General features: G+C 41.1%; 1 protein-coding gene across 4 annotated transcripts; it reads left to right on the top strand.

Moving 5' to 3' along the window:
• The first annotated feature begins 2994 nt into the window (after positions 1-2994).
• On the top strand, positions 2995-39527 carry Herpud2 (HERPUD family member 2). Of its 4 annotated transcripts, none has more exons than XM_052188791.1 (8): positions 2995-3976; positions 19373-19450; positions 21940-22053; positions 24526-24677; positions 34023-34145; positions 37090-37413; positions 38109-38223; positions 38663-39527. In XM_052188791.1, the coding sequence occupies exons 1-8, from the start codon at positions 3830-3832 to the stop codon at positions 38822-38824; spliced, it is 1215 nt and encodes a 404-aa protein (XP_052044751.1). In that variant the 5' UTR covers positions 2995-3829; the 3' UTR covers positions 38825-39527. The 4 variants fall into 4 exon arrangements, with proteins under 4 accessions (XP_052044751.1, XP_052044753.1, XP_052044752.1 ...); XM_052188793.1 differs by having other exon boundaries at positions 37090-37384; positions 38663-38761; XM_052188794.1 differs by lacking the exon at positions 2995-3976 and adding an exon at positions 12037-12055.
• The last annotated feature ends 32562 nt before the right edge of the window (positions 39528-72089 follow it).

A 72089-nucleotide genomic window follows, 5' to 3' on the forward strand; every position in this document is an offset into this window, starting at 1 on the left:
CCTTGTTCTAGAAGGAAATTCCTTGAGGCTGCAGCTGAGATACAAACAGCTCAACTTTATTTCCTTTAGCCCTGTTATGCCAGGGAAGCTCTTATAAATGTGGGCTACTGCTCAGTTTTCTGGGTTCTGTCAATCAATGGGAAAGCCACTTTTGCTAGTAGAAAAATCTTAGAGGCTTAGTGACTTAGAGTTTCAAGACTGACAGTGTTACTTGGCTTCAAGCAGATGTCTCTCCTCTAATAGTCAAGGCCCGATTTTCACACCCAAAATTGGATATGAGTGTGCACCCAAGTAGTGAGTCAGCAACTCTTGAAACTTTGAGATTAGGCATGGTAGCATTTACTCATGGTACTGTAGAGGCCACAGTAGGAGGATTTCTTGAAGTCAAGGGTTTGAGAGCAGCTCAGACAGCCCAGCAAACCATACACAGCCCAAAAGTAAAATCTGTGTTGGGTTTTCAATAGCACCACTCACTCACTCCATCTCTGCAAGAACTCAGACATCTCTTTTTGGTTGTAATGGAAGGATTCTGGTTTCTGACTGTGGCTGGTTCTGGAACTTATTTTCTTTCTGGAGCTGCTCAAGAGCACAAGAGTGTATCTCATGTCAAGTTACAGTCATCATGATGGCTGGAGCAGTCAAGTGCATCAGCCAGCCATGTGACCACCTGCTTTATCTTCTCACCACCACACTCAGAAGAAAGTCGAATTGCAATACCCCTAATGCCACAGATATCCAGTTCTACATCTTACTGGGAAAAGGCTCAGTGAAAGGATATGGCCAGTCCTGAAAACTAAATTCTGTATTAGCCCAGGCTGAGTAAAAAAGGACAAATGATACCACATTTTGAACACAAGGGTTCTATTTAAAGAATTGCTACTTGTCACAGGACATAGAGCAGCAAGGGATGGCTAGAAAGGAACAGAATCCTAAATGCAGGAATAATGCAATAGGGAGCAGTCACTCCCCTCACGACTATGACTCATTCACACAGAACTCCAGGGAGTGTGGCTCACTGGATATCACAGGTTCTATGACCATGCAAAGCCTCTGAATTATCGCGAGGGGCTGCTGTTCATGGAGGTGCACTCATGGCACTCCACTAGGAAGCCAGGTAAAGGGGTCCAACAAAGCTGACTGTGGCGTTGTCTGCAAGTTTGCCTCTGGGGATAGATAGCTGTGAGAGAGGTATGGTGTATCAATGGTCACTGCCATCAGTGGAACCTGGTGCTGGAAAGGTTGCAGATTTCATGCATTGAAAGAGTCTGTCTAAAAGAAACATACTACTGGGATGGGAGAGACTTCTCAGGGGTTACAATTCTCTTGCAGAAGGCTCAGGTTGATCCCTAGCACCCACATGGTGGCTTACAACCATCCATAACTTCAGTACCAGTGGATCCATCTTCTGAACTCCTCAGACACCATTACGAAATACCTAAATGTCTTAATAATTATGACCATGCTGTGGCTAATGTACATTTTATAGTGCTGCAGGAGAAGGTTACATCAGTTGCAAAGGATTCCTGGAGTCTGAGTCACATGACAGAAGCTACAGGACTGGTTGGTGGGGCTTATAGGGAGTTCCTGGGTTAAACAAGATGCTGACATGAGCCAATCTTGTGAAGACAGATCATAGTGTCATAAAGACCTAGCCTCCTTTATTTGTTCTTTTTCTCTTCTCCTTCTTCTTTGTTGCTTCATGTAAGTTATGAAGCGTATTCACCGTTCAAAAGCAAATAGCCACTAGCTTTAAGGAAGCCTGAAAAGAGTTTTGTCTAGAATTAAGGTTTCATGGGAGTGGCTTTGGTAAAGAACAGTCTTCGGGAACACCTTGAGTCTAGGGGTTATGGTCACAGTGACTAGAAAGGGGACTTCAGTCTTACTAAAGAATAGAATTTAAGACAGTACAGCCAATGACATCTAGGGTATTCTAACACAAATACAAGGTAGTATAGGGAACGAAGGTATACGGCAGGATTTCTCAACCTTCCTAATGCTGCTACCCTTTCCTCCTGTTGTGATCCCCAACTATGAAATTATGGCTGCTACTTCATTAACTGTAATTTTGCTACTGTTACGCATCACAATGAAAATATCTGATAAGCAGTGACTAAGAAAGGGGTCATGACCTATAGGTTGAGAACCACTGCTTTAGGGGGTTCTGCCCTTTTAATTACAGAGAAGAATTTCCCCCTTGGTCATAATCCAGTGGTAGCTTGAAGTCTTTCCTGAAAGGAAAAAAAAAACGAGAGAGAGAGAGAGAGAGAGAGAGAGAGAGAGAGAGAGAGAGAGAGAGAGAGAGAGAGAGAGAGAGACCTGCTCCTGAAAATTCCTCAGAGTGGAAGCTAAGAAAACGCACAAACTTTACTGCATGGATCCTTAAACCAGTGCAAAGAATGAACGGGGCAGGGAGCAACAGTGGACTCACCCTTGCATTGCCAAGTGTAATCTACAAGTCAGGCACCGAACACTACCATCCACCTTCACGCCCCACTGCACTGAACTGAGTTGTACGGAACTTGACACATTTTGTGAGAATTACGGGAACCGGGGCCGACTGAGGTTTGAGTGACAGCCATATTTCAAATGCCTGGCGTTACACTCCCAGCTCGCTCACTCCTCGGCATGCAGTAAGGCGGGCAGCATCTTGGCTCCCAAGCCCTGGCTCAGCCGGAGCTCCTTACAGGACACGTGGCACTGTTTTGCAGTCAGCTGACACGCAGGAAACTTCGAGCCTAAGTTTGACTCAGCAGCAGGAAAGCTATACTATTCACCCGGCCGAGCCAGCTCGGGAGACGAAGCTTTCGGAGGTGTGCTGGAGGCGGGGGACACTAACGCCAGCCACGCCACCGGTCGCGCCTAGGAAGGGGCCGGGTGCCCCGCCGGCCTCTCCGCGGCCCAGCAGGCCTCGGGCTGACCCGGCCAGGCGCGAGGGCGGGCCGCGGGTGACGCACTTCCGCCTCGCGCCTTCCGGCTTCCCCGGGACCCCGACCCTCCTCACAACAACAATCTCGGGTGCTCGCGCGGCGCCGCGGCCCTGTCCCAGCCCTGTCCCCGCCCTCCCCCTGCCGGCCACCTGCCGCCCGGCCGCGTGTCCGGCCCGTCACCCACGGCCACCGCGCAGCCCCGCGACACCAGGAGGGCGAGCGAGCGCCGCGGAGCAGGAAGGGAGCGGCAGGCAGAGGCGCGGCGCTGGGCCGGCCTTCCGTCCCTCTGGCTCGCTCCGCTCTGAGCCGCAGCCTTGCTTCCCTCAGGCTCGCTCTCGGCCGCGGCCTACTTTTCCTTCAGGCTCGCTCCTCGGTCGCGGCCTCGCTTGTCTCTGGCTTGCTCTCCGGCCGCCGTCTTTCCTTCAAGCTCGCTCCGCGGCCGTTCCCACCCCCTTCCGGGCTCGCTCCCCGCCACCGCCTTCCTCCTCCCAGGCTCGCTCTCTGGCCGCCGCCCCTCCGCCGCCCGGGCAGCGCGGGTGCTCGCGTGGGGCCTTGTTGCGTTTCAGCTCGGGGGTCGCCGTAGGGGCGGGGCGCTGAGCGGTCCGCCGCGGCCTCCCCTTCGCGGCCTCCGCGGGTCGTCTGCCCGCCTTCCTCCGCAGTCCGGAGCCTGGCGGAGCCCAGACCTGGCGGGGACAGCCGCGCACCCGGCCCGGCGCCCAGAGCCTGCCGCCACCACCGCCACCGTCCATCGTTGGTCCCGGCAATGGCCTTCGTATTGCCCGATGTGCTTGTGACTGATTTGGACCCGGATTATTGAGAACTCACTTCTGTCCCCATCCCAGCCGTGGCCGCCCACTGGGTTTAGCTGCAGCGCCGCTAGACTGCCCGACTCCGAGAGCACCATGGACCAAAGTGGGATGGAGATTCCCGTGACTCTCATCATTAAAGCACCGAATCAGAAATACAGTGACCAGACTATTAGCTGCTTCTTGAACTGGACCGTGGGGAAACTAAAAACGCATCTCTCTAACGTGTACCCTAGCAAACCAGTAAGTGTGAAACTGGACGCAGCTGTTCTGACCTGCTGCCCGCGAACCTGGTCCCTCCCTTCTCCCAGCTTCCCCTTCCTCGGCAATCAAATAGGTCTTCATTCGAAATACTTTTGGTTCTGAGGTTGCGGGTGTCTCCTGAGTGATCCGTCATTATCTTCCTAATGAGGTTCAGTTAATTAGTGAGTATACAGAAATACCAAGAGACAAGAATTTGCAGTTACGGCCAAGGGACCGTCTTCCATGGAACTTAAAGTCAATAGATGTGAATGTCAGATGCTATTTTTTGTTTTTCAGATAAAGAGTCACTGTCCATATTAGAACTTTTGTTGCTTTCTAGGCTCAGAAATTTGTTCGTGGTGAAGAGAATTTTTTTTTCCCTCTTGGAATAAGTATGTGACTTAGCGAAAATTATACTTTAACCATCACTTCATTGCACTGGTTCTAAGTTGCAATTTCACTTTGTTTCCCACCTCACACCTCACACTTCTGAAGAGGATACAGACATTGAGACAAGTGCAGTCCTTCCACATACCCCAGTCATTTGATGCCTGTTTTGTTTTCTGTTATATCATCTGTTTGTCTCAAATCAGTGTGGCATTGTTTCCAGTTCTTAACTATATCTTGGTATTGGAAAGATAAACAGAACGGAGCCATTTGTCTCTTAATTCAGATTTGAAGGGATATAGTTAGTAAGTCTTGGAATAATTTGGTGAAGTATGCCATATAGAGGATATTAAAGTGAGACTTTCATATTCTGTATTGTATAACTTTTTCATTCTCGAATACCTACTATTCAACTACTAAATCTTATTTTAAAGTAATAAAGAGGCTTGTATTTTAGGGCGGGAAATATTTTGACATATTTACCACAGGCTGATTGCTGGTGTGCCAACCACTTTTTAGGCTTGTTCTGTGCTCTGAAGTGTAGACGATGCTTGATCAATAACTTAAGATGTTTATGAGTTAGAACCTTGTCTGTTGCGGTATTGTTTAAGATTTAGACATCCGGAATAACCACTGGATTGGTATTGCAAAAGCTCGAGGGTTTGTTTTTTTGTTTTTGTTTTGTTTTTTAAGCTCAGTTGACATTAGCTGAGTTTGTGACAAACATTTTTAGTATGTAGGGGAATACTAAGTTACTTAAGTACTTGGAACAAAGTATTTACAAAGTTAGAACTTTTGCTTATTCAGAGCCTAAGTTTGAAAGTTAAGATTTACACAATGATAACAATTCACAAAGAAACTGAGATTTATGACAATTTTCTCATATATTTTGATTTCCCCAATTTTAAAAATAGAAAGCAATTTGAGAGAATAGTTGTACTTGAAATGAATAAGATTTCCACAGTGCTGTGTATAACAGCCCAAAATTTTAAAGTACATTAAGTCTATATACATCTTTATAGTATATACATCATATATAACATATATATGATATGTACCATACAGTGTATATAGGCCATGAACTACTATTTTAAAGTACATTTTAAGCCTGTATACACATGTATGGTATGTGCTTGGGTGAGATTTATGTGTTATACTGTTACAGTTAAGATTCTTGGTCTTCAGTGTGTGGATCAGGAATTTGCATTAAGCCTAACGTGTGATCTTAGCACTTGAGGATCTAGAAGCTGAGGATCAGCATTTCAGAGTCATTCTAGCTACATAGTGCGTTTGAAGCTACCATGATCCTGTCCTCCAAACCAAAACAAATTTAGTATTATTCTAAAACTTTTTTCGTCAAAACAAAAACACTATGAGAGAAATGTGAAGCCTTTTTGTCTTAGCTGCCCTGGAGTAGGCCTTCTTGAGGCTGGAGGTTTTCCTTTGTACAAGTAGTCACTAGTGGAGTACTGTTGCTGCTCCTTGGATACTTCTACCTGAGGAGATCACTTGCTAGATTGTCTTTTCTGACTTGTCTTCCTCCTAGACACACTGGAGATTCTTTTGGAGGCTGCACCACATATTATTATTAATGACTTAACCTTGTAACATTTCTCTAGCAAGTTTTCTGAGTGGATTATAATATCCTGTCAAGTTCATTTCTAGGTTGAAAACTTTGTGTAATTATTAGACTTGACAGGTTTCTGTTCTATCACTTGAGATTATGTTGCAGTATCACAGTTGTTAAGTAACTGTAGTAGTGGTACTCTGTAGCTATAGAAGATATCAGCTCTAGAAATTGGAGTCATAGATATTGTCTTTGTAAGGTTATTTAGAATCTAAACATTCCGTAATTTAGATTATAACAGGAATTTATATTTGTATGACTGTCCACAGTGACACAAATTGGCTCTTTAAATATTTTAAGTATTGTATTCTAAATGTATATGCACATGAGTGCATTCTGCACATTTCTTTTGAGTCAAGATCTTACTGTGTTCAAATCTCAAATTCCTGGACTCAAGTAATTCTCCATCTCAGTTTCCCAAGTTATGGGACTATAGCTGTATATTACTCTACCCTGCTGCTATTGCTCCTCCTCTTCCTACCTCTTCCTCCTCCTCCTCCTTCCCCCACCTTCCTTCTCCTTTTCTCCTCCCCACCACAACTACCTTTTAGAATTAATTTTGCACAAATGATCCAAAACATTTTACTATAATAATTAGCAATGCAGCTATAAGTAAAAAGACTAGATAGATATTTAGTGGGCCTGCAGGGGAAGATATTTTCTAATTAAGAATTTAGACAAAAACAGCAACAAAAAAGAATTTAGATATTTGTCTTAAATATGTGAGAAGTGTTTATAAATCATTAAAACCTTCCTATGTGGAATTGAGTTCTTGGAACTCAGTTAACTTCCAAAGATACTGGTAATTGGTTTAGGAATTGGGAAGCAGCAGTTCATGTCCATAGTGCTTTAGATAATTGTAAAGTATATTTTAAAAGGACATTTGCTATTATTGATGGGTTTAGTGTTTTACTCCTAAAATTGGCCTGAAGTGTGAAATAATTTTCCTTAAATTTCAGTAATAGCTACAGAATGTTGAAATACCTGTCAAAAGGTCACTGTTTCTTGAGTGTTGGATTCTAGTCTGAACTTGGACTTAGTTACCAGATATGTAAGTACCAAAATGGTTGAACTTTGCTTTATTCAGTAGAATGTACTATCCAATAAATACTAAAACTACATAAAATTCACCTACGTCCGGGTGGGCACTTCCACCACTCCTTCCTTACTGTTTGTTCTTATTTGCAAAAGGCAGCTAGAGATGGCGCTGACCTACCCTGAATTTGATGTTGAAGGCAAACCTTGGCCTTCAGCAGTACTTGGTGTCAAGATGCCTTGTGGTGTGTGTCTCACCTCTGGGTACTCACCTCTCTGCAGTTCATGGTGGTACATAACTAACCACTTGCAGTTCGTAGGCCTTCTATCTTCCCTGATTGGCTCGTGAAGCTTGTGCTGTCTTTTCAAGCTGTTCTTTTATTTTAATGTTCTATTGGAATTAGAGAAGCAAGAATAGAACCAACCAAGTGCATTGGTTCTGTTCTGGGAATTTAACATTCTGCAATCCAGAAAGAAAGAAAATTTTCTTTTCTTTAGTGGAAATAGTGTGTCTTTGTAGCTTTTGGAACTTTTTGTTTGCTATTTATAATTCCCTATTACCTTACTTAGCTCATTTTAAAAATGTAGTTGCCTGACAACTTCACGACTGTTGATTCCCTCGTGATAGAATCCACATACATGACTACTTTGTGCATCAGAAGACAGTTGTCTTAAATCATTTCAATAAATTTAAGAAGGCTTCATGTCATCTAGCAGTATGGGTTAGATTTTACAAAACATTTTATGAACAAATGGTACTCTCACATTTGATGTGAAGATAATGAAAAATAGAATTTTGAAGTTTTTAATACTGCTGATTAAAAATTACTTCAGTGTTTTGTAGTCCTATCCTCGTCTTTTTCTTGGGAAAATAAAATGTAAAATTTTGTTTAATAATACATTAATGCTTTTGGGGGGGTTCTAGAGGTTTTATTTTAAAGTTTTCTTTATGTAATCCTGATCTGTCTAGAATGTCTATTTAATTGCTCTGATTTTAAACTGCCATTTAAACTAGGTAATCTACTATACTTGATGTGCTCTGTAATGTTGATTTGTGGTAGACATCCTATAAGGTTAACTCTTTTATAGGTGAGCAAACAGAGTCTTGATGATTCTTTTTCCTTAGATCATAGAATTTAGATTTGAACACAAGTTGGTTTGACTTGAAAGGCAAGGTCCTTAGCCACACACATACACACTCACACACACACACACACTTGCCTGCTCTATCCCTCCACATATGGCTGTATACAATGACATGAAAGCTATCATGTGACTTGAATATCATCAATCATAAACCTATAAACAGAAAACAATGAATTGAACTTTAAAAGATGCATGGGGCTGGAGAGATGGCTCAGCAGTTAAGAACACTTGTTTCTCTTACACAGAGGATCTGGGTTCAATTATCAGCACCAACATGGCAGCTCACAAAAGTCTCAAACTCCAGTTCCAGGGATTTGATGTCCTCTTCTGGGCTCTGGGCATCAGGCACACACATGGTGCATAGACATATGTGAAGGCAAAATACCCATACATGTTAAAAAGTTTTTTTCTTAATATAAGAAGATACACATTTGGATGCTGTGATACTTGAAAACTACATAGTTGAGTAGCATGGTGTTTATTGTGCTAGCACCTAGAAAGCTTACTGTGTGGCTGTTACTGTTTATTCTGATAAAACAATAGGAAAAATATGGAAACAGTATTTTAAGACTGCAGAACATACTGCTTTAATCTGATTACTATGTGTTAATTTCTGTACTTTGGCATTCTCTATTGTATATATATCTGATATGATTGAATGGCCTTTGAGTAGGAACCTTTAATCAGGGCATATGCTTTTGGAATTCCAGGTAATGTATTTTCTGAAGATTCTGTATGCTGTTTTTGCTGTAAGGAGATAGGGGCTGGAGGCTGTTTGGTTAACCACACTTCCATTTACAGTATTTCTAAATCTCCCAGGGCATTAGTCTGAGTGAATTTAGTTGTAGAGACATGTTTAAAATATTTTAAAATGTATTTTTCACAGAACCTTTATTTCATGTGCTTCCTTGTATCCATTTAACGCTCATGAATGAGCTGTGTGGGAAATGAAATGTAATATTTTCTATTTTTAAAGTACTTGTATGCTACTTATTAGAACTTACCAGTCAGTTGAAGATTACTTTCATTGAATCAGCATATATTTTAAAAATCCACATGTTTTAAAGTTTGAACTTATGTCTTTTTAAAAATATTTATTTTGACTAACTTACAAATAGAAGCAGCACACAGCTAGTTTAAGGAATTACACAAATACTTGCCTGATCACAAACTCTATAGATCTCAGTGAACTACTATACAGATAAAATGGCCATTCTTTTGCTTACATTCTATCATTCCTTATTACCAATAGCTTTCTTAGTCTCCTTTAAAAACTTTATACTGTACCTACAGTGATACCTATTAACATATGTATACACTGTATACATTATAGGCTAGGACCCACAATTGAGGGCAAATGTGTGGGGATTTTGTTTCTGAATTTGACATTTTTTAAGTCATTCATTAGAGACTGATTTAGACCTCTGTTTATTTACATACACATACATGCACATATACATACACACAATACATTTATACCTATATACACATATATAAACTTCAATTTTTCCATAATAATGACTCTTTTTAAGTATGAAAATATAGTTGGTTTTATAAATTCATATGTGTCAGGCTGTTGTGACTATTTTGCTTAAATGTTTATATTTTTATGTATGAGTGTTTTCCCTTATGCATGTATGTACACCATATGTACCTAAGAAGGTCAGAAAAGACCATCAGATACACACCGTTCCAGGGCACACACCTTGAAAAACCTTTGTCCAAATGATGTCCCACATCCAACTTCCATTGTATCTCAGTAAAACTGTCAATTTGACTCTATTAGTAGATTAGTTTATCACTTCCTAAAAGCCTGTCAGTTGACAATGAGTCTAATGCATTGATCTTCAGAGACATTTCAGAGTCAAGCCAGGATATTCATGAACGCATTTTTTTATTTTATTTTATTATTTGTTGGGATTCGTGCTTTCATTTTTGTCCATTACGTGGGTAGCGGAGTATATTTGCCCAGCTGGCTAAGCAGGTGTCTGAGTAGAATAGCTCTGCCTCTAGGTTCTGGAGAGACTCATCAGGATCTTCCCACCTTGTTAGTTATCTAGCCCTGCTCCACCATACATCACCACTTTATCTAGGGAAGACTTAGTAAAGAACTGTACTACTAATGGGATTGGCTGACTGTTGGTTGTAAAGAATAGTGTTGCTGGCAGTGATGGTTTTATTGATTTTTGTGCTGCAGAACCATAGAAACAGTTCTGTACTTCTGACTTGCTAATACTGAGTCTTCTTAATTTTTAAAATTAAAGTGCAATGTTTGCCTGTAGTGTTTAGGGACTGAGATCTGGGGCTTTGTTATAGATGCTTGCATCGCTTGTCTTAATTAGTAGAGAAGTAAATTTTCTCCCCTCCCCCATTTTAAAATTTGTTCTTACAGACTTTTATACAATGTGTTGTGATCATATTCACACTCCAGAGAAGTGGGATTTCAATCAAGGAAAAAGATGAATAAATTAAGTGTTATTTGTTCAAGTTAAACTCTGAGATCTCAAATTTTGTACTTGGGGTAATGCTGGAGATTATACCAAAGCAACTTGTTGCACTTAGATTTACTATCACCTGGCTTGCATCATACTTGAGTTCATTGGGACTTAAGTTGAAATAACTTTTTTTTTAACAAGGAAAAGTTTTAAGTCACTTACTTAATATAGGCATATGGAAAACTCATTTTTTTTGTTTCAAAATCAATTCATTCATCTTTTAAAACTTTGGATGATCTGCATGCATTTGAATATTCAATTGAGAGCAACAATATTTTACCAAATTGTAATTCACATACTGTAAAATTTGTCATTTAAATTATACAACTCAGTGGCTTTTTATATTTTTATAGTTATCACTATTGCCTACCTGCAGCACATTTTCATTACCTCCCAAATACACCCCTTACCCAATTAATAGTCACTTCCCATTCTTTGTTTCCAACCTCTTGGTAACCACTAATCTTTTTTATTTAGGGCTTTTCATGTGAAGTGTACATAGATATATGACATTTATATCTGGTATCTTTCTTTAACACAGCAGTGAGCTATGTTATAACATGAATCAGCATTTCTTATGGCGGGATATATCATTGTGTGTGTGTGTGTGTGCGTGCTTGTACTTTGTTTTCATTCAGCAGCACATGGACATTTGGGTTCTTTCTATTTTTAGGCCATTATTAGCAATTAAGTTATGAATATTCTTATCTAAGTGTTGATGTGGACATTTGACTTCAGTTTTTTGTGGTATATACCTAGGGATATAATTGGACGTATTTACTGTGAGGCGATTTCTCACTTCTAAGCAATTGCAGAAGTCTTCAATAGTAGCGACCCCATTTTACACCGTCAGTGATGTGTGAGTTCTAATCACCCTACACTTGTGTCTATATTTGCTTTCGTTCCACATATTCTAGAGGTTTCCTTGTGATTTTGTTACATTTTTTTGTGTTCTGCTTCTCTGAAAATTAATGCTTTCTTGCTGTGAACCACTATTTAGGTGAAAATGCGAAAATCTGCTCATATTAGTGCATCATTTGTAGAAATTAGCCAAGTGAATTTTGTTCTATTGTTTCAAAGTAGCTAGTGTGATTAATAGAATATTTCATTTTATTCCTTAATTATTTGTAAAATAATGATAAAATGAAATTTCCCCCAAAGATGTGCAAACTATTTTGAACTTTCAGTATTTTATTTAACATTGCATTTAGTGTCTACTTGGGCACAGCACTAGGCTAGAAACACAAATGAACAAAAGGGATAATGGACCCTTTCATTCTTGACATTGGTATTTCTTTTAGGGACACAAACATGTGAATAAACTTGGCGATTGTGGTTTGTTTCAGGATGGAAAGACACAGGATGAGTGAAAGGAGAAACTGCTAAGTGGTAAGTCAGGAAGGCCTGGCTGAGGTCATTTTAAAGCCAGGATCTAAAATTAGGCTTCGAGCGTCCACGTTGGGAAAGAATTTGGGAATTGAAGTAAATGCTAGCTTGGCCAGAGAGTGGAGCAGGGAAGAGTACTGGAGGAAGTTGGAGAGAAACAGGACGTTAGGACTCGCCACAATTAAGGAATCAGAATTTATAGGCCTGTGAGATATCTCTGGGTAAAGGCACTTGTCCGCCCCACTACCACCCTCATGAACACACACATAACAGTAATAATAATAATATTAATAATAATAATTCTGAATTAGAATTAAATCCCATGTATTTTAGAGTGGGTCAGGATTGATTTGGTGTTTTTAAGAGATCACTGTAGCTTCTAACTTTAGAATGGAAGCAAGAAAATGAGTCGAGAGGCTGTTGTAAAAGCAGAGCCAAGAGAGAATGATTTGTATTAGGGCATTGGCCATAGAAATAGGGAAAGGATAGATCTGAGCAGATACTCTTGACAGATCTGATGCCAGTTACATATAAGATTGAAGAGGGATTGCTGTGCCCAGGTATTTCACTTGAAGAACAGTGGCAGCTGCGCTAAGCATAGGGAAGAAGAAAACGGAACAAAGGGGACCTGGCATTGGTCACTCATTGTTGGTGTTTTGCTCATGAGTTGCCTGTTAAAACATAGACCATGTCACTTATCCTATCAGTTGGATATGTGGGTTTCAGCCTGAAAGAAGCAGCACTGGATGGAAGAAGAAGAATATGGCCTTTTGTATTGGATAGACAATTGAGCGAAAGGGCCATAGGTCAAAGACCAGTGATACTATTGAAATGACAGCAGACCCTTTGATCTGGCTTGCCGCGATATAAATGGGGAAAGCTGTGATATCACCTTGTAAATATCAGAACCTTTTGTTGGGTGCTTCAAAATCTTACTCTCAGTCTGTTAAAAGATTAGTCATGGGCCGGGCGGTGGTGGTGCACGCGTTTAATCCCAGCACTTGGGAGGCAGAGGCAGGCAGATTTCTGAGTTCGAGGCCAGCCTGGTCTACAGAGTGAGTTCCAGGACAGCCAGGGCTACACAGAGAAACCCTGTCTCGAAAAAAAAAAGAAAAAAAAAAAAAAGAAAACAAAAGAAAAGAAAAGAAAAAAAGAAAAAAAAGAAAGATTAATCACTGTCCCAGCTTTCTGTTCAGTAGATTAGTTTAAGAAGAATTTTTAAAGAAAGGCATTCTCTCTGGGCCATTAACTTAGATGACATGTTTTAGGTTAAATGGGATTTGTACTAGATCATTTATTTGTTTGTTTATTTTTGGCACAGGGTTTCTCTGTATAGCCTTGGCTGTCCTGGAACTTGCTCTGTAGTCCAGACTGGGTTCTAACTCAGATCTACCAGGTTCTGCCTCCTGAGTGTTGGGACTAATGGTATGCATCATTACAACTAGTTCTTAAATTTAATAATTATGCATACTTTCACATAAGAGACCCATAGTTTGGGAGCTTGGAATTCTTAAAAATACTTGATTTTGAAATTTTATCTTTGATATAGAAGACATCAGTAGTCTGGATTGTCACTCTATAGTTAAGAAATTTTAATACTTTGGTTACATTTGTATAGCTAGAGTTGTAGGCAATTCTGAAGACACCCAAGTGGGTTCTGGGAACAGAACTTGGATCCTGTGCAAAAGCTGTGTTCTGGTTAGGGTTTTTGTTTTTGTTTTTTGTTTGTGTTTTATTGTTATTGTGACACAACCTAAGTTCATCTGGGTAGAAGTAACTTCTATTGAGAAAATGCCTCCATCACAGACTTTTGTTGGTCTGTAGGTAAGTCTGGATACTTCCTATTAAAGACCAGTGTGGGAAGGCTCAGGCAGCTGTGGGCAGTGCCACTTGTGGGGGGGGGGGCTTGTGGGTTGTGTAAAAGCAAGCTGAGGGGGCCATGGGGAACAAGCCTAGTTAGCAACATTCACCTGTAGTCGCTGCCTCAGTTCCTAACTCCCAGCTTCCTGCCCTGACTTTCTCGGGGATGGAGCGTGACTTATAAAATAACTTGAGCCCTTATTTCCTTTGGGTTTTATAGCAATAGTAAAGCAAACTAATGCAAGCAATATGCACACATAATGGCTGAGCTGTTTGCCCAGCCCTTGAGACAGGGACTCTCATTGAACCTGGAACTCACTGATTCGTCAGGGAGCTCAGGACCTACTGTCTTTGTCTCCTGAGCATTGGGAATGCAGGTGTTTGTTGCTGTGCCTGGATTTTTGTGGTGCTAGGGATCGAAACTCAGATCCTCATTTGTGAATGGCAAGCATTTTACTGACTGAGTCTCCCTAGTCCTAGGACTTATGTTTTAAAGTGAGTAATGCTGCTAAATATGCTGTAACTTATACTGAAAGCTTTATAAGCATGTGCTTCTGAAGACTCAAGTGTCTGAAACCTCTGCCTCTGGGAAAATTGAATTTTAGTCTAAATTATAAAATTGATTTTCTAGAATACTTAATATGTATTATTAACGTATAGATTAGTGGATTATACTGGAAGTGTGTATGTGAGTGATCCTTAATACTGCGCTTTCTAACATTTTTATTTATTTCTCAGAAGCAATAGTTTCTGCTTAATTCCATTACTGATACAGTTTTTAATAAAAATGTAGAGATACTCAACTTAGAATGGAAGTAGATAATGTACAGTCACTTACTTAGAAGCAGTTGGTAAACATGGTGCTTTCCACTAAAAGTCCAAGGTTAAATGACTTAAGCTTTGGACATGGACTTTTTGCCAACATCAGAATGTATTTCTGTCTGTACAGAGGTGGTTAATTAGAAATGCCATTTGAGACCAAGACTGGGAAGTTGATTTAGTATGGGTCAAGACTTTCTTGTTCAGCTAGTTGTAGCTTTAGCCAAGTTTGTTTTTGTGTCAGTTGTAATCTTTGAACATCCTGAATGCTTGCTTTAATGCTAGACATAACTTCCCAGCAATTTCACAGAATCCTGTAGGGTATCATGAAATCACGTGATACATCTGTGGATCCCTGAATGTTTATTCTTTACTTTAAGAGGTTGGTATATCTTCTGTTCTTAGACTCCAGCCTGTGCAGTAAATACTGTTTTTATCCTCCTTTTGTAGATTAGAAATCCAAGGCACAGGGTAGTGGGTATAGGATTTTGTGTACATTTCATATATATATATATATATATATATATATATATACATACACATACCTGCACTATATTATGTGAGTCCAGTCCCTACACATAAGACCCCATTCCCTAGTTGCTAGTAGCAAATCAATGATGTTGCTTTTGGTGTTCTTTATCTTTTATTCTGCAGTTTTTTCTTTCTATTAGACTCTTCCTTTTGGCATACAAATGTTATTTCTTTCTTCTAAAAAAGAAAAAAAAGAGGGAAAAAAAGAAAAAAAATTTAAGCCAAAACCACACAAGAAAAAAAATTCCGTAACCTTCTCTAGAATCTATTTTCTCTTGAAAAATACATCTCTTTTCTCTAAAGTGCCCTGTTAGTTTTATATAGTTACTGTTATATTATATTGCTTTTCTTTTCTCTTGAGTCTGTTCCAGTTAGGTTTGGTTTGGAGTATTTTGGATTTTTGTTTTTGATAGCTATTATTCTACCAAGAATGTTTTCGTTATAATGTTCACTGGCATTCGTAGTGATCTTTTGGTATGGTGCTTTGCAAGGAATGCAAAGATAAATAGACGAATGTAGGAGAAGGTCTTTGTATATCAGAAGCCTGGAAACATTTGGATAAATATACATAAATTTATTGGCACTTAGGTACAATAGAATATTATAGATTTGTCAAAAGGAGTTTCGAAGCTATTTGTGTACCCATAAGATGTTATCTGCAGGATATACGGAGAAAGCATGACATCAGGAAACAAGCACAATTGGTTTCCTGCCTTTTAGGTAAGAAGGGAAAGAGACCTATGTATGTGTAGTCCTATAATGAGAAGGTATACACAGTTATAAGGGGACTGAAATTTTATTTACTTGAACAAGGGGTAGTTATAAATGCTTATACCACCAAGGAATATACTGCTTCCTTTCCAGCAACCATTAACTTCCCATAGCTGCTCAGGGAGGAGTGGGCCAATAAATCCCTCCCCTGGCCCAGTCTTGCTCAGGTAGCTTCTGCTGCTGTAAATTTGTGGTTGCCTCGCCATGTCATGTCCAGAAGATAGTCTTTCACACTTCTTTCCATTCTCTAGCTTTTGCATGCTGTGCATCCCTTCATCTTCAATGTTTTCCTGAGTCTTGTTGGAGAGAGGCAATATAAATGTCCTGTTTCAGACTGAACTCTCATCAATCTTGTATTCTCAGCCCTTTGACTAGCTGTGAGTCTAAATGAATGGTTTCCCACTGCAAACAGAAGCTTCTCTGACAAGGTTGAGAACAGCACTAATTTGGCTTAAACATAAGTATTTAAAAGGTAATTCGACAGCATATACATTTAGCAAAATATCAGGAGTGGATTCTCCCTAGGGACTCTGACCTTCTTAGCCTTGAGGTAAGTCCATCACCAGGTTCTCAGTAGCAGGCAGGCAGGATCTCTATGGTGTGTGCCCACATCCAGCCAGAATCTACAGCAGTCATGCCGCTGAGGTACCAGTGGCACAACTTGCCTGGCAGGTTGATTTTGTGGCTCCCAGATGGAGCACAATTTTTTGGCTGACTCTACTGGTGTTTATCTTAAGGATAGGGAGGGAAAACAAAACTATCAGAAATCTTAGACTTCATTCAAATCCTTAGTAAAAACCATGTGATTATTATTTTGAGATTATAAGTAGAATAAGAACAATTTTTAAATAGCATATTAATGCTGTTAACAAATATAGTTTTCTTTCTTTTTTGTTTTTTGTTTTTTCGAGACAGGGTTTCTCTGTATAACCCTGGCTGCAGTGGAACTCACTCTGTAGACCAGGCTGGCCTAGAACTCAGAAATCCGCCTGCCTCTGCCTCCCAGAGTGCTGGGATCCTCCCAGAGTGCTGGGATTACAGGTGTGCGCCACTACCGCCCGACTAACAAATATAGTTTTAAAGGTGAGGGAAGAGACAAGTGAAAATGTGAAATAGAAGCTACAAGTCTGAACTCAGGGTTTTTCCCCTCCTAAAAAGTAAATACTTATCTCGTAGCTTTGGAAACAAAGACAAAAGTACTTTGAAATCTCAGACTTTTGTCTTTAGGTTCAATTTCAATGAAAAAGAATTAGGTACCTGATCAGTGCAATCCTAGGTCTCATTTGAAAATAGAAGCTGAACCTAAGGGCATGTTGTATTTGCAAGTAAGGAAACTGTTAGAGCAGGAACAGATCATGTCAAAGGACATGAGTAAATTTAAAGGGTTCCTAGTGGTCAAAGATGGCACAGTCTGAAGTTAATTGGGAAAAAAAGGAGTTAGTATTCAAAAGCATTCTGTGAACTCATAATGACACCAAAGGGGAGACAAAAACATCAGCACCTCACTGGTCACTCTGGAGGTTGCTTGGGGCAGTCCCCCCAAAACTGACAAAGGAAGGAGTTGTACATTGTGGTGGTCTTCTTTATGTAACCTGGATAATCAAATATTTAATGAGATAAAGTTCTAGAACAGTCATACTAAAAACAGAATTATGAATTAGGAAAATGAGTTTGCTACTTCTAATGAAAGAATGGATCTGAGCAACTATGTAGGTAACTAGTAAGCTAGATAGGAAGTTTTAAAGGGACAGATCTGTCTGGCAACATCAGAACCACTGATCAGGCTCAGGCTCAGTATCACTCAAAGTCACCATCCTAATATACATGTGCCAATATCAGTGATGTGGTGCAGGAAATACATAGCACTATTACAAAGTACTCTTCAAAGACCTTGATCTGAGTCCAGCTAACCTTCCCACACTAACTACTACAGTGTGGAATACCGGGGGATGCATTTGGCTCAAACAGGACAGAATGCAGCTGAAAGACAGATGTGATTACTTCTTTTAAAGTTACACAGGACAAATGAAAAGGAAGTGGTAATGTTTGGGGTATATAGGTCAGGCAGTAAAATGTTTGCCTAGCATTTGTGACATGGTGGCACATACTCAATCCTAATGCCTGTTTGGGAGGTACAGAAAAAGGCACCAGAAGTTCAAGTTCATTTGCAGCTACATATAGGGCACAGAAGGATGAGCTGACAAGGTCATCTGTGGCTGTGGTGAAAGCATGGCACCTACCTAGGCTACATGAGACCTTGTTGCAAAAAGTTAAAAAGATTAAAGAGATATAACTTAATTGTATGTGACTCTTATTTGAGTTTTGAGTCAGACCATGTCTAAGAAATTTTAGGGTAGTGAGAAACATTGAGCTGCACGATTGGATGTGGCAATCTTGTGTTATTAACCCCCCCCCCCCAGATTGAACCATATCAAGTGACAAAAGATTGCTCTAATGTACTCTACTAGAGGTAAGGCTTTGAGGGGGCAGGGAGGAAAGGGATAGATTAAGAACTGTAAAATGTCAGTTGTTGATGAGTACTTGAGAATCTGTTTTCCTTTTTTTAATGTGGTAGTGGTTCTTTTCAATCCATCCACTTTGTGCAAGAGAACTTTTATATTGGAGTAAATAAAAAATCTTGCACAAGAACTATTCTTTACATAAAGTGATAGTATAACACAAATATCTACTAGTTAAATGTTTAGTCTGGTGGGAAAATGTGGTTTATAATGCTATAATACTTATAAAACGAACTTCGGTATGGTTTACTTGGTCTCTAGGGTTATTATTGACTCATTGCTTAAATTACTTAGCATGAACTTGTGCATATGCAGTTTACCACTCACTGCCTGTTGGCTGCAGAATAAGAAACTCTTGCTTTCTCTTAGTATCAGAGCAGTATATATATTATAATACAGTTCTTCTGTATTATATTTGGAAGGAAGAAATTAAATCTGTATGTATTTTATATTTAAAAAGTACTGACAAAACAGTTAAAAATAACTAGTGATCTTAAAAATGTATCTTCTATTGACTAGTGATAGAAAGTCCGTTGCTTTTTCATTTATATGAACTTGAAGGCTTTTAGTTAGCTGATTAAACAGACTTCTAGTTTACCTTTTGTCGGTTTTATGGTGGTGAACTACATTTTGTTTGGTTATGGATATGCGGCCATTTACTCAGCTTTAAATGCCTTCAGCAGAACTGGAGCTAAAGAAAGTCTTAACATGCATGTTTTCTGCTTATTTGTCCCCAAGGAGAGGTTAGTTAGTCATGTTATCCCGAACCTTAGATTTATGTAATTAAAAAGCTGAATTCTTTCTTCTATCCCATTTCTAGTTGACAAAGGACCAGAGGTTGGTGTATTCTGGCAGACTGCTTCCTGACCATCTGCAGCTGAAAGACATTCTCAGAAAAGTAAGCTCTCCTTCTGCCTTAGAAGAGCGAGAGAAGCTGTCTCTCAAATCTAACTAATGTAGTTCACAACCCTATGGGTAGAAGAACAGATCCAAATAAGTAAGAAAGCAGCAAAGCAGCAGAACACAGAGGTTGTTTGGCTAACAGTTTTGTATGCCTGTCTGAGCTAAGTCTGATGTGGGGTGACGTGTGTTCGGATCCATTTCATCTTCTAGGAGAGAACACTGTCTTGTCAGGACTGCAGGAGTAGAGTGTTTACAGCAGTGAGAGATTGAGAACATGTTTTTAAGCCCGTCTTCAGTCAGGCCGAGTGGCGTGTTAGTAAACATTGTCTGAGTCAGGAGTTTAATTTCAGGAAAGGAAATAGGGAGAAGCCTCAGTGGCGTGACTGCAGCCAGAGTGTCAGTGCTGGTGCTGAGAGTGGGCGAGTGCCCTTCACTGTAGGGCTCCACAGTCAGCTTGGGCGCTGGCTACTTAATGGCACGTCTTAGCTCATTGGTCCTTGTGAAGTTTTTACTTTTAGCACTTCTTACTCTTGGTGTGCTACTTTTTGTTGCTGACTACAGTGAAACTGAATAGCTTTGAATCTTGTGCTTGGCTTTTTAATGTAACTCTTAATGCAGGTATTCCTGATCTTGTTTGTAATCACCTGCCTGGAAACAAAATATGTTTTGGTTGTGAACCTAGCCCTTAACAGCTGAGGCATCTCTCTGGCATGGGAAGCTTAAAATATGTCAATGTATTTCTTCCGCTTAAGTAATATTTTAGTGGGTTACAGCACAAAGATTTCTCTTCCTCTTTCCTCCTATTGTATAGTCTTCCCCAGCTGTCACAACCCAGCTTTAGTGGTTTATCTGATGTGATCAGTGGATACTATTATACATACTCAAACTTATTACTCTAGATGATGCATGCCGTATGGATTTTGACAAATGTATCATTTGTTTCTACTATTATGGTATCATATAGACTAGTTCTAAATCACGATCACCTAGTCATTGTTTTTACTTTTTGTTTTGATTTTGTGATATGGGGATCATCCTCGGGACTTTGCATAAGCTAGGAAGAGCTCTACCAGTGAGCTGTGCCTAAAGTTGTTTTGTTTTTCTGTTTAAAAACTGTTCTGTGGTCTGCTTTTTGAAATACAGATGCATTTATTATTCATTGTTTCCTGAATAACAACTTGAAACCTACACATTAATACTCTCAAAAGATTGTGTTGTAGACCTTAGGTCAAACAAATGTTACATTTTAAATAGTTCTTTGAACTGTTTCTCTTAAAGTTGCTTTTGTGTTTTGTTTTGTTTTATAAAATGTTGCCATTGGTTCTGCATGCTGTTTAGTTATAAAATATCATACAGATGTGTTCCCTGAAGGTGGATAGATGCTGTGATTAACAATTATTAGTATAATCTTTTGGCACCACTGGCTTTATAGGGATGAGTAGTATTCCCTGCTCAGAAGTGGAGAGATTTTATCAAGAAAAACCACCTCATGCTGTCTGAAGCCCTTCCTTAAGCTGCATACCCCAAGAATTTCATCCTCTAGACTCCTAAAGCGATTGTGGTTTATGCTTCTTAGTTGTATGCAGAAGACTTTTGTGTATATCTCTCATTGTGCCCAAGTGCACTAGCTTGGTTTGTTAGCAGTGTCCTAAGTTTCCTTAAGGTTCCTGGAAGTTGTTAAGTCTCCATTCCTCACTCCAGGCATCTTCCTTGACTCCGCCCACCCACCCTGCTCATGTGCATGTAGAGGGTCTCAGAGGGTCTCATGTCACTCATGTGCCATTCTGTTGTTGTTCTTAGTTGTTTTCTAGCTTATCAACTTTGTCTTTTGTAAATGTGTGTGCCAGCTCACTAAAGCATAAAGACCAACCAAGTCATTATTTAGAATGTGTTTCATCATCTGTAGTTGTACACTTGTGGAAATAATACAGAATATTTATAGACTACAATTCAAGTGTATGTTCTGTATCTGTGTATAAATGTTATAGATAAAAAAATGTAAGCTTAATTTGGAAAGCAATAAAAAGCTGTACTTTACCTTGCTAAAATTAAGACAAATTAGATTGAGTTTCTTTCATCAGTATATTTAAGTAACCAAAGTATTTCACTAGTCAAAGTCCCGAAACATCAAGGTCATGTTTATATTGTTAATAAGATACTACATGCTTTTATAGTGAAATAATAGTTTGTGTTGATAAACTTCTGTACGATGTGTTGCTTCAAGTCTACTTTACGTATGCCAGGTACTGTTAACATAGAAATTATTGGGTATTTAAACTACTCTTCAAGCATGGAGTGAAAATACTGAATTCAGAAGGCCCTGAAGTATGAAAATGGCAAACTTATTTCCCAACACTGAACAATTTATTGCTAACAAAATGGCTGGGCTAGAAAGGGAAGGAGTTTAAGTCTTAAGTAGTTCAGCTTAGCTAGTGACTGTTGAACTGTACACTTTCCTTTAAATATGATCTTATTTAATTTTAGCAAGATGAGTACCATATGGTTCATCTAGTCTGTGCTTCTCGGAGTCCTCCCAGTTCTCCAAAGTCCAGCACTGACAGAGGAAGTCATGAAGCACTGGCGTCCAGCACCAGTTCTGTGAGTGATCTTGAGGGGAGTAAACACTGAACTTTTCTGATTCTCTTTCTGCTCTGAAAACTAAATAGAGGGCTGGGGTATAGTTCCACAGTACAGCCCTTGCCTAATATTTGTGAGGCTACGTGTTCAGTCCACAACAAAGAAGGAATGTGCAAACAAAACAAACTAAATTGAGTAGTAAAACAGAACACTTGGTGTTTGTAGGTTTACTTTGTTTCTGATCATCATTTGATTTTCTTTTTTTTTTTTTGGTAGAGGGTCTCGTGTAACTTTGGCTGGTCTTAAATTCATTGGCTAGCTGAAGCTGGCCTTGAACTGCTGATCCACCTGCTTCTACTTCCCAATTCCTGGGATCAGAGGCCTGCCTGTGCCACTACACTCAGCGAGATTGTTTGGAAAAGTTAGAATATGACATTTAACATCTGTTTAGATACACAATGGTACTTTGAAGGCTGTGTTCACCATGAGTTATAATTTGATGAATGGGCAAGTTGGCAGTGGAGCTAGCCTTTACAGACTTACTTGCCAAAGTACTCTGGAAACAGAATACTGATGTAGACATATAATACAGAGCTGTAGGCTAGTATAGTTTTAGGAATATTAAGATATAAAATATATTTTTTATTCAACATGATTTAAATTATTTAAATCAAGTGACCTAAATTTTCTTAAACTTGATTACTTGGCCAAAGACCTTGAGGTTTTTGTTGTTGTTGTTGTTGTTTTGTTTTTTAATTATTAGATTTAGGCATTCACAATGAATAGGGGCGAATTACTTAATATATTTACCTTTTACATAATTAAATATTAATTTCTGCCCAGAATTGTTTTGGAACCTTTAGGAATTTAGTTTTGAGGGTGGGAGGATCGAGATTGATGGAGGCATTCTGTATACTTTGTGGCTAGGCAGGGAACTTCGGTTGTGCTAAAGAGATTTCCTGTTAGGACTCAGTCAAAACTTCAAGGCAGAGCTGCTCAGTAGGCTAAATTAGCTGAGAAATCTTTTAATACATTCTGTATAACTAATCCTTTAAGAAACAATATTCTGAAATTTCCATATTTACTCAGTATGTCTTCTGTGGAACCAGCCACAGAAATTGAGCTTCTATTAAATTGAAAATGAATTTTTCCTACCTTGGCATGAGAAGGGACAGATTCTGGACTTGCATGGATATTTTTATGTAGTTTTTGACACAAGTGTGTTCCAATTTTTGTTGACTGAGCAACTGGTTTCTTGGCCATATTTTATGTCATAAGCATGTATATTTTTTCAGTATTATGAAAATACAAAAAGTACCCAAGTAAAGTTTAATTTCCCATAAATTTTCATGGTTCAAAATTTCAAAGAGATCTGAAAATAATAAAATATAATCATGAAACAATTGCCTAATAAGTTCAGAAGTAATTAGTTTTAGAGAAATTTGGCTGTGTTGAAATATAGCTAGGCTTTTCTATTAATTATGCTAATGAATAAAATATCGTAATGTTTGATTTAACTTAATTTAATGTTTAATTTAAAAAAATAAAGAGCCTTAGTTATGTCCTAAAGAATCAGTCTCCTTAGAAAAATATTAGGCATCTGTTTTTCATGAAGTAACTTTAAAAAATGTTTTGTTATTTGTCAAGAGACCTGTGTGCTTGGGACTTTTTACTGGACAGAAAATAGGAAGATAGAAATGCTAAACTCTGCCTATCAGGAGGCAGTTATAATTTTACCAAACTTAGGACTTAAAAATAACACTTTACTAACTGTTCGAGATGAGAGTGCTATAATTTACACAAGATGTGATTATGTTTTAAATATATAAAACACTTGAAAACCAAATTTCCAACAGTTACTCATTGAACTTTTCAAAGTTGTACTTACTGAATCATTTGGTCATTGCCTGAGCACTAAAATCCTGATTGATAATCTTGTTGGCTTGTAAAAACAAAGTTGTTTGTGGCATTTATAAAGTGATAGAAGGTCCAAACAGTCTGAAAATCTAGGGTAGTCTTGTTTTGTGCTAAGGGTGGGGGAGATAGAGACCTTAAAAGGCTTGTTAAGGTTATACCTTGTTGTCAGATATAACAGCAAGTTTAGATCTCTGCTTTTCCTCATGTTCCTCATTCTGCTAGATAGTGTTACAAGATATCTGGCATATAGTAACGGCTCAGATGACTAGAAACTGGTGGCATTATTAACACCCTTTATGTGTTAGGCATTGTGAAAGGAGTTCTCTGTACTATAGTTTAATCTGCATAGTTTTATATGTAATTTTTTTTTGTAGATTGTTATTCTGTTTTCTAACTGATAAATACAATACTATTACAATCTTGGCTTTCTGATCTTTTTAGTCTTATTAAAGTATTTTACTGGACATGAAATTCAAATCAGTTTCTAAAAAGTTATTTTACCGAGGGATTTTATAAATACATGGTTAGCAAGATATAATTACTTTTTTGTTTGTTTGTTTGCTTGCTTGTTTATAGAATTCAGATCATTCGGATTCAACAACTCCATCACCCAGTCAAGAGAGCTTGTCATTAGTTGCTGGTTCTTCAGAAGGATTGAGGCAGCGTACCCTTCCACAAGCACAAACTGACCTTGCCCAGAGTCATCAGTTTCCATATGTAATCCAAGGGTAAGTGAAAATATGGGTTACAATTAGGTCCCTGTAAAAAATTATTCAAAGCATTTACTTTTGATTTTTTTTATGATAGTATCTTTTTGATTATTTTCTTTTTAGTATATATATATATATTTTTTTTATTCGATATATTTTTTATTTACATTTCAAATGATTTCCCCTTTCCTGGCTCCCCACTTCCCATCTTTTTGATTATTAAAGTACATTTGAAATTTATTTACTTATTTTTCAAGTATTTTCACATGTTTTATATATAAACAAATGTTTATATATAAACTAGCCAATTACTAAAAGTGAGAAGCTAAAAAAAAGTAGCAACAAAACAGAATATTAAATAGAAGAATATTAAATGCTGATTAAGTGTATTATGTCACAACAGTATATAGTTGATTGGCTGGATGAATTGACAAGTTGTTTTATTTTTTTCAAAATTTCGTATATTACACAATGAAATATTTCCCCCATAACTCACCCACATGTTCGCCAACATGCCCTCTTCCCCAACTTCATGTATTTCTTTGTTTTGCTTTTTGAAAATTTCACTAAGTCCAGTTAGTGCTTCCCATATATGCATGGGTGCGGGGCATCCACTGGAGCAGAGGAGACCTAGCAGTGGCCATATCCTCAGTCCAGAATGGCTTTCCTCAGCTTCTGTCCATTGCCAGGAGCTCCTGAGCGGTTTTGCCTGGAGGTCTTATGGTTGGATGCTCTTGTGTAAGTCTTGGTCTTGTGCAAGTAACACAGCTGCAGTGAGATCTATAACTGTGCCATGTCCAGAAGACTGTTTCACAGCAGTCTCAAACCTCACCCAAGTGCCCACATTGCTTCTACCTCTTCTTTCCAGATGTTCCCTTTAGCCTACGTGGTGGTGTGATGTTAATGTAGGTGTCCCAATCAGAGCGAGCTGTCATACTTTACTCTCAGCACTTTGATTAAATGTCTATCTCTCCATTGGCTGAAATGACTAAAACAAATTTTTCTGACTAAAGTTAAGAGCAGCCCAGGACTATGGGTACAAACAAATATATAGGTGTCTTAGTTAGGATTTTATTTCTTGAAAGACATCGTGACCAAGGCTACTCTTATAAAGGACAACGTTTAGTTGGCGATGGCTTACAATATCAGAGCTTCAGTCCTTTATCGTCATGATGGGAAATGTAGCAGCATGAAGGCAGCAGATTTGGTGCTGGAGGAGCTGAGAGTTCTACTTTATCTTTAGGACTGGATTTTACAGTGGGTGGAGCTTGAGCATAGGAGACTTCAAAGCCCGCCCCCATAATGACACACTTCCTTTAACAAGGCCACACCTACTCCAACAAGTCACACCTCCTAATAGTGCCACTCCCTATGGCCAAGTATTCAAACATGAGTCTGTGAGAACCATTTTCATTCAAACCACCACTGAAGGCAATTTGACAGCACTGATTATTTAGCAAAATAGCAATAGCAAGTCCTACTTGAGGGCCTATGACCTCTCCAGTCTTGGGCTTTTGACCAGGGATTTCCTCCTGTGGAACAGGCCTCTACCAGTAAGAAAACAATTAGTTACCTCATAATAGTCATGCCTTTATTGTGCTAATATACATAATTTGTCTGACAGGTCTGTATGGTGCTGTGCAAGGTCTAGGGCCCAGGGTTCAAAAGACCATTGGTATCTTTTCCTTCCAGCAGCCTGCACAGTACCTTCTGGTTCTACAAAACTTAGCCAAGCCAAGGAGGAAGTCTCCTGGTTATTTGAGATTGATTTTTGTACGTCCTACAACAAGATTATTTTGGTATCTTTAACAATAGGACCTTACCATGTAGTTATGGTGGGTAATTAAGAGCAATAACAATAACTTTTTATTAAAGTTGGATTTTGTAATAGTAGACTTCCATATGGTGTTTTATATTCCCCTCCTTTGGGTCATTCCTCCCTCTCACCCCTGACTTTCTCCACACCCCCCACACCTCTCCTTGCATAAGCCTCCCCACTCCTAGTTATCTCCTCACTACTTCTCTTTCACGTCTACCCTACTTTCCCTCCTTTCTGTGTCTCCCACTTCCCCCAAGGCTTCTTCCTACTTCCCCGGCTTCCACCTGTGTTTCAAATAAAATACACAAGCTAAAAGAGATCTTCAGATGCGAAAGAACATGTTCCAGTGTTCTTTTGGGCCTGAGTCACCTCACTCAGTATTTTTTCTAGTTCCATATGCTTACCAACAAATTTCATGTTTTAATTTTTCTTTACAACTGAATAGTGTTCCATTGTGTGAATGTACCACATTTCCTTATTTATTTATCTGTGATGGATATCTGGGTTGTTTCCATTTCCTATCTGTGGTGGACAGAGCAGTAGTGAATATGATGTGCAAGTGTCTCCGTTTTAGGATATGAAGTTCTTTGGGTATAATAAGCTTATAAGCAGTGTAGCTGGGACATAGGGCAGTTACATTTCTAGTTTTTCTGAGGGACCTCTAGACTAATTTCCAAAATGGCTGCACTGTTTTATGTCCCCACTAAATGTAAGAGTTCCCCTTTCACCAGCTCCATGCCAACATTTGTTGTTATACTGTGTTCCTGATGTTGGTTGTTCTCACTAGGGTGAAGGGGATTCTCAGAGTAGTTTTAATTTGTATTTCCCTTATGTCTAAGGAAGTTGAGCACTCTGATTCTTAGACATTTGCTTTTTGTTGTTCGATTTTTGAGAATTTTCTGTTTAGTTGCATAGCTAATTTTTAAAAACTGGATTGTTTATTTTCTTGATGTTTAAAGGGTTTTTTAAAAATATATTCTTAGACACTAATCCTCATTTGAGTGTAGAGCTGGCAGAGATTTTCTGCCCTTCTGTGGGCTGTATTTCATTTGCTTCACTGTTTTCTTTGTTGTAATATGCTCTCAGTTTTTTATGAAGTTCCATCTGTTGCTTGTTGGTCTTTCCTGTGATGCCAAGGCTTCATTCAGAAAGTCCTGTACCTGGAGTTGAAGCTCTCCCTCTGCTTCTCAGCAGCTGGGGTGGCTGGTCTCACATTCAGGTTCTTGGTCTGTTTGGAGTTGAGTTTTGTGCATGGCAAGAGATAAAGTTCTAGTTTCATTTTTCTGTATGTTGAAATCTAGTTTTCCAAGCATCATTTGTTGAAGATGTTGTCCTTTCTCTGATGTATATTTTTGATGTCTCTATCAAAAATCAGGTAACTCAATTTTTTTGGAATTGCATCAGGGAACTTGGGTTCTGTTCCTTTGGTCTGTGTCTTCCTGCCAGTACCATGCTGGTTTTGTCATTCTCTCTGTAGTGTAGTTAGCAGTGAGGTATGGTAGTATTTCCTGAATTACTCTTTTTATTCAGGATTCCTTGCTGTTCTTGGCCTTCTGTGTCTCTGTAAGACCCCCAAAAGCCGAGGGTGCCCCAGTACCCCACACCTCGGAAGGCAACACCCAAATCATTCGCGAGAAACGGTCTTGATGCAATAGCATGAGGATTTCTTTATTCCAGAATTCTGCGTTCCGCAGTCATACATCACACAGGGGTAGAGGACTGAGGACCCCATGCAACTAAAGTCAGGGGTATTTAAAGGGGAAAAATCACAAGACAAGGGTTGGAGGACACAATTCACTAGGCAAAGGGTGGAGGACAAAACATTCTTGGAATGGGGAAGTACAGAATGAGGAAGTAAGGAAGGTTAGAGATTATCTGGAGCAAATGTCCTTGGGGCATGGTATAGTTAATGGAACTAGTTCTTCATTGATTCTTTGTATTATTGTTTCTACTTTATTGATGTCAGCCATATTTTGATGATCTCTTACCATCTCCTTTTTTGGGTGTATGCTGGGAGGTTGAGGGAACTTTGAATGGAGCGCTCCAAGCCCAGGAGCACTGACTTGACCATGGCAGGTGCTGGGCATGCACCTTACTGTATGTGTACCTGCTTTTATAGTTTGAGAACTATAGGGCTAACATGCTTTTTTAGAAAGTATATCATATATCTGAATTACCAGGGCATCCATTTCAATCTTTAATGCTCCTACTAATCAATCACCTGGACAATTTATTAATCTGTGGGTTTTGGTTTGGTAGGTCTGATAGCACCTAAGGCTCTACATCTTGTTAACAGGGTTCATATGTTCTGCTGCTGGGTCCACTTTGAATAGCAAGCATCTAGGTTACAACATTTTCATTTTTATTCAAAAAATTATTTTTTATTTTGTATAGGTGTAGACATCTATGCATGTGTGTGTGTGTGTGTGTGTGTGTGTGTGTGTGTGTGTATGTGTATGTGTGTGTGTATAAATGTGTATATGTTTCATCTAGCACATGTCATGGCAGGTGTTTGGAGGTCAGAAGACAACTTGCAAGAATCAGTTCTCTTCTACCCTATGAGTTCTGGTGATGAAACTCGGGTTGCCAGGCTTGGCAACACGCACCCATAACCATTAAGCCATCGTACTGGCCCCTTTTCTGTTTTACTCTTTCTTACAATAGAATTACTTACTTTGGTCTTCTAAAGAGTGATTGGCTGAGGAAAAGTGCACTTTCAAGAATATGGGATTTAGAAATCTTGATTAAAAAATAATAGATATAAATTTATATTTAAATAAATATATTTAGAAATATAAAAATACTGAGCTTGGGGTCCCCAATGGAGGATCTGGAGGGTTGTCCGGAGGAGCTGAAGGGGTGTATAGCCCCATGGGAAAAACAATGACTTCGGACACCCAGACACCCCAAGACTCCCAGGGACTGAACCATCAACCAAGGGGTATACATGGTTCCAGCCAAAAATGTGGCAGAGGAATGCCTTGTCAGACATCAGTGGGAGGAGTGGTCTTTGGTCAGGTAAAGGCTCAATAGAGGACACAACAAAGGGAAACAGATGGGGGGGGGAAGTTGGGGGGAGGTGGGACTGTGTTGGGTAGAGGGGCATATATATACATGGAGACAGAGGGAGGGAAGAGGGGTAGGGAATCGTTGGGGAGGGGGAAATTGGGAAAGGTTTTACCATTGGCAATGTAAATGAAGAAGATACTCAATAAAAAAAATTTATAATCATCATCATTATTATTTTGGGATTGGAGAGATGCCGCAATTAAGAGTACTTGCTCTTGCAGAGGACCCAACTTCACTGCTTATTATATTCACTGTGTTAAGGAGCTTTCAACCACCTTTAACTCCAGCTGCAGGGGAATTGCTACCCTCTGCTAGCCTCTGTGGGCATACACATGGTGCGTGCATGCACATGTGCGCGCACACTCACACACACAAACACACACACATACAAATATTTTAAAAGAATGATTATTATAAATCAGTAGTTATTTGTAAAAGGCTCTCAGAGTTTGTAATAAAAGAATAGCTTAAAATATATTCTGCATTATGACAGTGACTTTTTATGGTAAAACAATTGGGTTTATCTCACTGTATACTGAAAATATATTCTGTGTTGTAACAGTGACTTTTTTAATGGTGAAACAGTTCAGTTTATCTCAGTGTATACTGAGTGATTTTATTGACTTCATTTAGTAGTAGTGAGTGAGAGTGTCATAAATGAACCTAGAGGGATGAGTACTAACTTTTTTATTTTGGGTTTTCAAGACAGGCTCTCTCTGTGTAGCTCTGGCTGTCCTAGAACTTTCTCTATAGACCAGCCTGGCTTTAAACTCGGAGATTGCTTCCTTCTGCCCCCCAAGTGCTGGCATTAAAGGTCTGAGCCACCATCCAGCGAATAATAATAATAATGCATTAATAGCCATTATCTTTGATTGATAAGATTTTTTTTATTTATACTTGTAGTGAATATATTGTAATAAAAGAAAGCTGTGAGCCTGGCATAATGACACACACCTGTAATCCCAGCACTTGGAAGGCAAAGACAGGAAGTTTGCAAGTTTAAGGTCAGCTGGGCTACATGGTAAGACCTGTCTCCAAATCAGCCAACCAACCAGTGAACTAAGTAGCCATCCATCCAAACAAACAAACACAAGAAGTTTATCATATTGTAGGTCTTATGAATATGTATGTGTGTGTATGTATGTATGTATATATATATATATATAAAATAACTTTTCTAAGCTGGGTTATGAAATTAGTAGTCATGAAACGAAAAGACAGTTAATACTTTAGAAAAATCTGAAATGTGTTTATTTTCCCAGTGGATGTTAAAATGGTAACAATTGTACAGAGATTTGGGATTCATTTAGGGAGTTTATTTCTAGATGAATGATATTTGATATTTAGCTAGAAGGGCAGTGTACCGTAGTAACTGCATGGAGTCACGCTGCCTAACTTGGACAGATTTCTCCTTTGCTGTTCTTTAGCTCACTCCTTACGTAATGGATGGTAGAAATTATCTTATAGGATTTTCATGTAGATTAATGTATGTAAAGTGTTTGAAATAGTAAAAGGCACATAGTGATATAATAGCAATAACTTAGAAATTCATTCATTGTTTGAGGTGAATGCTGCATATTCAGCAAGCATGCCTAGTACTGTAACACATTGAAATAAATGATGCCAACACTCAAAAATAAGACTTTTGTTTGGAGGGAGTACTCTTGTGACTGATGATGAATGACGTTCAATACATAAGTTAGTATTTAACACTGTACATTTTGGCGTGTGTGCTCACTACACCCAGGGCTTGAAGTATGCTGTATGAGTTCTTTCCCATTAGTTATGCTCTTCTCTTTGCATATGCCGTCATTGTACCAATGAAGCAGCACTTGCATCTCAGCCAGCTTTAACATAGCTCTCGCCTTAATGTGCAGGAGCAGCGATTTAGTGACTTTGGAAGATTGAATACTAAAATAAAAGCTGCCTTTCTATCAGCAGTGCTTAACTAGCCTGCAGTTGCCAACGACATAGCCGCTATTCCCCATCTCTAGTGTGCTTGCTAATGTTTCTGGGTTCTTTGTCTTACTCCCTGAAGCTTCAGGCTTTTATTTTAGTTGATTCTCAGGAGCCTGCTAAGCAAGTCCACCATACACAGTGAGCTTGACTTTGGGGTTGGTGGTTAGAGCTTCCTTTGCTCTTGCAGAAACATGAGCAGGATACAGAAGTACATGCTCTCTTATAAATAGTGGTTTGCAAAGTCCTCAGTGGAAGAGATGAATTGGTAAGCTCCAGGCTCAGTGGAAGACCCTTTTACAGGAAAGGGAGGTGATGAGCAACAGGGGAAGGCACCCAACATTGACCTTTAACCCCACCATATACCCCCCCACAGACACGCATGTCTGAGCATGTTATGTTAACAAATGTGCATATGCATGTAGACACATGGACAAAGAAAGGAAAATAAAAGCACAAGCGCTGTTTACTGGTGTGTGTACCCTGTAGTTGTGTTGATTTGCACAAATATCTTAAGTTTTTTTAAAATAGATTTTTGGTTTTCATACAATCATACTTTCTCCTCCCCCAGCTCCTCCCATGTCATTCTCTCCCCCTACCCACCCCAATCTACACACTGTCCTTACTCTCTGTCACTAGAATACAAACAGGCATGTGAATGACAGCAGCAGCAGCAAACTAGAATAGGATGACACAAACAAAACTACCAGGAGGAAAAAAAAAGGGAGAAAAAGCACAAGAAATACAATGGAGACGAAGACTCTCATACACACAGAAAAATCCTATAAAAACTGTAATTTATAGGCAGAGACTATAAGGAAAAAAAGAAAGAAGGAAAGAAAAGGAAAAAATTACAAATGGTGCCCAGACAAATCCTTATGAAACAGGGAACCTCCACAAATATCATTGAGTTTGTTTTGTGTTGGTTCTCTCCCTCTGGGCATGGGGCCTGGCTTTAAGAGGTGTTTGGCTATCTAGTGAGACTCCATTGTAACAGACCAGTTTTCATTTGTGAGTGGTTATCAGTTGAAGAAGATAGATTTTGCATTAGGAGTGGAGCTTGTGACCTTTCCTTCCCAGCCCTGGGACTCCATTTGGGTTAGATCCCTATCTTCATGAGCTCCTGTGTGTATCAGTCCTGCAGTGTTAGGAAGGGCTTGTGTCCTTGGTCTCTCCTCCATCTCCACTGGCTCTTACAGTCTGTCTCCTCCATAGTTCCTGAGCTCTGAGGGTAGGCTTTGATGGATGATCCCAGTTAGGACTGAGTGCTCCCAGGTCTCTCACTTTCTGCAATTTGTGGTGGGTTTGTTTCTGCTTCTATCTACTGCAGCTTCTGTAGATGGTTGCAGAAGACATTGATCTATGAGTATAGCAAAATGACATTTTTATTGTCTTACATTATGTATTTTAGAACTACAGTCTTACTGAAGGGCTGGGGAATAAAAGCAGAACTGGTTAACTATCTTTCTTTGCAACCTAAGGGAGGAAGGGTTTCATTGGGCTCATAGTCGGAGGCAGTGCAGTCTCTTGTGGGGAAGGCACAGCTGCAGAGTATGAGGTAGCTGGTCAGAAGCTAGGACACTCTCCCCTTGACTTACTTTCTCAACAAGATGATATCTTCTAAGGGTTCCAAAACTTCCTAAACCAGCGCCACCAGCTGGGACCAAGTGTTCGTGAGCATGCCTGGGACAGTTGTGTGTTTTTTTTTTTAAAAGATTTATTTATTTATTATATATAAGTACACTGTAGCTGTCTTTAGACACTCCAGAAGAGGGAGTCAGATCCCATTACAGATGGTTGTGAGCCACTATGGTGTTGCTGGGATTTGAACTCAGGACCTGTAGAAGAGCCGTCAGTACTCTTAACCTCTGAGCCATCTCTCCAACCCCCTGCCTGGGACATTTTACATTAAAATAATGACACTAGTGTTTATTGAGTACAGAGTGGCATTTTATGGAGGAATTTATTTCAGAAGTAGGGAAACAGAAGCATAAGGAAGTTAATGGTGACTTTTCACAAGTTTTGTTAAATTAATAGAATTTTAACTTATTTTGAAACCATATTTAGAAGTATGGTCTTCACTCTTGTCTCTTTAAAGGACAGTTTATAGTTGATATGTTTGTATATTTATTTGCTGTATTTTTAATAAAATTCTATTACTTGGCTATGACGATTCCTCAAAATAATATGTCATGAAGCTTATTTGATAGTTTTGATTCTTAAAGGGAATTCTTAAAAATGAAAGTATTATCGGTTTGCTCACACTTGCTACATTTTTTTGTGGATGACTTATTTTCTCTCTATATACCTGGGCCCAGGGCCAACTTAGGTAAAATGTTTTGTATTATTTGAAGAATATTAAAAATAAGTATGTTTTCAGTAAGATTTAAAAATATTGTCAGTGATTGACTTACAGATCATAAATCAGCTCAGAAAAAAATTTTTTTTTCTTGGTTGCTGTTTTTTTTTTTTTTTAAGCTTTTTACACATTAAAAGCCTTCATTTATTCTTCGTTACAGAAATGTGGATCGACAGTTTCCTGGGCAAGGTGTGCCTCCTGGGTTCCCAGTGTACCCTGCGCTCAGCCCACTGCAGATGCTGTGGTGGCAGCAGATGTATGCTCATCAGTATTATATGCAATAGTGAGTAGTCTGAGTTCACTGTCCTACGTCGTCCTCTCCTACCTTAGCTGAGTCCGCCTGAGATGGTGCTCGTTGCTGTCACCACTTGGTCACTTCAAAGTTACAGGAAGGAATTTATAAATGCAGGAGATACTTACCGTAATTGGTGAATGGACAAAGCATTCCCCTCTGTTTCACATCAGCCAAGCCTGCTCTTAGCCCCTTCTTCATGCCCCTGATAGCATTTAGCAGTATTTAGATACTTTTAAAAAATGATACAGAAGTCCAAAAAAGACAGTTTCCCTGACAGGCTGCAGATCCACATGCAGACAAAAGTCAAAGGGAAAGGGGCCATGGGAAGTCCAGGGCTCAGTGTGACACATGCCGTCACCACACTCATTCTTGACTGTGGCAGGAGGAAGTAGCATCTCATCACCAGGGCATGACTGCTGTGTTTTCCACTTGTCCTCGTGTACACTGCTGCATGCCGGTGGCTTTTGCTTTAATGTCAGAGAACCTAAGCTTTGGCCCCTTCATTCTCTAAGTGCCTTTCCTTCTGACTTCTTTGTCAGTGACACTTCCCTGAGTAGTTGTCTGGAAAGCTCTTGGCCTTAACCATGTAGTCTAGCTTCTGATATCCCTGATCCTAATACCTTACAAAAATGATGTAACTGAGCTTCTGTTCTTTCTTTGAATCCTGCTTCCAAAATTTCTGCCAGATCCTTCTCATTTTAAATCCAGTTTCCTTCACACTAGCTGCCATTTTTTTTTTTTAAATCTCATACCATAACCGGATCCTACTTCACATAACTTTCTTACTACTACTGAATCAGGCTTTTCTTTCCTCTCCAAATGTCTACTCACTTTCTTTCCTCTAGCCTGAAGGAGATGTGTACACACACAGGCACACAGGCACACACACACTCACACACTTACACACACACATACACACACACACACACACACACATGCCCCATTTTTTGTTATAATTTAAAGCAAATCCCAGACATGTTATTATTTTTCTGGGGAAAAATTATTTTTCTTTGTGAGACAGGGTCCTATGTAGCCAAGGCTGGCTTCAGAATGACTCTTTAGGCAAACATGGGTAAAGAGTACTTTACTACATACTGCTTCCAGCACCCCAGGGCAGGGGCTGTAGGCTCGAGCTCACCACCATGCCCAGCTTTATGTGGTGCTGGCACAGAGCCCTGGGCTTTCACTACACCAGCCAAACTACATAAGTTCTTAAAATTACGCATTATTTTTATTTGTTTATTATTTATTTAGTGTGTGTGTGTGTGCATACATGCATGTGTACTGTGTCATACATGTAGAAGCAGAAGGCAGCTTGTGGAATTGTTTCTTTCCATCATAAGTTCTTTTCTTCCTAAGTACACTCTGGTGGCCATCTTGCTAACCCTGTTTTGACTTAGGCAGTCACATTATCAACACATTTGAGGACACAATTCTTTCTAAGGTGACAGGGACCAGTGATCCTCAAATGGAGTTGCCCATTTGATGATTTTTTTCTCCCAAGACTTTTAATGTTTAAACCCATATTTAGACAAGTGTGCCAAAGTGCAGCCCGAGAGGGCTTGGCAGCTCTGAGGTATTATCCCATGTAGAAGAGAATTAACTGAAAGATTAATTTCATCTTGGAAGTGATTTGACCAGAATATTTGGTTATTTCTTCCTCCTCTCTGTGTGGTCTTAGATGGCCAAGCTAAGAGAAGGCCCTTCTTTAGCCCCACAATTCCACTAGAAACTACTTTCTAAGAAATACAGAGCAAGAGTGTAGTACTAGAGATTATGGTTATACAATTTATTTATTTATTTATTTATTTTTATTGAATATTATTTTCATTTATATTGCCAATGGTAAAGCCTTTCCCGATTTCCCCCCTCCCAAAAGACCCCCAACCCCTCCTCCTCCCCTTTCCCCCCATTTCCCTTTGTTGGGGCATCTATTGAGTCTTTACCTGACCAAGGACCACTCCTCCCATCAATGCCCAACAAGGCATTCCCCTGCCACATTTTTGGCCGGGAGTCCTGGGGCATCTGGGTGGCCGAAAACATTGTTCTTCCCATGGGGCTGTAAACCCCTTTAGCTCCTCCGGACCACCTTCCAGCTTCTCCATTGGGGACCCCATGCCCAGTCCAGTGGTTGGCTGCTTAGCATCTGCCTCTGTATTTGTAAGGCTCTGGCAGGGCCCCTCTGGAGACAACCATGTTATGCTCCTTTTGGTATACACTTCTTGTCGTCCATAGTAGTGTCGGGGTTTGGTGACTGTTATAGGATGAATCCCCAGGTAAGGCAGTCTCTGGGTGGCCTTTACTTCAGTCTCTGCTCCACACATTGTCTCCCTTATTGCTCCTGTGAGTATTTTGTTCCCTTTCTCAGAGGAACCAAAGCACCCTCACTTAAGTCCTCCTTCTTCTTTAGCTTCCTGTGCTTGGTGAATTGTAACTTGTTTATTTTGAGCTTTTGGGCGAACATCCACTTATTAGTGAGTGCATACCATGTGTGTTCTTTTGTGATTGGGTTACCTAGTTCAGGATGACACTTTCTAGTGTCATCCATTTGTCTAAGAATTTCATGAATTCATTTGTTTTTAATAATTGACTAGTACTCCATTGTGTATATATACACCACAGTTTCTGTATCCATTCCTCTGTTGAAGGACATCTGGGTTCTTTCCAGCTTCTGGCTATTATAAATACGGCAGCTATGAACATAGTGGAGTATGTGTCCTTATTACATGTAGGAGCATCTTCTGGGTATATGCCCAGCAGTGGTATAGCTGGGTCCTCAGGTGGTACTATGTTTAATTTTCTGAGGAATTGCCAAACTAATTTCTAGAGTGGCTTTATGGTTATACAATTTATAATACCCAAGACGTTTAAAAATACATAGTACGGTAAAGGGTTTTTACTTTATTTTTTAATATTTTGATGACTATTTCAGTCAAGCTGCAGTTACAGCTCAGGCCACATCAAGTGCCGTCTCAGCCCAGCACACTGCATCGTCACCTCTGAATTTGGCACATGTTCCTGGAGAAGAGCCTCCACCAGCTCCAAACCTGGTGGCCCACGAAAATGGGCCCATGAATGAGAATGTTCAGATGAATGCACAGGGCGGCCCAGTGCTGAATGAAGAAGACTTGAACCGCGACTGGCTGGACTGGGTGTACACCTTCTCCCGAGCTGCTGTCCTCCTCAGCATCGTATACTTCTATTCTTCTTTCAGTCGGTTTATCATGGTAATGGGAGCCATGCTGCTGGTTTATTTGTGAGTGACAGATATTAACTGTTTGTGATTTCTCTTCATTACTTTTGAAACTGTTGACCACAGACTCTGGCGAACAAAGTCAGTTAGAAATGCTGACTGAAGGAGTTTTAATACTGGCCTTCATGTATCTGGCATCTTGATGCTGCCCAAAAGTAAGGCCTAGAGGTATTGTGTAAGAATATTTATCAGAATAGTTAAAAGCAGAGATGTTTTTATCATATTTTATATAAATTTTTAATTCCATGTTTACAGACAACCAGTTATTTAGAACTCAGATATATAAGTGCTCTCATAAGGATGTTCTTTTAAGTTATATTTATCAATAGTAAGTCTTACAAACAAAGATCACACTTTTTTTTTTTTATAAGAAATTGGTTTTTTTTCCCCCCTTCTGGGCTTGCCTTCTCTCTAAGGGGCAAAGAAATATACCTTAGTTATATTTCTTTTTTAAAAAAGCCCCAAAAGATTTTGTGATTTGATGTGTCACACTGAGTCAGTTATGTGCAAGATAAGCTATTAGATTTGGATTGGGTTTTGTTTTGCTATTATTATTTTAGAAATTCCCTGGCTTAAAGGAAGATGCTTGTTTTTATCATTTATAATAGCTCCAGTAGTTTTTTTCTTGAGGGACATTATTTTATTGTGTTATAAATACAAGTGACTGTGGCTTCTTTTCCTTTTATCTTCCTGAACAGACACCAGGCTGGGTGGTTCCCTTTCAGGCAAGAAGGCGGTCAGCAGCAGGCTCCCAACAATGCCGACGCTAACCGTGACGGGCACAATGCAAACAATCTAGAACTGGAAGAAATGGTAGGTTATGGATGTTCATGTGGATTTTAAAGGTAGATAGCCCTCAGCCCTACATGAGGCAGAAATGATGACAGACTTGGATGTTCCAGATACCCATGGAAAACACACTGAGAAAAACTAATGTAGAAACTGGTGGATTCATTTAGGTACTGAGCGTGTAACACGGGTTCAGTCATAGCAAATATTAGAATAAGTGGGAAGGATTAGCTTCCACAAATAGTCTAGAAAGAAAATTATGCCTCTGGTAAAATGTATTATATTGGCAGTTATTTGCATACCGCTGAATTTGTGAATCCTAGATTTCACAAGGATTTCTAATAGCCCTGGATCTACCATTAGACGGACACACCCAGATTTCTTCTTGTTACACAGTATTAGGCCTCTGGTGTTTGCGTTTGTGTTACCGATTACTCAGGAGTACATTTATGTTGTTTGAAAGGAGCGCCTTATGGATGACGGACTTGAAGATGAGAGTGGAGAAGATACAGGGGAAGATGGCAGTGCAGCTCAGAGGCCTGGGCTAATGGCTTCAGCCTGGTCCTTTATCACCACCTTTTTTACTTCACTAATACCAGAGGGGCCTCCCCAAGTTGCCAATTAGACCTGAAAAACTGTGCCAGCTGCAAGGAGGGTTTGACTTTAGGAGAGCGGTTTAAATAACAGTGCAATTTAAAAACAACGTATAACTTTTTTTTTTGATGATCATGTACAGAGGTCTTTTCTTTAAGCTTCTCATGCATATGAATATTTTAAGCACAAATGGACTACTAAGCTTGTGATTTTTCTTTGTTTAAAGATCCTAACAGAACACAGCATAACAGTACTGGTCTTCCAGGTTTATTCATTTCAATTATGTGTAGTGCGCCAAGCAGAACCACTGTGTTATTTCTTTAAAGAGCTGCTACACCTTTAAATGTTTATAGCTAGATGGCCAGCCCTTCAATGTGTACTTTGAATAAATATATCTATTTTCTGTGAATTATCCTGAAAGTTTTAAACAGAAATGACCTCATAGTTTTTAATAAAGCTTATTTACCTAAAATGTGCTAGTAGCATCTTGCCCACCCATAAAGCAATAAACTTCTCAAAAATATTAATTTTGACATTTTAATAAATGATGGAAACTTTCTATTTTAAGGACACATGTCCCATCAGTTGGAATTAGTACCTTAAAAGAAAAAAAAAAAGGCAGCTCTTCATTGGAATTAAGTGATACAAAATGTTTGATATGGCAGTACTTTTATAAAATATGCTGGAAATTGCTCCCTGTAATTTTTTAAATAAAAAGTCAATTATGATAAACAGCCTATGGGATATTTATTCAAGTTCTTCAAAAATATATTTAAATTTTACAAGTTTTTTGAAAGGGTTAGTGTCTTTCAGGCCAGTTTGGCTTTCTTCCATTCCAAAGGGCACCTCTTAGTTTTCAGGCCAGCTGGCGCTGGCAGACGTGCTGCTCCTGTGTTGGACCCTGCGGTTCCTACAGAAGTGTCTGCAGTAGTGCAGAAGAATGCAGAGCTAGTGGAACTCTATAAGTTTGTTTCCTTCTTTCAGAAGCCAGCAAGAAGCCTTGTTGAGTTTACTGAGGGGCAGCATCTTGGGGGCACTATTGTGGAAGTGCTGTAGTTACAGAGACACTGCAGGACACTGTCTCAGCCCAGGCAGAGCCTCAGGAGGAAGATGCCAGTCAGATTTGCCCTGGGAGGGGACCAGCTATGGGCTCTAGAAATAGTGGAAGTGTTTCTATTTTTAATTATCATCTCTATTTAGTTAATTTCCTTATGCTAGCCTTACTTTTAGTAAGTCCTGGTGAAAACAAAACAAACGAGCAACAAGAACAAAAAGCTAGTCAAATGTCAGCCATGTTTTGGAGGGGCCTGTATGGTGCCAAACAGCTATGGTACTTAAAGATGATTTTCAAAGAGCAAAAGGGGGTATACAGAAGCCAAGAGACTGCTCTGAAGGCCAAGTAGTGACTAGTGACAACTAGGGTAATGTTTTCTAGAATGCTTCCAAGGACTTTATTTCTTACACTTGACAGAAAGAATTAGGTTTTCTCCAGTGAAAGATTCTGTTATGTGTGGGCAAGGAAAGGGCTGATTGACGGGCTGGAGAGAGTCCACAGTGAGACTCCACAGCCCAGCACACTAACTAGTCTCTGCTTCTCCACCATGGCTGCTGGGATTAGACATATCAGGGTAGTGGCATGGAGACCAATTTTGGGGCCACAATTGTATAGTCCAGTGGCAGATTTTTTTTTTTAGGTCAATGATTAGGTTTTAACCTCATAGTTACGACTTGATTTCTACCTTACATTTTAGTAGACTGTGCTGAGGCAGCCTTGTGTCTTAGTGAATCTGGAATGCTGACACCGGAGCTACAGAACTGGGTCAGGCTCTGGGAAGTGAGTTCTTTACTAGCAACCTATCTGGGAAGCCATTACAGCTAGCTGGCTCATCTCCGCTGGCGGGAGGTCCAGCCTTATGACTGCAAGGTGGCGGCAACCTATGTGGTGGACACAAATCATATTGCACCTCATTCTCACACATTCATTATACTGTGGATGTTCTGATATTTAAACATTTTGGAAACATTTATACAAAACAGAAATCCATGACAAGGCTTCCTGTTATGAAACAGTGCAAGCCTTTTCTAAAAGGCCCCTGTGGAGCCTGCTGAGAGCATGGAGTCCTTGTCATCACTCTCCTGTTGCTGAGCTCGGCTTCTTTCCTAGCCGTGACTCTTAGGAAGCAGAAGCTTTGCCCAGCGCAGTGAGGCTTCATCCCTACTGAAGTTCTGTCTTTTCCTATAGCCAACCCCATGCTTGCAGCTGACCTTGCTCTACACTTAACGGGTACATCCTGGAGGTCCCAGGCTTGGGGACCAGTTTGGGTGTCATCTTGTCAACACATAGTTCCCAGTCCTCCTCTTCCTCTGACTGATGTACTTAAAGAGAGCAGACCTACTGCCTGTGCACACTGTTCATGGAGTATGTGCAGCAGTTCAAGTCTCTCCAAGTGAATTGTGAACACCAAGTGCCAATCTCACGGAAGAAGCACAGAAGAGGCTGGTTTGGGGCCATCTTGCCCAGTCACATAATTAAAGTAAGTAGCTAGATACTTTAAAGCTGATATTCTGCTGTCCTGTGATAACCACCATGACCAAAAGCAACCTGGGGAGGGAAGGATTTATGTCATCCTAGCACTTACAGTCTCCCTCAAAGGGAAGTCAGGGCAGGAACTCAAGGCTGGGACCTAGAGGCCAAAGCTAAAGCGGAGAGCATAAAGGATTCTCACCTACAGGCTCGCTGCTTATGGCTTGCCTAGCTTGCTTTCTTACACCACCCAGCACCACTTGCCCAGGGGTGGCACTGCTCCCCACCATTGGCTGGATGCACCCATATAAGTCACTCATCAAGAAAAGCCCTACAGTCTTGCCTACAGGTATCTGAGGTATTATTCTCAGTTGAGATTTCTCATCCCAAATAAATTAGCTTGTCTCAAGTTGACAAAACTAGTCAGGACACCTGTTCTAACTGTACACCATCATTTTTAAACACTTCCAAAACAATTCAAGGTTGTAACTTCCAATGTTACTTCTGTTTTCCAGACAAGAATGCCACACTTTATTAACTAACTTGCCCCAGATCGTGCAGGTAGTACATGATAGTGTTTTGTTCTGCGTTGTACTGTGTACTCTTAATAACATTTACAGTCATTCTTATGAGCAAGGCATGCGGGGTTTGTAGTTCTGAAGCAAATTGGGATGAACTTGTTTTGCACCAAACCTTCTGTTGTGAAAACAAGAAAAGTCATAATGTAAACATTTATTACCATGATCCCAGGGCCGTCAGAAAGATAAGCGTTTCAGAGTTGAGGAGAATGACATAAGGGGTGAGTAGAAATTTTAGAAGACATTAGCAACAAAAATAAGAGTTTGGGAGCCTTTCATGAACTCTAATCATTTCAGGGTGATGTGGAAGGTTTTGCTTTACACAAAGGTATGGAGCAGTGTTCTCGGCCCTCTTAGTGTTGTGACCCTTTAATGCAGTTGTTCATGTTGTGGTGACCCCAACCATAAAATTATTTTGTTGCCACTTAATAATTATAATGTTGTTACTGTTATAAATTGTAATATAAACATCTGATATGCAGGATATTTGCTAAGCCACCCCTGTGGGGTCTTATGGGTTGAGAACCACTGGTGTAGGGGATGTTTATTGGGACCCAGTATGGATTCAGCACTCAAGTATTAGTAGGGGAAAGAAGTATTAGGAATGGTCAGTAACGGAACAAAGCACACTGAAAGGAGAGGAGGGATTGTCAGACCCCAGAGTCCTTCCCTGGTAAATCTGGTTTGTCACACTGGAAAATTAGAGCAAACTTGCTTAGTCTTTGTGTATTGCTTCTTGAAGATTGTGAACCTGTTATTCCCAGGGATGGGCAGAACTGCAGGGGTAGGGGTAGACGACTGCACTGTGTTACTGTGGACACTAGGTGGTGGTGTAGTACCACACTGTCTATGTCCTTGACAGTTTTTCTTCAGCTCTTGGGGTTGCTACCTTAGGAAGAACAAGAGTGTAAGAGAGGAAACTTTTGACCTTGGTAACGTGGTCTTGATGTAAAACTCCCAGGAAGGTTGGAGATCATTGTTTTTAGTTACTTCGGGTCCTCACCACCCCTGATGAGTCAATTTAGGCATCCACGCCCTTAGCATAATTTGTGAACTAGGCAGAATGTCTAGGTTACCAGAAACTTCTCACTGTGGAAGGTATTCAAAGAAACAAGAGATTACAACCATCCTTTACCTGCAAGCCAGGGTATTTTTTTTGGGGGGGGGGGGTGCAATGTGGGGTGGTGCAGGCCTGCTCCTCTGTACTCTAGGACTTGTTGGTGATTGCAGTTCTTCCTGCAAGAAAACCCAGGTCTTCCAGACACCCTGGGAACCAACTGCAGAGGTACTTTGAATGAAGCCACTCTGGGGATTTCTATGGTTTATCACACATCTCAGAAAGATCGAGGTCATGAGAGAGAAAGACTGGGAAACCCCTTCACACTGAGAAACTGGGGGCGACAAGGACCAGCATAACTAAGTATACCGAGGCCTGCAGAGGAAGGACATTTGTGGGACAACTATTAGCAATTGAATACAGCCTATAGCTTAGCTGATAGTAACACTTGAACGATCCTGTCATGGTTTTGGTTATTGTACTATATCTATCTTCAAATATTAGCATTTCGAAAAGACAGGTAAGCGCTATACAGGCATTTTTTTCAATGCTGTTTTTAATGCATCATAAATTTTAAAATTGTTTCAAACTTGAAAGTAGCATAAAATTATAAAATTTTACTTTTACGTGGTTATAGAATATTTTATATTCTATAAATATAAATAAATATAAAAATTTAGAGAAAATAGAATTGATCCTTGTCCAGGTGACTCAAAGGTGCTAGATGGGAGAAATGCAGTGCTTTCTGCGAGTCAGCCATTCATTGCAATTCTCCGAGGATCGCTCGCCATCTAGAATCAGTTCCTGGGGTGGAACTGGGCCGTTGTTTTCTAGGCAAGAGCCATTTGATATTGGGCAGACTCCCTAACAGTACAACTCTATTCATGTTCTAAACATTTGCCTGATGAGGCTCTATCCTGTGCCTTGTGTTCCCTAGCTATTCTCTAGGGAAATTCATTCTTTCTTTCTTTCCTTCCTTCCTTCTTTCCTTCCTTCCTTCCTTCCTTGCTTTCTTCCTTCCTAATTCCATAATTCAGGGATTTAATCATTATCGCCTGAAACCAAAAGATCTAAATCAAGATGGTCTTAACTGCTAAATGCTGTTTTTGACGTCATTCTTTTGCTCTTAAAATCTGAACTTATAATACTGGAAGTTTTAAAAATGTTACAATGAAGTTACAAAACTAATACAGAGTCATACAGGACCACTCAACATTTTCCCTGTTATCCTCACATTAGTTTGGGACATTCGTTGCAGCTAATAAATCAATTTTGATACATTATTTTATAACTATAACTTATACTTTCTCAGACACCCTTGATCTTGAACAGGATGTCCCCTCATCTTATTCCAGAATCCTCTCTGTATTCTGCCAAGTTTCCTTCTGACTGTTCATCTATTCACAGCTTCAAAACTCTCCTAGACCACTTTGTTTCTGAAGACCGTGTCCATTTTAAGGGTTATGGGGCAAATGTTTTGAGTCGTCCCTTGGTTCTGAGTCCTGCTGCTACTTTCCCCGTGACTAACTGGGGTTATGTGCCTTTAGGGAGACCTCAGAACCGCAGTGCACATGCCGTCAGCATGGCTTAGCACGGCTGATACTGACTGATCACTTTCTTCCCTGGGAATCTCTTCTCCCCATCCCTCCACAGAGGCTCTTTGAAAGGAGGAGCTGTGCGGGCCACTGCACAACTACTGAGTAGTGTGTCTACACAACGCTTTAGAAATCCTTCCACATCAAGCTCATCTTTTCTTAACCATTTATTTATTTATTTATTTATTTATTTATTTATTTATTTATTTATTTATTTATTTATTTTTTGGTGGCCTCTGGGCCTCGTTCTGCTTACTTTAGACTTTGGGTTTTAACCTGATTCCTGCTTTGTTTCCTTGTCACTCAGCCCCGCTCCACTGCTGGGATCTCTTTCAGAGGGCTCTTGCATCCACTGAGATTCCCACCACTGTGCTTTTTCCCCAGAACCCTTCCTCATGCCCTAAGGCTTCCTGCCACCCAGGCTTATCCTGAGCATTTTTTCCACCAGTTCTAGAATCAGCCACTTCTGCAGTGAGCTGGGGGAGAAGGGCCTCTGTTATGACGTCTTTTCTATGAGGAAAGTTTGAAATGGTATCGTAGTGAAAAGTCAAACACTTTGTGATGTGAAAATCACATCTTTCCCTCTGTAATTTGCATATAGTAAGATACAATGTAATGTGCAGTGAAAGAAGTACCGTGAGCTGGGCAGTGGGGGGAACACCTCTAATCCTAGCTCATGGGGTAGAGGACGTGAGTCGTGGTCTGCAGAGTGAGTTCCAAGATGGCCAGGGCTACACAGAGAAACTCTGTCTCAATCAATCAACCAACCAACCAACCAATCAATAAACACACAAGAAATTAAAAAAAAAAAAAACAAAAAGCCACATAAAACTCCCATTAAATCACAAAAATGAAAATCAAACAAAAGACCAACAAGACAAAAAAATAACAAAGCAAAACAAAATAGAGGAAAAGTCCAATACACACCACTGAGTTATTTTGTGTTGGCCAACTCCTCCTCCTCTTCATGGGACTGCCCCAAGTGTGGTTGATATACCCCATGATACTCCATTACAGAGACTGGCTTTCTGTTTACTAGGAGGTATCAATTGCAGATAGCTTCTTGATCAAGGGTGGGAACCTGTGTCCACTTGCCCCTCAGTCTTGGGACCCTGTCTAACTTGAACCTGTGCAGGTCTTGTGCATGCCACCACAGTCTGCGAGTTCCTGTGTGTGTATTCCTTTTGTGTCTGGAAGACAGTGTTTCCTTGGAGCCACCCATCACCTCTGCCTCTTAGAGTCTCTACCTCTTCAGCACAGTTGCCTGGGCACTGAGTGTAGGGGTTGATGGAGACATCCCATTTAGGACCGAGTGCTCCGAGGTCTCTCACTCTCTTCACCTTGTCCTAATGTGGGTCTTGTCTTCATTTTCATATACTTGCAGGAGGCTTCTCTGATGTGGGCCTAGTGAAGCATTGTGTACCTGTATATAGGAGCATGTCAATTTTTCTGCTATGTTTCTTTAGCAGAATAATATAGTAATAGGCTTTCCCCTAGGCCTATCATCTATCGAATCTCAGGTTTTTTGGCCCCTTTAGCAATCTCAGGTATAGGTATCATCTAATTTAGTGTGTCAAAGCATGATCAAAAGAATGACTCATGGTGAACAATGCCTTTCTGTGGGATCTGTGAGAGAGGCTTCTGGAAAAGAACAGAAGGTGTTTTAATCTCAAGTGCATTATTCTTGGATGTGATTTAGCACCTCCTGTGATGAAGATTTTCATTCAATTTATATTTATTTTATTTATGTTTATTCTTGCTGGATGTAAGAGCATAGAGTTATTCTTGCCCAATCAGGTCAGTGTACCCTGAATCTGGATATGGTCTTCTGCCTTGCTTTTGAGCTTTCTCAGATATAATCTATAGTATATGCAAGGCAATTGTGGTAAAATTGGTCTGTCCTAGGAAAGTCCCTTTACAGAGGAAGGTCTGCTCTGCTACTATGTTCTTACTGACATTTATTTACATGCTTTTCTGAACTTGGACAGTCTTCCTTGGATCATTGCTTTCTTTGTTGCAGTCATGTATGAAAGGACACTGAAACTGAAGATGCCTCCAGCATCAGACTGTAGTCTACCTCATTCTTTCAGGTCCTCAGATCCCAGGTCCAGCAGACAACATCTGTACAGGTCAGCTGAAAAGTTAACAGTAGTTGACCTTAAATCCAACAACAACAACAACAAAAATGGTTGGTTACCCCCATAAAATGTGTGCCACTAATGCACCAGTCTATCTTGTTGGCAGGTCATTGTCTTAAGTCCCAGGGTTTATAGTTGGGTGAAATTGAAGTTTATTTTTCTTCTCTGGTAAGGTACAGAGTACATCACAGGACCATGAATGCTTCATGTTCAATAAATAATAGTTATATGCAGAAATAGAACCCTACTCTATTGCGGAAAGCAGCCAACGTCTTGGCAATAACCTGTGATGTTTGATGGTGTTGTAGTTAGTGATTTACTGCTGTGAACAGACCCCATGACCAAGGCAACTCTTAAAAAGGCCAGCATTTAATCGGGGCTGGCTAACAGGTTCGGGGGTTCAGTCCATTATCATCAAGGTGGAAACATGGCAGCACCCAGGCAGACATGGGGCTGGAGGAGCTGAGAGTTTCACCGCTTTGTACTGAAGGCGGCATCTAGGAGAAGACTAGCTTCTGGGCAGCTAGGAGTGAGGGTCTTAAGGCCCACACCCACAGTGACACACCTACTCCAACAAGGACACACCTAATAGTGCCACTCCCTGGGCCAAGCATATGCAAACCATCACAGAAGGGGAGGTTCCTTGGGATACCTTGTTTCAACAAGATATAACCTGGCATTGAAGTTGGCCTTAAATCCAACAAAAAATGGTTACCTCCATAAAATGTGTTAGTAGACAGCTACTAATGCACCAGCCTATCTTGCTGGCAGGTCATTGTTGTAAGTCACAGGGTTTGCTTACTGGCATACAATGTCTAGTTGGGTCATCCTCTCTTCTGTTATTTGGGATGTCACTTAGATTACTTTCACTATGTATTTTCAGCTTCCTATAGTAATAAGTTTTCACACAGTTTTACAGAAGGCCTTTAGTGTTACTTATCCATCACTGTACTCCCTCCTTTACCCTGATGTCCCAGCGTGCGCTGGATCGTCTTATGTCAGCATGACACACAAACTAGAGTTCTCTGAAAGGAGAGAAACTTAATTGAGAAAATGCCTCAATAAGATCTGGCTATAAGGCATTTTTCTTAATTAGTTATTGATGGGGGGGAGCTCAATGTGGATGGTTCCATCCCTGAGCTAGTGGTCCCAGGTTCTATAAGAAAGCTGACTGAGCAAGTCATGGAAAGCAAGCCAGCAAGAAGCACTCCTTCATGACCTCTGTATCAGCTCCTGCCCCCAGGTTCCTGACCTGCTTAAGTTCTTGCCCTGACTTACTTTGATGAAGAACAGTAATATACAAGTTTAAGTCAAATAAACCCTTTCCTCCTGAACTTGCTTTTTGGTCATGGTGTTTCATTGTAGCAATAGTGACCCTAACTTAGACACATCTCCTCCCCACTTAATCCTCATATTCTAGTTTTCCCATTATCTCTCCTTAACCCTGGGTTCTATTTTTATTTCCTCTTTCTTGAGGCAGCTTCTTTTTCCCCTGGCCCCTTACTGAGCTCTGCAGTTATATGGATTGTATCACTAGTATCTAAAGCTAGCATTCATACATAAAACATGAACATTTGGGGGGTCTGTGTTACCTCACTGAGGGAGACTTTTTTTTTAGCTCCATATATTTACCTGTGAATTTCATAATTTCATTTTTATTAATACTTGAATAATATTCCATTGTGTAAATGTACCACATTTTCATTATTCATTCGTCAATTGATGGACATCTCAAGTATTTCCAATTTCTGGTGACTGTGAATAGAGCAGCAGTGAACATGGATGAACAAGTCTCCCTGATGTAGGATGTAGAGCCTGTGGATCAATGTCCCAGAATAGTATAGCTGGTTCTTGAGATAGAGAAATTCTCACCTTCCTGAAGAACTGCCACAGTGACTTCTATGGTGGCTGGACCAGGAGATTTATATGGAAGAGCTGAAGGGACTACTCATGGTGATAGTGAAGAAAGACCCCAGGATGGCTGTCAGAAGCACACAAAGAAGGTGGCCACTGCACGCTGAGTACCACCCACTCCAAGATGCTGCCTCAGTACTTATACACCAGAGTGAAATGACTTGAGGGAAGTGGCCCATGGTCTCATCACTTGACTTGCTGCTGATGAACTATTAAAATCCTTACTTTCTCCTGGGCACTTGGATCCATTTTAAATAGCTTCTCAGGCCTGGCAGAGGGTATCTGTGAATTTATAAGAAAATACAAAGCATTTTATTCCCCTGATGGACGTGTGGACGATGACCCAAATTCCTATTCTGTTAAATGTCCCATGTTGATACCTATGATTCCCAAGGCTCACTCATGGCCTTGCCCAATGATATCCCTGAAAGGGTTTGTAAATCCTCAGGGAATCTGAAGCCAGTTGTCACCCAGACAACGTGTCATCTTATGTTTCTTGATGTGTACTTTTATAATAGTGCTAATGCTTCCTTCATATTCCATAGATATGTGCCTCTCAGTCAGTCTTTAAACTGTACAGAAAAGCTAGGGAACACTACCACAAGAGGCAGGATGGGCCATCTCTTAGGGAAGTGGGGCACTGCGACAGTGGTCATGCATGATGGGAAGTCCTGTGCAAGGGTAGGGCCACACTGCCAGCCTCTTCAGGGTAGAGGTGACCTTCCCAGTAAAGCAGGGTGTGTTGGAAAAGGTAGTGAGAGCAGTGCTGTTTCTTATTCATCCTACCTTTGATAAAAACCCTCCAACGTGGTAGAATTCTAAGGTGGAAGGGAGTCAGAGTCTCACTGGGTTCCTCCTGGGGGTGTGAAGGCAAGCCTGTGTGGCCTGTGGTAGTCTGTTCTACATTCTGTGGTTTTGGTTGCTGTACACAGAACATATTAAATAGAAGAGTCCCCAGATGAGCAAAGCAAGAGTTATAAGCTGTACTCTGCTCCATGTGGTTACTGCGGTGGTAGTGTTCAAGTGGCCCTTATGTAACAGCCTAATGGACCCACACAGTGTCTGTTGCCCCCTCCCACATCACCCCGACGTAGATGGTGTATCCACACATGTCAGCACATAGGCAGTGCAAGGACAGCACAATACGACATTCTGAGAGAGCACATCCACAGAACTTCCATTGCAGTGTGTTGTGATTGCTGTGTTTTATTACTCATGCTGACACAGCTTGACATGACCACAACCTTCTTGAGTCATTGCTACCAGGACTGCCCTTAAGTACCCCTAGCTCGTTTGTGTACATAGTTGTGCAGTAACAAATGTACAAAACCTTTTGTAAGTCCTTGGAGTCCTGTGGAGGTTTTTACCATCAGATCCTTGCTCCAGACTTGTATCTCTCCCTATCGTATTATCTTAAGATAAACCAGGTACATCCCAGAGATAAAATGGTTACTTTGCCTAATCCATAAATATGTCTCTCTGATTCACATGTTGGGAATTCCACCAGTTTTGTTGTTACCTAGGACTACACTTTGGTCATGCTCCAGTTAAATTTGTTATGTGTAATTGCAAACTGCCTGCCTATCTTCTGTCTTTCATGGGGAACCAGTCTTCAAAGACCAGGACCCAGCTATATATGGCTTGGTATCATCTGCTGTTTCAGCCTCTATTAGAGATTGTGGAATGTGTCTCCTCCATTCAAGAGAGACTCCTGTAAATTTTTGCATGGTCTTTTAAGTTATTAGCCTACATTATTTTTACACAGGAATGGGTTTATTGTGACATTTCATTCTTGGTGTTTTATGTCAAGGAGATGGTATGACCTGTCTGTGACTTCCCCAGTATAGCAATTACATACAAGAGGATCTTCTGAGGTAGCCATACTACACAATTTCTTAACTGGGATAATGTACACATGACTATAATTTTATTATACTTTGGATTTAATATATTTCAAACACTTCTGCTTGTCCTGGGAAAAACCACAAGTCTACTCTCCTGTGTATATGGAGCTGAGAGCTGGTTGGCCTGTTTTATCTGGGTACATCTGAGAACACATGGGAGCACACATTAGTCCAGTGGTTCTGGGGAAACTGTTTTATGAACTATGTGAAGAAGGATTCTCTTCTTATAGAGTGATTTGTTTCTAGTAGCAGTTGAACATGGGAACACAAACTTGGATAAAAGTTGACTCAGAAGCATGCTCACCTGCAACCTTACCAACAGTGGTAAGGAGTGCAGGGAGAAAGGTGACTGCCGGGGTGCATCTGCTCAGACGCCAGGCAGCTTTGAAAATCACTGATGTAGAGACTGCGATGTCACTGCAGAGACGATGATAGGCTGAACGATGGGGGAGCAGTATACCAACGAGTGTCTGTAAGAGGAGCATTGCTATGTACAATCACAATAAGCCCTTGCCACTGCATGTCCGGTCCATACCGGGTGTTCCTTAGACCGTTACTTTGAAAAACAACAGTGACCTAGTTATACTCCAGAATGTAGATGCCTTATTGTGTAGTTATTTCCTCTGGATTGAATTATTTTCTCCTAGAGCGAGAAGGAAGCCTCAGAAGACTTAGGAAAGTAAGGAACTTAAAAATTCAGAAAGTATGGAAATTTCAAGATTCATAAGTCCCTCTCCAAGGTGGTGATGAGGCTCTTAGATGGAGCTGACTGCAGGTTGGGTAAGGAAGTCCGGAGATGCAGTGTTCCTCTAGCGTCATCCATGCTGGGCGGGGCTTTGCAGGCACGCAGCTGCCCAAGCTCCTGCAGACAACTCCTTACCAGTGACCCTGTACATAAGTCTAATAAACTCTAATTCACCATCCTGGATTTGGCTGGAATCATTTATTTGTTCTGCTGTTCATGTGTGGGGTGAATGGAAACTTGTTCACATGTCTCCAGGGAAAATCATGTGACCCATTTAGAAAAAAAATGTAAACTTGTTTAAGGTTAAACATAAGAGCTTTCTTCTTCTGGATTAGCTTTTTAAAACTTACAACACAGATTTAATGATGTTCAAGTCTGCAATCCCTTGGAATCCCTGGGTGTATTTACGTGTAAGGGCTAAGAAGGAGTGAGAGGAGGGGCCACTGTTACAGGTGAAATGCCCAGCTCTCTGCTTCGTGAGTGGGAAATGACCGTTAGTGTCTCACAGTGGAAACATAACTTTGCCCTGTGTCATCTGAAAAGAATTCTCAAGAACCTCTTGTTATAATGTTCTCTTCTATTCAAATTTTCTGCTTATCAAGAGGACAGAAGACACAGGCGTGTCTGATCGGTGAAGAAATCAGTTTGTACAAGGAGTTAGGCATATTGTGCTACTCCCTAAGAGAACAAAGCACCCTCCCCTGCCACAGCAGGGCTACGCTTATGCTCTCCGGCTAAGCCGCTACAAGTCAAAGCAGAAATGCATCTTACACTTCTCCTGGGTTTTTAATTGTCTGATAATTATTTCTCTTTGGAAGCTGTCAAGGTGATGGAATCACAGGTCACAAACACGGACAAAAAATAGAAAGAAGGGAAGATACAAGAAAGACGTAAAAACGCCTATAATGAACTCATGCATCTTGGGGAAACTTCTAATCTAATGAAAATGGATTTTGTTGAGATGATTGTACACCAACAATTAATTATTCATGGCAGAGCCATCGTTAAGATTTCATTTTGTTTAAAGGTCTCTAAGTGACTGAGAAAATTGGGTTAAGCGAGAGAAGAATTTCAAGAAAGAGACAAGGGAAAGCTTTTCGCTATATTGACTTTTTAAATATTTTCAAGATAGATATTATGAGTTGGCACATAAATTATATGCTGACTGAATGGCTCCAGTGAGTTGCCTGGGTAACTGTCTGTGCACTGGTAGATGGTGCGCCAGTATGGCAAAAATGGGAGTAGGTTGTCAGAGGTTTGTGGAAGGCTTAGATATTTGTTCCAAAATTCTATAATAATCCGATTAGGTGTGAGAGTAGGAGGAGTCTCTGGGAAGTAACAAGATTTGTGCAACCTGTAGCATTTTGTGTCTTAAGGAAGTGAATACCCACTCTTCCCATTTACAGTAATGCAAACTCAGGCTTACTTAGTTTTAAGAAAACATTGTTGTCTTAGGCCTCAAGACTTGCTTATCTTGAATAGGAAACACCAGAAATTGGTGCCATGTTGAGATTTTAATATGAGACTGATTCATAGCATAGAGTTGGAGATCCAGGGTGGATTGATTCATAGAAAGGTGTGCAGGACCAGTCTCTGAGGGTACTTTAGAGATGTGTATCAAACTAATGGAAGGTATTGGTCGATCCTTGCAGAAAGAGAAAGCTGTACAAAAGGGGGACCTCTTCTCTTTACAGACTAAAGAATCCTGCAACACCTTTAATCAATAAACGAGCAGAGCTGACTGGCACTGGTCAAGAGGCCAAGGACAAAGAGGTCAGATGCTTAAGGCTGAGTTTTCAGATGAGGATGCACAGAGATCTTTGACTAGAAACTATGCTACAGGAGGTCAGAAGGAAGGCAACAGCAAATATGAGGACAATAGGATCATCTTAGAAAGGGACCATTGCCAGCATAGACGGATGAGCACAGTGTGCGGTTTTATTTCTAAAAATCTGTAACATTTTATAAATATGTTCATTAAACATGTTTATTTCATGTTCATTGCTACTCTATTCAAAATAGCCAGAAATTGGAAACAACCTAAATGTCCCTCAACAGAAAGTGCAAAACAAAACAAAACAAAACACAGCATGAAATTTGCAGGCAAATGGATGGAACTAGAAAAAAATCATGTATACACTTACATGTTGATATTAGTAGACCCAGACAGGTTAGGGATAGAGGAAGAGGCTAGGGGAACACATAGATTTCCCTGGGAGGAAGAAATAGAAGAGATTTTACTGGTAGACTGGGACTTGGGGCGGTGAGGGTATTGCTTGCAACCCCGAACAAGACCCTTTGCTACAGAGGTAGGAAGGCCCAGAGTCAGTGATACAGACTCTGGGAGTTGGACAAATAGCAAAAGCAGATTCCTTTATTACAGGAACTGGGCAAACCTTTATACCCCACTCCCAGCATCTCATCGGCTCTTAAGAAGCCAGATAGGATGCTGTCTGTCTCTTAGTGGCTCTCTCCATCCCCTGGTCCAGCATCAGTGGTCTCCAGCAGTGCGGGCAGATTCTAGGTCATCTCAGGGAGGAAGGATCAGCAGCACATATGCCAGCATTGCAGCTGGGCCTGCTTGGCTAAGTTCCTCCTACAAGGCGTCAGAAACAGAAGGCTTGGGGGAGGGGAAGGGGAGACGGGATTGAACAAGGGAATGCGAGGAGAGACAACTAGAATTGAGGGGCATTTGAGGATGGGATGGAAACCTAGAACACTGAAAACGTGGTAAAATGTATGAATTTAGTAAGGTCTCCTCAAAATGGAGGTCTGGGAGTCCTGGCTACCAGTCATCTCTTACTACCAAACAAAGCTTCCACTATTGGTGCTGGGTTTCATCTGATTGTTAGCCAAAGGGGTCCCATGGAAATCCCCAAACAACCCAGGCTGTTGTCAAGACAATAGCTTACTGTTTACAAACTAACAGGCAGCATTGCTGGGGACAGCACCCACAGGACTCATTGAACATGGAGAGATAGAGCTGGTGCCTACCTAGAACCTTCACCCCATCTTCTAATGATCTAATGACTTTGGTATGTGAAGGTATTCTGCAGGCTACCAAAAGAGAAATGTAAACACTGACCCAACCACAAAAGCTTTGGTCTAAAATCTGTCCTGCCTGCAGAATATACTAGGGCAATGGTGGCACAAAGCTCATGGGAGTAACCAACCAATATCTGATTTGGCACTCCACAAGAGAGAACTCATATTTGACATTGTTTGGGTAAGCATGAACCAAAGACTAAATAGCCCAGAGACCTAGGGTAAAGCCAACTATTATTGGTCATAATAAAAAAATGTAACAATAAAATGGCACTTAATGATATTCCGCTGTACCTTTTTGTTTGTTTGTTTTGTTTTTCTTTTGTTTTTTTGTTTTTGTTTTCGTTTTTGAAACAGGGTTTCTCTGACAGCCCTGGCTGTCTTGGAACTCACTCTGTAGACCAGGCTGGCCTCGAACTCATAAACCCGCCTGCCTCTGCCTCCCAAGTGCTGGGATTAAAGGCGTGTGCCCAGCAGATTGATGCCTTATTTAGCCATTATTAAAATCTCCCTTCTGTAGCTCTGTAGCAGACAGGAAAAAATACAGAGGCCCATAGACAAACATTACACACACACACACACACACACACACACACACACACACACACACGAGAGAGAGAGAGAGAGAGAGAGAGAGAGAGAGAGAGAGGAGAGAGAGCGCTTTATCAATCTTTAAAGAGATGTTTCCATGTCTCCATCAGATCCCTCCCCTTGGGGCTCAGGGAACTCAGTGACAGGAGGAAGAAGGAGTGTGGGAACCAGAGGGATGGAGGACACCAGGAGAACAAGCACCTCTAAGTCAACTGAGCAAAGCTCATATGAGCTCACAGAGGCTGAAGCAGCAGGCGCAGGGTCTGCACCAGGTCCTCTGTGTATGTGGTATATCCTCCAGTTCAGTACTTTAATGGGACTCTGGAATGTGTAAGCGGCTGAGTTTCTGCTTTCTTGTGCCTTCTGTGTGGCTCTTTTTCTTCTGTTGGGTTGCCTTGTCCAACTATGATATGATGGTTTTTGTTTTATCTCAACAACAACAACAACAACAACAACAACAACAGCAACAACAAAAATCAAGGTGGTTTCTTCTCTTGATAAATTTCCAGAGACATGTTTATAGCTGCTGCTCCACTAATGTTAATATCAAGGCAAAATGCACACACCTTTCTACACCAGTAGCTTTGATTTCCGACGGCGGCTTAAGAGGCGCTATGGAAAGTCTGGGGCTCCCTTCTCTTGACATCAGCTGACAGCCTGCTCACTCTGCTGTCTCCATCAGCTTCTGTGCTATGCAGAGGAGAGGGTATGCTTAGCTCGACAAACACCACAGCCGAATTCCACAACGATTTACACATTTCATAGCAGACTGTTTAGGCCTGGAACCTAAGCATCTTCCTCTCTTGAAATTCAATACATATCTTTCAAATGGGGTGAGATGGGAAGGCTTCACTTTTGAGTCACTCAGATCCAGGGCCCTGGTCTGGAGGCGCACAAACTCCAGGTCACAGCAAAGGCCAGGCAGGGCGCCTCTCTCCTGTGAGCCTAATTCGGGGCCACCCAGAGAGGATTAGTTTTCATGCTAGACAAACAGACACACTTATGTGTGTGAGGATCTTGACACAATTCTCCTCTGTCCTGGTTTCTTTCAGCTGATTAGTAAACTGTGACTATTTGCCTTTTAAATCCCAAGAATGCTAGGATTCTGGCAGCTAATAATGGTTTACAGTCAAGATTTGGATTCTTGGGGCTGGGAATTTAGCTCTGTTAGTACAGTACTTGCCCAGCATCACGAAGAAATCCCTGTGGTTAAAGCTTAACACCACCGCATAAACCAGGCAGTGGTGATGGGTGCATAGAATCCAGGCTCTCAGAAGGAAGAAGCAGGAGGATCAAGGTCATTTTTGTCTATGTAGTGAGTTTGAGGCCAGTGTGAGATACACTGAGACCCTGAAACACTGAAGGGGGAATGAGGGAGGTAGAAGGTGGGAGAAGGGAGATGGGAAGGAGAGAGAGAGAGAGAGAGAGAGAGAGAGAGAGAGAGAGAGAGAGAGAGAGAGAGAGAGAGAGAGAGAGAGAGAGGTGCAGAGACAGAATAACAGGCAGAAAGACAGACACAAAGAGAAGAGATGAGACAGAGACAGACATTGAGAGACAGACAGGAGGTAAAGAGAGGCAGAGGAGGGAGAAAGGAGAGAGAGACAGAGAGAGAGAGAGGTGCAGGGACAGAGAATAACAGGCACAGAGAGACACAGAGAAGAGGTACAGAGAGACAGACAGGCACACCAAGAGACAGACAGAGAGGAGGTAGAGAGAGACAGAGACAGAAGAGGAAGAAAGACAGAGAGGGGAGAAGAAGAGGGAGAGGGGGAAAGGGAGAGGGGAGGGAGAAAGGAGAGAGAGAGAGAGGGAGGGAGGGAGAGAGAGAGAGAACTAACTGTGCTGTTTTCTCTGGGAAGTACACGATTTTCTAAGATGCTTTCTTCCCTGGCCCTATCCCATTCAGTCCTCCAGTCTCTCTCTGTTGGAGTCTTGGCTGCTGCTGACCACACAGCTGTGCACTGTAATGAGTACTAAGGGCTGTAGGGAAGCTTAGCATGTCCATAAAGCGATGTTCTAAATCTAGTGGGAAAAGGTAACTCTGGAATATTCAGGATACAAGGAACATTCCAGCTTCTAACAAAAGCATCGTGCCTGTTTTCATATCCTTGAAGTGAGATATCAGCTTAGATAAAGGGCTGAGGGGTATACACGTTAATGGAGTAATGGTCAGGCTGGGCTCTTACACATCACTGGCCAACATTTATCTGGGCTTAATCTTATCCAACCATTGAAATGATCACAGGGTCCCCAATGGAGGACTTAGAGAAAAGACTGAAAGGGCTGAAGGGGTTGCAACCCCATAGGAAGAACAACATCAACCAACCAGAGCTCCCAGGGTCTAAACTAACAACCAAGGAGTGCACATGAAGGGACCCATGGCTCCAGCCATATATGTAGCAGAGGACAGCCTTGTGCATCAGTTGGAGAAGAAGCCCTTGGTCCTGTGGAGGCTTGATGCCCCAGTGTAGAAAATGAGATGGTGGGGAGGTGGGGGTGGGTGGATGGGGGCACACCCTCATTGAAGCAGGGGGAATGGATGGAATAGGGGGTTTCTTGGGGGAGGAATTGGGAAAGGGGATAACATTTGCAATGTAAATAAACAAAATATCCAATAAAAAATCAAAGGCATCATTCATGACATTCCAAACAGCCGTGAGTCAGTCCTGAAGCTTGTGCTTAGCTCAACCCTTCTTAGCATCTACTGCCAGATCATACCAACTACAGGACATGGCCAGTCTACTGCTGGCCCATTTGCCAAGGTCAGGGACTCGGTTAGCAGCCTTCTTGGGCTCCTGTGTCTCTGTGGCCATCTGAGATCCAGCTGTCTCTGAACTGTTCCTAATAGAAAAGAAGATGGTTGGGGAAGCCCTTTCACTCTGGGGAAATAGAGCCTGTCTTTACTCCATCTCAGCCCACCTGGTCACATGGAGCTCACGTAGTCTGAGGTCAGCTGGGTCTTTCTCCTTTTTCATTCACTGAGATCTCCAAGTACTTTTGTCAGCACCTGAACCTCCCTTCTCTGAGCCCCAGCAGAACAGGCATGCAACACTTTGCTTCAATTCGATGACCTTCATCAATGCAATTCTACAAGAAAAGAAGACATGGTAACCCCCAGATGGAAGGGAAATCGGGGCAGTAGGATGCTGCCCGCCATGGTTTGAGTGGTATGCGTTGAGATGCCCAGCACCGCTTGTGTTCACTTATCCCAAGCATTTGAGCACAGTGTGAGGCGTTCCTCCATGCTCCCATTTCCCATCCCTTCTAACACGGCCCCTCCTTCTCGTGTCCTGAGCAGCAGATCTTTCTGGTACACATGTTGGCCATGAAATGGGTCATCATTCCCATGAGCAAAGCTAGAGGTGGGTTTCGATTCCCATCCCTGCTCTTAGTCATTTCCTCAAGGTTCTTTCTATATTGCTAAGTGGAGTCTGGAGAAATGGCTCAGGGACTAGGATGGTTTCCTGTTCATCCACAGAATGGGTCCTAGGACCCATGTCAGGTAACTCCAGCCTGCAGTTTCAGCACATCTGACACCCTCTTCTAAGCATGTGCACACATGTGGCAGATATGACAGGCTCTCTCTCTCTCTCTGTGTGTGTGTGTGTGTCTTCTTCCTCACACATGTAGATACAATCTTTTGTTAAAGATAAAATCTTTTTTATGAGTGGATAAACAATTTTCCCTAATAATAAACATGATGTCTGTATGACTATTAATTGATATTTGAGTATTGAAAATTGAGCCTGATCCTTGGATTTACTATCTTATGGTTTGAGATGAGATTATACTAGTTATAAAAGCAGCTAATTTGATTTTAGGAAAAAAAAAACCAGAAATAAATCCCACCCAAGAGGATAAAAATACCCAATCAGAAAACTACTGGTTTCTAAGGGTTGAAATGAAGCCACTAACTTTCAGGGTACTTCCCCCAAATAATGCAACTAAGGGCCCCAAATAGGCCAAATAACCTAGTAACAAGATGATACAAAGAAGTCAGTGTAGATATCTCACCTGAAGGGAAGCTCTACAGAAAACCCAAGATACATGCCTACCTGAAATAGCTAGCAAAAGCATCCTGGGCTTTAGAAAGTATCAAAGAGAAGTGTAATTGTGAGGGAATATTTTGGGCCCACAGTGCATAGTGTCACCTGCTGATGGTGTTCAACTAATTATTGGCAAAAACACATTTAGCTCTAACTCAGTATTGGAAGCCACCCCAGAACAGTGGGGTCAGGAGAGAGAGACGATAGGGCCAGGGAGGAATTGCTATGCCAAACTATAGTATAAAACGTTTTAAACATCACCAAGAGTGAAGAATACAGGGAGCACTTGGGTGCTTGTCTTTGTGTGCAGTAACCAGGAGGGTTGTGCATTTTGTCAAGCATCCCTCCTTTGGAGGGTGGAGAAGGAGAAAGAGGAGGAGGAGGAGCAGGAGGAGGAGGAGCAGGGGGAGGAGGAGGAAGTAGGGTCCAGGAGACAGAGGCATAGGCCAGAGAAAGAGGATGGAGTAGGACTAGAAAAGAGGAGAGATTTTGAAGAGAGAAAATAAGAAACAGTTGAAAGTAAATTGGACTAGCAGATTGAAAAGACAGTTGATGACAGTTGAGCCAGAAGCTGAGCTGAGCCAGAGAAGATTTTGTTAGGAAACAGATAAAAGAAGCCAGGAAGAATCCTCAAGCAAAGTAGCTATATTAGTTTAAAGAGACAAAGAATTCTAAAACAAAAAGCAACATTTGTTACAAAAAGCTACAATGTGTACTTTTACAAGACTTTGTCCTTGGTCTTCCCAGATTTGTAAATGAAAGCTGATTCAACTCACCCTTGAACATTTCAAACCAGAATCACAATACACTGTTTCCTACCAAGACCCATTCCATACTTCTCTCTTTCCTTAGGAAATGGCACTGCTATCCACCCACAGATCTGCCTGAAAAACAAACACACAAACAAACTAACACACACACACACACACACACACCCCTCAGGGCCAATACTGACTTCCCTGTACAAAAGTACATGCATTCTGTAATACAATTTGAACAAAATCTGGAGAACAAGAGGGCACAAGAAAGCAAAGTTTTGAGTGTGGAGTCTTGGGTCAGGCCTCCAAAGCTGACGACAGCTAGGTCACTGTCAACTTTTTGAATGTATATAAAGTTGGAACGGCTATCACTTTCTGGTTTCTCCTGTGAACCAATGTGGCCAGCAGTTTCTAGAGTAAAGGGTGCTGTGAGGATTAGTGGCCCGGATGGGGAACATTAGAGGCAGAGTACCAGTCAAGACAACCGTCAGCCTTACATCCAGACATTCCATACCATCAGCCCACCTAGGAAGTGAAGAGCGAACTGGCTTTATCTGACGACAGACTCCATCCAGCATTCCCATTTGACACTGGTACTTCAAGCATTATTGATTCTTAAGGGTTTTGTGTCTGCAGTGAGCAGCCTGAAGTCCAGCCTGGACCTATTGTAGAGTTGCTTTTTATTCTATACTCCAATAAAAGCCATATAAAGGGAGTAATATGCCTAAATGAGTTTAATTGTTTTATAACCTAAAAGAGGCCCTATAGGAAAAGCCAGGGACAGCAACAGATCCTTTGACTTGGGAAGAATATGTAGATACACTAGACCTCTGGGCCCCTCAAGCTTTCAGTGAACTACAAAAGCCCCTGGTTATTTTCTATCCCTGACATAGAAACATCTTAGCATTTTGTTCAGAATAAGCGTTTCTCCCTGCTTTCCAGAGCCAGGTGATGTGCTGAGGTTGTATCAAGAATGAAATGGATCAAACTCTGTGTTTACCAGGGCTGGAGAGTTGGTACTCCTTGGCACCAGAGCACTGGGGGGGGGGGGAGGGGGAACAGCTGGCCTTATTAACAGACAGGAAACAATGTTTTATGGTTTTCACTAATGCATACAGAGGAAATTATCTTTGCCACACCAATGGTAGCGAGTTGGGGACCAAGAGATACGCTGATTCACTCCAACAATAAAACAACACTTGGTTTAGTTTGTGAATATACTGCCGAGTCAGTGAGTTGAATGGGGATGTGGGAGGAGTTGGCACCCCTACATCTTTGATGGGATGATACATCACGTCTCCCTTCCATCTGAGTGCTTTTGGATAATTGTTTTCATGGGTAGAAATGTTTGTAGAGTCTTTTACTGTGACTTTCCTACGACAGCTGTCTGATGGTGAAGATGAAATGTCTGCTGCTGCCTCCCAGCCTCTCACACGAAATCATCTCTTGGGACAGCCTGAGCCAGAAGGGTTCTGGAAGGGGATGTTCAGCTTAGCCAAGTTGACATATAGAACCATTTAAAAACAGTTCAGGAAAGATTATCAATATCTCCACAGTATAACAAGCTTTTGAAAAAGTAAACTATAACATTGTTTTTTCTTTTTTCTTCGAGACAGGGTTTCTCTGTGTAGCCCTGGCTGTGCTGGAACTCACTCTGTAGATGAGGTTGGCCTTGAACTCAGAAATCCGCTAGCCTCTGCCTCCCAAGTGCTGGGATTAAAGGCATGCACCACCACCGCCAGGCTATAATATTGCATTATTAAGACACCATTGTGTCACTTGAAAACTTTATAGTCAAAGAGACAGAAGCACAAAGAGAAAACAGAACTTATAAGCAGGTGTCCTGCAGCTTACATCCAGCTCAGTTGAACTTGAAAACCTTGTTCTTTCTATTACATTCATTCTTGCGAAGCATCAGGGTGTGTGTGTGTGTGGGTTATAGATTATGGTATTTATTTATTATTGATTTGTTGTTTTTGGTTTTTTGTTTGTTTGGTTTTTTTGAGACAGTGTTTCTCTGTGTAGCCCTGGTTGTCCTGGAACTCACTCTGTAGACCAGACTGGCCTCGAACTCAGAAATCCGCTTGCCTCTGACAAGTGCTGGGATTAAAGGTGTGCGCCACCACCGCCCAGCTAGTCTATGGTATTTAAAAGGACTTTATTTGGTATATAGACATGAGGTAAGATTATTTTCATTTTAATTATTACTATTAACAACAAAAGGTTTTATTTAGAACTGATATTTTTTTTAATACTTAGCCATTTTAATGGGTTTGCTTTTGTTTTTGTTCCTTTGTTCCTTGTGTGATCATTGCATCCAGGAGATCATAATACCTAGGCACGTGGGTTATGACTCAGCTGTTCTTCCATTCTCAAACCCTGTCAGAACTCTCAGTTCTCAAAAAAAATCAAGATCTTGCAGAGCACACACACACATACATACGCACACCCTCACAGATACACACACACACACCACACACACACACACACACACACACACACCCTACAGACACACACACACACACACACACCACAGACATACACACACACATACACACACCCCACACAGACACACATTTTTATGACAGAAAGTCTGCAGTTTTCTTTAAAGCAAATTTACATAAGTATTACATGAAAAAGGAGGTTAAGCTTCCAAGAGAAAGACATCAGTTAGTATTGGTGTGTGGGGAAAGTCTGAATTCCTTATGCAGCTTTTTCAGAGATTGTCCCATGCACACTTCCTGTCCCAAGGCAGGGCCATTGTCCTCGAGAAAGCAAACACACCCGTAGCATCATGGAGTGAGGGTCACTAACATGGGAACGTCCTGCACATTCTTAAACATAACTGAATCAGCTTCAATTTGCCTGATAGATGGGCAGTTTAGTGGTTCATAGCAAAATGTAATAAACTGAATAATTGCAGTCTTTAATGTAATTTCATGCAATCCTATTACGTCTTAATTACTTTTTTGACCCTTTTAGGATAGTTCTTGCCTTAAAAACACACAATCTGCAGCTCTGAATGTCTTCTTCCAGTGTTATGCCGAGGAAATCAATTGATCAGGGTGAATTACTATCCCACTCTGTCTTCTGCTTGTGGTGCAGGCTGTCTCGGGAAGACATAAACACATGCCTCCTGGGTGTAATAAATGCTTATTAAGAACTGGTTGTGAAAAGCTCTCTGTTTTCTGATTCCCATGACCTTTAGTATCTTAACACCTCCTATTTCCCTTCAATTAACAAACAAATCCAGCATCAACTCTATTGCTGTTTTACACATCATAAAAGGTCTGAGGAAAGCCGAGTTACACACAGGTTTTCAGGCTAGAAAGAAACAGCTGGTGGAAGCGAGCATAGGACATGAGGAGGTTAATTACTCAGTGTGGATAGAACTGCACAGCATGGCAGTCTGTGGAAAGGATGGTCAGCGGGAGCTCGAATCCATTGCCACTTTCATGTTTGCCAAGTGGGTAAAAAAAAAACCCAAATTGTTGTTTATCCAAAATTAACTAATTAAACTAATATGTACCAACTGTATGTTCCAGGCATTGTTGCTGGGTTTCAGCACCAAATGTCAGGTTCATAAAAAGAGAGAGAGGCTTAGAGAATGGTATATGGCGCTGTGGGGAAGAGGGTGCCTAGGCGGGCCCATGCCCAGGCATCCCTTCCCCGGAGGGACCAGACACACACAGACATGGTATAGAGTAGAGTTTATTCAGGGCAGAGGATGGGAGTTAATGGGGTAGTGGAGGCAGAGAGAGAGAGAGAGAGAGAGAGAGAGAGAATATAGAGAAGTGGAGGCCGGCCATACCATGTGGAGAGAGGGCGGAGGGGAGGGGAGCCCAAGAGGACAGAGAGTGCCAAGAGGCAAGAGCAATGAGAGAGAGAGAGGAGGGGACAAGCAGCCTCTTTTATAGTGGGCCAGGCCTACCTGACTGTTGCCAAATAATTGTGGGGTGGAGCTTAGACAGAATCCTAACACCAGGCTCACAGATAGATCTGAGGCAAATGAAGTGGGAAAGGACACTGACTGTCCTCAGGAGGCTTGACTGCGCCAAGACTGAGTAACAGTGCTAAGGGCCTGGAGCCAGCAGGAGGCAGTGCCTGGAGAGGTGCGGTGGGTGTTGCTTGGACAAGGCCTGAGGAGGAGGGAGCAATCGGGGTCCTGAGGGCTGAGTGGAAGTTATAGGTCCTGTAAACAAGGGAGGAGTCTCAGTAGAGACTGAGTCCTAGGAAGGGATTCGGGCTAAAGTTGCAGGTCTGCTTAACCTTTTGACTTTGCCACATGATACTGTCAATACAAAGTTCACCCTTGAGATCTGTATAGGACTTACCCCACCCCAAATTATTGCCTAATATATATATATATATATATATATATATATATATATATATATATATATATATATATATATTGCCTTACAGAGTCCCTTTGATACCTCCCTCCCCTTCTCCTTTGAGAGGGTAGCCCCCCTCCCCCCATCAGGTTTCTGTAGGGTTGGGGCTGTCCTCTCCCACTAAGCCAAGACAAGGCAGCCCAATTAGGGGAATGGATTCCACAGACAGGCTATAGTTTTAGGGACAGCCCCTGATCCAGTTGTTGGGAGACCCACATGGAGACTGAGCTGAACATCTGCAGTGGCCTCAGTCTAGCTCATATATGCTCTTTGGTTGGTGGCTCAGTCTCTGAGAGACCCCAAAGGGTCCAGGTTAGTTGACTCTGTTGATTTTCTGATGGAGGTTTTAATCTCCTTCAGGGCCCTCAGTCCTTATCCCAACTCTTCTATATAAGTCCCTGAGCTCCGTTCAATGTTTGGGTGCGGGTATCTGCATCTGTTTCAGTCAGCTGCTGGGTGGAGCCTCTCAGAGAACAGTTATGCTAGGCTCCTGTCTGCAAACATAACAGAGTATCATTAATAGTGCCAGAGATTGGTGCTTGCCCCTGGGATGGGTCTCAAGCTGGCCTAGCTATTGATTGGCCAGCCCCTTAGTCTCTGCTAGATTTTTTTCCCCTGCATTTCTTTTAGATAGGACAAATTTTGGGTCAAAAGTTTTGCGGGTGAATTGGTGTCCTTATTCCTCTATTGGAGTCCTGCTTGGCTATAGGAGATAGTCTCTTTAAGTTCCATATCCCCACTGCTATGCATCTCAGCTGAGGTCACCCACATTGATCTCTAGGTCTCTGGCACTTCCTAGAGATTCCCCCACGCTCCAACCCTTGCCAGCTGCAGTTTTCCATCCATTCTCCTGGACATATCCCCCTTTCTCCTGTCTCCCCACACCTGATCCTGACTCTTCTATTCCCCTCCCATCTGTCTTCTACCCAGTTCCCTCTCTTCTTCTGCCTCCTATGGCTATTTTATTCCCCCTTCTAAGTGAGATTCGAGCATCCTCACATGGGCCTTCCTTCTCATTTAGCTCTTTTGGATCTGTGGTGTGTATTGTGGGTATCCTGTACTTTATGGCTAATATCCACTTATTAGTGAGAACATACTATGCATGTCCTTCGGGTTTGGGTTACCTCACTTACGATGATATTTTGTAATTCCATCCATTTGTCTGCGAACATCATGATGTCCTTGTTTTTAATAGCTGAGCAGTATTCCATTGTGTAAATGAACCACATTTTCTATATCCATTCTTTGGTTGAGGAACATCTGTTTTTTTTCCCAGTTTCTGACTAATACAAATAAAACCACCATGAACATAGTGGAGCTGGTGTACTTGTTACCACAGATGATGAAGCATTTGGGTATATGCCCAGGAGAAGTATAGCTGGGTATTCAGGTAGAACTATTTATGGTTTTCTGAGAAACAACCAGACAGATTTCCAGAGTTATTGTACATGTTCACAATCCCTCCAGTACTGGAAGAGTGTTTCCCTTTGCATCCTCACCAGCATGTGATGTCACTTGAGTGTTTGATCTTAGCCATTCTGTTGTGTGTAAAGTAGAATCTCAGGGTTGTTTTGATTTCCATTTCCCTGATAACTTAAGACATTGTAAACTTCTTTAAGTGATTCTTTGCCATTAGAGATTCTTCTGTTGAAAATTCTCTGTCTAGCTCTGTACCTCATTTTTTAAATTGGGTTATTTGGTTTGTTGGTGTCTAACTTCTCAAGTTCTTCATATATTTTAGATTTTAGTCCTCTGCTGGATGTTGGTAGATTTTTCCCCAATCTGTAGGCTGCCATTTTGACCCATTGACAGTGCCCTTTGCCTTTCAGAAGCTTTTCAGACAGTGTTTCAGATAAATGACGTCCCATTTATCAATTGTTGATCTTAGAGCCTGAGCCGTTGGTGTTCTGTTCAGGAAATTGTCTCTTGAACCAACATGTTCCAAGTTATTTGCTACTTCCTCTTCCATTAGATTTAGTGTTTATAGTTTTACGTTGAGGTCCTTGATCTACTTGGGCTTGAGTTTTATGCAGGGTAATGGATATGGACCTATTTCTATTCTTCTACATGCCCACATCCAGTTAGACCAGCACAATTTGTTGAATATACTTTCTTTTATTCCATTATATAATTTTGGCTTCTTTGTGAAAAGTCAAGTGTCCATAGGTATGTGGGCTTATTTCTGTGTCTTTGATTCAATTGAATGGATCAACTTGTATGTTTTTATACCAACACCATGCAGTTTTTATCACTATTGCTCTGTAGTACAGCTTGAGGTCAAGGATGGTGATAAATCCACAAATTCTTTTACTATTCAGGATTGTTTTTAGCTATTCTGGGTTTTTTATTTTCCATATGAAATTGAGAGTTGCTCTTTCAAGGTCTGCGAAAAACTGTGTTGGAATTTTGTTGAGAATTGCATTGAACTTGTAGACTGCTTTTGGTAAGATGTTTCACTATGTTAATCCTACCTATCCACAAGCACGGGAGATCTTTCTATCTTCTGATATCTTCTTCAGTTTCTTTCTTCACAGACATAAAGTTCTTGATATAAAGGTATTTCTCTTGCTTGGTTAGAGTTATACCAAGGTATTTTATATTATTTGCCACCATCGTGAAGGGGGTTGTTTCCCTAATTTCTTTCTCAGACCATTTATCAGTTGTATAAAGGAGGGTTACTGAGTTATTTTAGTTAATTTTGTATCCAGTTTATCTGTTGTAGGAGCTTTCTGGTAGAATTTTGGGGGTCACTTATATTTACTATCATATCATCTGTAAATAGTGATACTTTGACTTCTTCCTTTGCAGTTTGTATCCACTTGATCTCCTTTTGTTTTCTTATTGCTCTAACTAAAGTTTCTCAACTATAATGAATAGTTAGGAAGAGTGTGGGTAGCCTTGTCTGGTCCCCAATTTTAATGGGATTGCTTTAAGTTTCTCCCCATTTAATTTGATGCTGGCTATCGGCTTGCTGTATATTGCACCTTGTTTTCCTGACCTCTCCAAGATTTTTAACATGTAGGGGCACTGGATAGCTTAGGCTTCATTGCATCTCTTATGAGTGGTATGTCTGTGTCACACAGGCTTGGAACCCCAACAGGGAGAAAGGAATGTAGCCGAGAATCCCTGTGTTTCACCTCTGAAAGCAGTGTCTTGGAGGTGATCCAGCACCCCAGCAGTGAGGCAGAACCACAGAACCACAATACAGATCGAAGCCAAAATCATCTAGCCGTAGTACTAATGGAGGGCTATATCTTAGAGGCAACACAGCTCTTGTGAGCCCTTTATTCTATAGATGATGTGACTCCACTAAAGAGGCCAAAACACTTGCAGAAGATTACAGGGAGATCTTGTGATTTACTATAATTACTACAACAAGAGTAGAAAAATAATAAGAATTACAAACTCAGAGGGAATGAAACAGCATAGGACTCTTGAGCAAATCATACTTCAGGATGACAAAGTTTGTTACAGACTCTCTCCTCCAAGAACAGCAAAATCCCCATTCCCAAGAACAGCAAAATCCTCAAATGCTTGCCATATACATAAAATGTATAGTGCTTGCATGTACCTCAAACATCTTCTCATATTCTTTCAAACATCTCTAAACTGTTTACAATATCCAGCATGGCTATGTGTTTTGTGCAAAGAGTAGTTATATTATGCTGTTTAGGGAAAATGGCAAAAGAAACATAGGTATGTGTACATTTAAAATGTAATTGTAAAATTTCTTTCTAACTGAAGTTGGGTTGCACAATTGTTGTAGAACTCCTGTGTGTAGAGGGCCAAGTGCACAGATAAGCTATCTCGGTGCACTGTAGGTATCTTGGTGTCTTATTTATCCCTTGATTTTGCCTTTTCTAAACACAATTCAATTGCCTTATACAGTAATTTTTCTAGTTAGTTTTTATTCTGTGAAGGTTTGAATATGCTTGGCTCAGGAAGGGGCAGTATTTGGAGGTGTGGCCTTGTTGGAGTAGGTGTGTCACTGTGTGCATGACTTTTAAGACCCTACTCCTAACTGCCTGAAAGTTGGTCTTCTCATAGCAGCCTTCAGATGAAGACAGACCTCTCAGCTCCTCCTGCACATGCCTGCCTGGAGGCTGCCATGTTCTCACCTTCATGATAATGGACTGAACCTCTGAACCTGTAAGCCAGTTCCAATTAAATGTTTTTCTTATGAGAGAGTTGTCTTGGTCATGGTATTTGTTCACAGAAGTAAAACCCTAAGACACTAACTCTCCCCATGTCTTTTAAAACATGAATGTGGAATAGTTCACAAAGACAGCTTTCTTCCCATGGTAGTGACAATAGCTTGTCAAACTATTGTGTCCTATAGTAAGAGAAACCCATTGGTCATCTGTTCTATTACTTAGTTCATGGAGGGCTCATTAAGAATGCTAATTTGAAGAAATGTTATAGGACGAGATTTAGTGCCTTCATCAGGAAATGTCTGTGCAAAGCTTGCCTTCCACTTCTCAACATGAATGTCATCTATAACAGATACACATATGATTATATATGTCGTGTGTTTTTTCCCAGCAGCATATGTTCGCACACATGATCCCAGGTAACCTGTCTGGAGCCTATCATTGGTGTCAGTCAAGGGGATTAGTATCTTATTATCACTTGTTTTTACTTTTTTAAAAAAATTTTTCTTCTTTTTACCTCAGTATCATTTTTTTAAAGTTTCAAACACTGTTTACAATTTGTCAAAGTGTCTTAGATTTGCCTACTTTTGAATCTATATTATGATTAGTAGCCTCTTTGACAAATCACAAAAGCAAGTAGAACTTTATTATCATGCCATACCATAAACTTATGTTCAGCATATAATAAATGTCTAGATCTTAATTGAGGCAATCCACACATTATCTTTTGTCATCCAAACTCTGTGTCTTATATTACTTCATTTTACTAACTTCATGGAATTTTAGACATTTTAAACACTTCATGGAATTCAAGGCAAAGTGTGAACATGGCTCTGTTCCCTTGATATGAATGTGAGCTACAGACAATATCATCTGTACGACATAGGTGGGTGTGCTGGCTAGTCTTATGTCAACCTGACACAAGCTAAAGTTATCAAAGAGGAGGAAACTTCAACTGAGAAAATGTCTCCATGAGATCAGGCTGTAGCAATCCTGTAGAACACCTTCCTAGTTAGTGATCCAGGGAGAAGGTCCAGCCCATTGTGAATGGTGCCATCCCTGGGTTGATGGTCCTGGGTTCTGTAAGAAAGCAGGCTGAGCAAGCCACTTGGAGCAAGCCAGAAAGCAGCACACTTCCATGCTCTCTGCATCAGCTCCTGCTTTCAGTTTTATGCCTTGCTTGAGTTTCTGTCCTGACTTCCCTCAGGATATATAAACTAAACTTTCCTTTCCAAGTTGCTTTTGGTCATGGTGTTTCATCACAATATTAACCCTGTCTAAGATGGTGGATAACCACAAGCGTGGATGACAAACGGCTCACAGTTGAGACACTCTGCACTGGGGCAGGTGGGACTACAGCAGAACAGAAGCTAGATCCTGGCTTAGGTCTGTGTTACACACAAGTGCTGTGTGCTACACTTTGCTGGCTTACCACATGCAAATGATCCAGAGACCTATTCTCTGTCACCCACCACAGATCCACAGCTCTGAGGAAAAGCTGGGTGCCTATAACTTGGCATTGCTTTTGTTTTTATTTTACAAATTTTACACAGTTTCCAAGTGCCTAACTTGTACCTTCACTCATTTTGCTCTAAGCCCTTGCAGGGGCCATCTCAATAAGCAGTGAAGTTTGGGATTTGTTGTAAGAAAGTAGCAGTTCAAACGGGGACATGGACGCAGCACTAAAGACGCCAGATAACTAGTGTTCTTCATCTACATTTCTTTTATCAAGCAACCTGCAAATGGCTTGCAAAAAAGTGGCCGAGGTTTTATGAGTTGGGGAGGAAGCATGTGGACAGTCAGGCTCTGACTTCCTGAGTAAGCACTGGCAAAGGTTAAAACCCTCTTTAGCAATATTCATGAATCTTACCAATAATAGTATTGATCAAAAAGAGCCATGTAAAAATGTTACTTGTGTTCATTCATTTGCACAAAATTCAAAGCTGGGCAAACATTACAATGTTAGAAGTTAGAAGAAGCATAACTACGCTGATTAGAGAGTGATTGAAATGAAATGGGGGTAGGGCTCTAAAATCTGGGTGCTGTTCTGTTCTTGGGGAACATTCACTGTGGGAATGCTCCCCACTGAATTTTATGCTTAGGACTTGACTTTTCTAGACTTCTGTTCAAAGTTCAAAAGTATTGATAGATGTTAAGTGACTGGGGTTGTTATTACAGATTTATGTACATGTGACCCTGAAACCAAAATGCTAAAGTTCATAAGGAAGGTAGATATCCCTATAATATAAAGCAACTCTAATTTGTTGCCATAGTAAATTGTTGTTCTGGTACCAAACTATTTTCTTCTTTGCCCTCATAGAATTTTTTTCCCCATTGATCAGTCAGCGAGCTGGTTGGTTAGCAGTTGACCAAGGACAAGCTAAAGATCTGAGCTATGGCTTCCTCACCAGTCAGGTGGGACAATCATGCTTATTCATGGCTTGCTGGGCGAACATGATAAGAGATGCTGTGGTGCCTGTAGCATGCCTAACATGACATCTAGAACATGCACACAAAATGAACAGAACTTGGTTTCTTACCTTTTTCTTTTTTCTCTCTTATTTTTCCATTTTACTATGACTCTCTAAAAGCATCAGTGTGTGGACTGTATTGGTTGGAATGAGAACCCCATTCCATGTAATACAAATGGAGTGACAGACCCATGACTACCATATAGCAAGTACCCAGTGATGTGACATCTGTTTGTCTGCCTGCCTGCCTATTCGTATGTCTCTCCCTCCCTCCCTCCCTCCCTCCCTCCCTCCCTCCTTCCCTCCCTCCCTCCTTCCCTCCTTCCCCCCACTCATCTGTCTATGAATGAATGAAAAATTGTATCACACAATCTTCGGACTTTCTATAACAACACCATTACCTGCTAAAGGAAGAAGTGTTTTCATTCTCCCTTCAAAATTATTCTTTCTCTTCTTTTCTACCTTTCTTATTCTTTCAGATAATAGCATTTAACTTTTCTCCAGCAAGGAAAATGTTCATGGGGTTATTCCTTGGAGGCCGTAGAGACGGGACCATTGAACCTGTGGCTGTTCTTTTGGGACCCTGCCTTCCTCCCAGGAGGGCATTTACTTAACAGCAAGGCTGGGCACAGGCTCAGGGACATGCCCTCTAGTAAGTGGCTGGCTTGTCCTGAAATGTAGACCTTTCCCACTTTAGCATCATCATATGTACAGGCAATTGGGCAACTGAAGATAAAATGGGATCCAGGGGGTTGGGTAGCGCTATCTGCTTCAAAGGGGCTTGCTCAGTGCTGTGCATGGTGAAGCAGAAAAGTCAGTGCCACTTTATTGCTTCTCTACCCTGGCAGAACACTGTCATGTCCGTGGACACTTTGAAGATAAAAATGTAAAGGAGCTGGCCCTTGACAGTTTCTGTTCTTTGTTCATCTGGTTGGTCATTCAGCCGAGCAAAGTGCCCTGGAATCACAGGCTGCAGATGCGCAAGGTGACTTTGGACCCCAGTCTTATAACATGGTACCTGTGAACCCATGGCAGAGCTTTTAGCCTCTTCATATGCTCCTTTCCCCTATGCGGTAAAGTCAGAGGACAGCGGTTGTTCCCTGGCTGACGGGGAGGCAGAGGAAAGGAAAGATGGCTTACTCTGTGTCTGGTATGCAATGAGGGTCACGTGGTTTTTGTTCCTAAACCCAAACCCAATTCCTGTTTCTTCTTTCCAGAGCCCTGTCAGCATATATTTTAAAAACAAAATGACTCAGTGGCTTTCCTAAAATATTTCGTCTTTCTAGACTCAGGAAACCAGCCAAGGGAGAGTGTTTGCTAAGTGGGGGAATTAAGAAGCTCTGCCTGCTCTCTGCTGATAACTGCTGCTGAAATCAAAACAC

This window comes from Apodemus sylvaticus, chromosome 7, assembly GCF_947179515.1.
Source record: "Apodemus sylvaticus chromosome 7, mApoSyl1.1, whole genome shotgun sequence".
Lineage (NCBI taxonomy): Eukaryota > Metazoa > Chordata > Mammalia > Rodentia > Muridae > Apodemus > Apodemus sylvaticus.

Bases quoted from the DNA above. Each gene is read 5' to 3' on its own strand.
- Herpud2 (XM_052188791.1), top strand. From the start codon at position 3,830: ATGGACCAAAGTGGGATGGAGATTCCCGTGACTCTCATCATTAAAGCA. The intron at 34,146-37,089 runs GTGAGTAGTCTG...TGACTATTTCAG, and splicing joins CATCAGTATTATATGCAATA to TCAAGCTGCAGTTACAGCTC. The intron at 38,224-38,662 runs GTAGGTTATGGA...GTTGTTTGAAAG, and splicing joins ATCTAGAACTGGAAGAAATG to GAGCGCCTTATGGATGACGG.